General features: G+C 24.0%; 5 protein-coding genes across 17 annotated transcripts in view; 2 read left to right on the plus strand and 3 right to left on the minus strand.

Annotated features, from left to right (window-relative positions):
• The first annotated feature begins 6438 nt into the window (after positions 1-6438).
• LOC126900252 (NADPH--cytochrome P450 reductase) lies at positions 6439-25865 on the plus strand. 2 transcript variants are annotated; one of them, XM_050675834.1, is made up of 15 exons: positions 6439-6617; positions 13334-13586; positions 13671-13805; positions 16171-16363; positions 18140-18335; positions 18683-18832; positions 20853-20977; positions 21199-21387; positions 21447-21682; positions 21752-21885; positions 22986-23347; positions 23622-23725; positions 23892-24001; positions 25225-25346; positions 25421-25865. In XM_050675834.1, exons 4-15 carry the CDS (start codon positions 16194-16196, stop codon positions 25563-25565), a joined length of 2043 nt encoding a protein of 680 aa, XP_050531791.1. In that variant the 5' UTR covers positions 6439-6617; positions 13334-13586; positions 13671-13805; positions 16171-16193; the 3' UTR covers positions 25566-25865. The 2 variants fall into 2 exon arrangements, with proteins under 2 accessions (XP_050531791.1, XP_050531790.1); XM_050675833.1 differs by lacking the exons at positions 6439-6617; positions 13334-13586; positions 13671-13805 and adding an exon at positions 13812-14112.
• Positions 25866-25940: 75 nt separating this feature from the next.
• Positions 25941-26575, plus strand: LOC126902093 (teneurin-a-like). Its single transcript, XM_050679117.1, has 3 exons — positions 25941-26051; positions 26114-26245; positions 26306-26575. Exons 1-3 carry the CDS (start codon positions 25941-25943, stop codon positions 26573-26575), a joined length of 513 nt encoding a protein of 170 aa, XP_050535074.1.
• A 2485-nt stretch (positions 26576-29060) lies between these two features.
• LOC126900909 (uncharacterized) lies at positions 29061-31446 on the minus strand. Of its 2 annotated transcripts, none has more exons than XM_050676944.1 (3): positions 31259-31446; positions 30137-30306; positions 29061-29587 (listed from the first exon to the last, which is right to left on the minus strand). In XM_050676944.1, exons 1-3 carry the CDS (start codon positions 31311-31313, stop codon positions 29327-29329), a joined length of 486 nt encoding a protein of 161 aa, XP_050532901.1. In that variant the 5' UTR covers positions 31314-31446; the 3' UTR covers positions 29061-29326. The 2 variants fall into 2 exon arrangements, with proteins under 2 accessions (XP_050532901.1, XP_050532900.1); XM_050676943.1 differs by having other exon boundaries at positions 29064-29587; positions 30137-30309.
• A 32-nt stretch (positions 31447-31478) lies between these two features.
• On the minus strand, positions 31479-46393 carry LOC126900908 (uncharacterized). Its single transcript, XM_050676942.1, has 5 exons — positions 46119-46393; positions 40150-40410; positions 37575-37801; positions 34020-34179; positions 31479-31993 (listed from the first exon to the last, which is right to left on the minus strand). Exons 2-5 carry the CDS (start codon positions 40347-40349, stop codon positions 31831-31833), a joined length of 750 nt encoding a protein of 249 aa, XP_050532899.1. The 5' UTR covers positions 40350-40410; positions 46119-46393; the 3' UTR covers positions 31479-31830.
• A 4626-nt stretch (positions 46394-51019) lies between these two features.
• LOC126903299 (potassium voltage-gated channel subfamily H member 8) overlaps positions 51020-72089 on the minus strand; it is a 128480-nt gene continuing 107410 nt past the window's right edge. For 5 of the 11 annotated variants that reach the window (XM_050681417.1, XM_050681416.1, XM_050681419.1 and 2 more), the window contains 9 exons: positions 65569-65732; positions 63936-64149; positions 57230-57409; positions 56950-57149; positions 56638-56899; positions 56062-56369; positions 55246-55427; positions 54086-54194; positions 51020-52460 (listed from right to left, as the gene is read on the minus strand). In XM_050681417.1, coding sequence (XP_050537374.1) covers positions 51837-52460; positions 54086-54194; positions 55246-55427; positions 56062-56369; positions 56638-56899; positions 56950-57149; positions 57230-57409; positions 63936-64149; positions 65569-65732 — 2243 coding nt within the window. In that variant the 3' untranslated portion in view covers positions 51020-51836. The remainder of the gene's footprint in view (positions 52461-54085; positions 54195-55245; positions 55428-56061; positions 56370-56637; positions 56900-56949; positions 57150-57229; positions 57410-63935; positions 64150-65568; positions 65733-72089) is intronic. The other 6 variants (XM_050681414.1, XM_050681415.1, XM_050681421.1 and 3 more) reach the window with 5 other exon arrangements.

Genomic DNA, 72089 nt, shown 5'->3' on the forward strand with positions numbered 1-72089 from the left:
TTTTATAATTTATAAAACTAAAAACATATTAATTGGGTTTCAAAATTAAGTAGAATTTTAAGCATTAACGAAAATCTGGATTTCTTATTTTAGTACTCATATGACAATTTACTTTTCGATATTTTTTTATTTTGTCATAAATAAAACATATTTAATTTTAATCATCTATTTAACATAAATGCTTGAATGGAATCAATGGAAGGTTTTAAGTAAACATGCTTCATTTATGCATTTTCGATACCCTTGGACGTTATTCACGAAAAAAATAATTAAATCTCTTTAACGTTTTAAACCTCGCAAGTCATATAAGTAACTAGGGGGCTTACCTACTCCATTCCTCTAAACAAAACTAATTCGACATTTTGCTAACTGTTCAAAAAAATGTTAAGGGGGTGGGGGTTAAATCTACATAATAATATTTTTTTTAGGAATCAAATCAAATTAAAAATATTAGAATGGAGATTTATGTTTTCACGTTTATCTTCTTCTCATAAATTATCTACTCTTCGTAAATAAAAACCTTAAAATTGTTGAGAGCTGCTTAAAATCAATTATCCACTTAATACTGTAAAATTAAAAGGCGTTATAAACATTCTTGACGTATATCAATGCCACGATGTCAGTTTTCTTAAAACTTATCTATTAATTGAATTTGTGGCTCATACTACCCGGCTGGATTGATTTCAATATTGATTTTCTCACATATCTATCCATCGAATTCAAAATAATCATTGAATTTGTCGCCGTTTTAAACATATTTTTTTCATCTGCTGAAAACGATTGTTTGAATATGTTGTTCAATGGTGTATAGTAAATTAAAATTATTACTGTAAATAAACTTTCCAGACGTCTTATTTTTTTATTTATTATTTATTGTCCATTAGTAAGAGAAACGTGATAAAATTTGTACAATTTTAAAAAACTCATTCTCAAAAAATAACATTTTTGAACAAATAGTCTTCAATGAAAGCTTATATATCTATATATGATTTTTTTTAGATGAGTTGGAATTTTTTATGTTAAACTCACTAAGTCTTACCTTGATTATTAATACGGTTTGAGCCAATTATTTTAAATAAAACATAATTTAAAGTTGAATTTACATTTTTCTATGATTATTTCATTAAGAAATAATAAAGGTTAAAATTTAAACAGTTATTTTCATTTAGTTTTTAATTAAATAACTTAGAAATATAATGCATAATGAGTTGCATCACAAAGTGCCTTATAAAATACAAACCATTAAATATTATTTTAAATAGCCTATATTTCTATAAATATCTATAATATTTAGTTAGCCTTACTCTAGGGCAATTACTAAACATAACATTTTTTTTTAATTTTTCAGTAGACTAAAAAACTGTTTATAATAAGCTATGATAAAAATACCTAAGTATAAGATTATATAGAATATGTTTGATTGTTTATGACCATAATAATGACACTTATTTATTGTGTTAAAATTAATAAATGCAACTTTTTTCAAATTGATTTCGTAAAAATTATTTCTGGGTAAAATCAAATATTTCAAGCTGATATTAATTGAATAATGGTTAGTCAACAAGGTGACAAATGATAAATGCACATAGATTTATAAATTTTGTTAAATTATTTCGAACACATCATTCACCAATATAAATTTGTATTAATAAGCTTGAAAACTTAGTAATGTATATTTATAGCAGTTATAGTGTTAGGGATTTTAGAGAGGTTTATTTTACCCTAAAATCAAATATATTACTACAATACTAAATATTTCAAACAAATGAGCATAAAATTGGGTCCTATTATAATGACTCAAACAAAATTTATAAATTCAGAATTAAGTTAAAATTATTGCTATTTTAGATGAAAAATTATATTTCGGGAGTTTTTTATTCATCCCTTTATTATTATTATTATAATTATTATTATTAAATTTCCTATTTGACTGTCGTCCCAGTTATTTGATAAATAGTTAATTAAGATACTAATTGGCTTATTTTTAGATTTTTGCTATATTTTAAACGTTGTAGAACTATTACAAAAACACATAATAATTTTTAAAAAAATTAGTTTTAATTTTTTGACCTTAAATTATATTTTGGTAAACTGCAACAATGACTGTATTCGTATTAAATTTTTACAAATATATGTCGATCCAAAACTATGAAAATTAACTCGTTACCTGAAATAAAAAATATTCTTTGAATAACCTTGAAGTTATAAATTAAAATATTGCTACTTATTGGGCAGCTATATTTTTTGACGGGTATTGAAAATTATAACATGGTTGGTAACCTATTATCAATTGTTGTAATTCAAACTTTAATATGAGGAAGCACTTTTACATAGGATCTGTATTAATATTAAAATATTTGTGTAAATAACTTATTAAAAGAACTAATATTTTAACACAAACGAAATGTATAAATATGTTTTGCAGTGAAACATGTACGTTTCACTGCCAGTTCAAGGCCAATATATTACTATAATATGAATAATTAATTATGCCTATAAAATTCTATACTAAAAGTATCATTATTTTGATATCATACCTTCTCATTCTAGGCAATACTCGATTGTTATTTTTTTCCCACTTAATATTAGTTAAAATTAAAATTTTTTTTTGTATTTCAATAAAACGTGGTATAACACGGAAGTATATACAAATATATCACTATTAAAAATGTATATTAATTATTTATTTATGGATAATCTCCATTTTACTATAATATCAACATTACGATACTTAATAATATTTTTATTTGTATTTTGCGGATAAAAAGTGTGGACATTTCTTGTATTCAAACAATTTACTTACAATTATATTTATTTGAGTATTTCAAGATAACTAATATTATTTTCCTTCGATTTTTATAAAAATCTCATCTTAAAAAATGATGAATTTATTATAATCTGAATACAATTTTTTATAAATATTACATTTAAATGATAAATATCAAACTAAATTATTTTGTATTAATTCTAGTTCGTTATTTTGCGTTATTGAAACATCATACCATATAATAGAAGTATATTCTAAACAAGATCTTACCAAAGCTGATTTTAAATTGATTATAATGTATCCGGGTATAAAAACTTACAACGATTTCTTTAAAAAATTTTAATTAGAGTTTGCTTTAATTTTTTTGATTTGTACATGTGCTTCAAAGGATAATTTAACATCAAATAATACATTCAAGTCTTTAATATTGTGTAATGTATTTAGAATTATGTTCTTAACCATATAACTACTTATTACTTTTATTTTTATTAAAGTAAAAGAATATTTAGAGATCTTTATGTTTAAATTAATTTAATTTTTATAACACCAAATTATAAAGTTCTCTATATTACATTGAAAATATATTGTATCAATTGATTAAAATTAATTAATCTGCAAATAATAAAATGTTTGAATATTTATTTACAATAACTATATCGTTGGCATATAACAAAAAAATAAACCAGATTAATAATCACCTTGTGGAATGCCAGATATAACATTTATAGTACTCGAGTTTAAATTTTTTATAAGTTACTGTTTGTGATCCATTCGTTAAAAACTAATGAAACGAATATAGCAACAAATTTAATATTCCAATGACATTTAATTTGCTTATATAAGCAAATTTATGTTAATTTTGTCAAAAGCTTTTCCCAAATCAAAATATATAACACCAACCTGTTTATTAAATGAAAATGATTCAATTATAATTTGTTTGAAAACTGAAATTATAGTAATAGCGGAACGTATTTTTACAAAATCCATGCTGTTGTTGAACTACAACATTTTTCAGTATTGGTTTAATTTTGTTATAATCTTTGAAAATATTTTTAGTGATAAAGAAATGTTAAAATTGGTTTATAATTAAAAACATCTTTTAAACTTAGACTAAAAACACTAATTTGGTAGTTGTTGTATATCAAAATTATTTTCAGCTAATCGATCTTCAAGTATATTATAATTTGGAAAATCCTTTATTTATCCTTTTTCTTTGAAGAATTGCCGAAATAGTTTAGGATTGACTTTTATATTTTTCTTCAATACTGTAGAAATTTTACTTTCTATAGATAGATGGATTCATTATAATTTAAATTATTTAATTATTATTGTAATAATAAATATAAAGTGAAGTATGAAATTGGTCAACTTTGACAATAGAATATATATCTTTATAAATTGATATACTTTCATAGTTTGTAATTACTTTACATAATACTTTATTATTATTTGAGTACTGATATAATTCAATTAATTTAAGTTAAAACTTATTAATTGTTGTTGCAAAAATTCTTCGGATTGAGAAAAATAAATAGATAGTAAATTATAATCAACAATTAAAATTAAATCTGCAAGAAGATAGTTAAGAAGAATACTTTCTACTATTTTAAAATGATACAAAAATAATTGCCTGTTAACATAAATATAGCATCAAAAATTATTATTTTATTACAAATTTTCACTAAAATAAATATGTGTTAAAAAAATACATTACCATTATCAGAGAACTGATTTGTACTTGAATTTTTATCAAATCTGTAAATGCTGTATTCTTGTAATACTAAATGAGATGAGTTAATCAGAGATTTTCAGATAGCTCAATTTAAAATTCCTACTAAATCAAGTTTTCAAATTTATAATGACATTGTAATTAGAATCCTTACAATACATGAAGGTTAAGAAATAAAATTTATTTAAAATGACCGTAAATTCAAATTAAATTTGAATTTCTTAGTATATATTTTCTAGTTTTAAAATTAATGGGTTATTACTATATTTTTTTTTATGTTAAACAACAACTAAGTAACTTAATTTTTTTATTATAAAGATAGGAAACCTGTACAGCTTGGCCATACTAAATGGAATTTCTATGTCACGCACAAATGCATGGTGTGTTCAAAATTATAGAGACCGTCCATATAAATATTATATTTTAAATACATTTATTGAAATGTAGGCTTATTTATGTAAACATCTATTAATATAGTAAATAAATATTAATGTATATTGTTATTTTGCAAATAAATTGTAAATTACATTTTTAATAAACATATTGAAGATCATACTTGGCCGATCCCAAGTAGTTGGGATTAAGGCGATGGGAAAAAAGAAGGTATTGGAATTCACTCCCATATATTTCTAACTTTAAAAAAAATTAGTAGATCGGTATACAATTAAAGTTGATATAATTTTTAGTAGTTAGTTATAGTACAAACCTGGTTATCGATCAGTCAAAATTATATTTAAATCATTCTCCAATTAAAAGTAAAAAATATTAAAAAGATCCTATTTAACTAACGAAAGTTACTCGTTAAATATATCTTTAGGAATAATTACATCTCATAATAAATTTAATAATTACAATGTTTTATAAAAATTAATTAAATTTTAATTTGTAAATTTTTATGGAAAAATTATTATTTGACAAAAATATAGGTAACTAGGCTTCGCCCCAGACCCGGAGCCCTAATAGCCTTCGGCAAGTAAGCCTCTTCGGGCAGTCATCATAAGTAGGCCACTGATTCCGGTAGGGGTACCCGACTACGCCGGGCACGATAAGTGTTTTGCAGAAAAAATATTACATCAGAATCAGTGTAACAAAAATATATTAAAAATGTTATTATTAAAATCGAGAAAATTCAAAAAGAGAATATAGTAAAATGTATTGGGTATAAGGTTGACGTTTGTTAATGAGGTATTCCCTTTAGGCCTATTCAAAAATTATTTTAGGAGTGTATTTAATATTTTTTACTTTGTTAAACATGTTATAGAATTTTTTTTGCTAAAAATTTAAGTAATGATGAAAAAAAAGTACATTAGGCCCTTATTTATTAGAAGTTGACTAAAAAAATATTGATAACGCTGGTTCAAGGAGGGCCCATATCTCCCTTAAATACACTCCTGGTATACACAAAATTATTAATATTCTAATTATAATAATTGTGTTTATATTATAGAATAATTTAAAAAAAATTCAGCAGGTTATTATACGTGAGACTATGTAAAAAATTTAATTTTGATAAAAATATTGGTAACTGCGATTTAACGTTGGACAGCATAGTTGTCATAGATGAATCCCAATTTAAACGATAAACTCATAGACTCATACATCATATATGAGAAAAAAAAGGTTGTTAATAATGTACTGTTCTGATAATGAAAGTACAAACTTATATAATTATATACGTCTTGAAATTTATATATAACATATAATATTCCTCGATAAAATATAGTGCTATGTGCAAATGCAAAATAAGTGTCCTAATAAAAATACATATTACACCATATAATTAAGGTTCATAATAAACGTATGAGCGGAAATGAATCAATGCGCATATTAAAACCATGCGCGTGGACTTCAAAAAAAAAAAAAAAAGCTAGTAAAACGGTGAAATATGAACGGATTGAATTGATTTTTTTATCATATCTTAGGAATGTTATTGGGCGGGTCTGATGAAAATTCAAACCTTAAGTCGTAAGTCGTATTATATAATAATATAAGATATAATAGGACGCGTACATGTATTATTAGCATACATAAAAATCGTTATTTTCCGTTAAAATTTGATAAATTTCAAATGCTCGTAACGGCCAGAGCAAGCTGTCCTCTCAAATACACAGAGTCTATATAGTAAGTACTACATGAAAATCTATTATCTCATTTACAAATTAGATTATTTTCAAATATCTTAATTAAAAAAAAGGATATTGTTGATAAATTTACAAAATGTCTGATTAAGTTATTAGATATTTTGTTATTTGTAATAACAAAATCAAATGTTATTTTAAATCATTTTGTTTAACAGATTTTAGTAAAATATAAAGCTTTTAAGACATTTTAAACATGAAAAATTATATAAATGATAATCTCATATATCAATTTTAAAAACTCATATTATGTTACACCAATAAAAATTAAGTGCAAGATTTTTTCAAAAATTTTCCTATGACATTTATTGTGATAATAATTTTAACAAAATTTGTGAGATTCAATAAACATATAATCTTTGATTCTTATTTATAATACATTCAATAACTAAATTTTTGAACTAGTGTCAAGTATATTTTAGTACAAACAATTCAGTTTTGTTCAACTAAAATAAATAATTTTGTACTGAGCTGTAACATTTAGAGTAAGTAGTTAAATTGAACTTGGTTATGAATTAGTAGTGCAGCATTAAGAATAAGGATCCTTAGTAATTAAAATTAATAGTAATTTAATATCTATATTAGAAATGTGAACAAGAGGTAATTTCATAATAATTAAAAATTAATTCCAACATTTTTATGACACATGAACAATTCCTAACTATGAGTGTACAGTATATACTCTGTCTTTCTAATTGAGATAAATAGTAATGAAAACTGATAAATATATTTAAAAGCATAATTAGAAAAAATGTTCCTGAAGAATTCGTAGCCATACGCTTCTCTACGTCTACAAGGATGTACAATTATTCACAAATTTGTCTTCGTTTTAAAAAATATGTTTAAGCGAATATGTATTTTTCATTTGCCTTCTTCAAATTACGCAAATTCATCTACATTTTATAGTATCCGTTTAATAAATTATAAATAGATAAACTTAAACGGTATATATTTGTAGAAAGTTAAATATGGCATCAACATAATAGGGAATTGCATTTGACGTAAACATGACATTAAATTTTCAAGGTTCACATGCTTTAATTATCATCCTTGGTAAAAAAAAATGAGGACTTTTCAATAATAAATTGAATTTTTATTTTAACATGTGATTAAAACCCATTAAACAATAATAATTAATATTGATTAATTTCATTGTATTTAGTATAAGAATAAAATTCAATATAAAGTAATTTAATAAAGCTAATTATATAATTTATCATTTTACTTTCAAAACGAAAAAAATATACTTCCTTCTTATATAGATCCACTACACAACGTATTAAGTATTATTATATGAGTGAACCTTATTATTATGATATCCGCTCATATATAATTGCTATATTAGTTGATAAACATAAAAAAAAACAATGGATAGAAATTTTTTTATTTTGCAATACTTAGTTGTTCGTTAATTATTTTAAAATAATATTATATTGATAATAGATAAATCAGGACGTAGGGAATTTTAATTGAGACGACCAAATTCATTTGATCAACTTCTTGGCTGGAAGCTATCACTCTTGCCATCCATTAAGTTATGACCCTGTTAATAAACTGCAATAGTAATTTGAATAGATGTTATTATTTTAGTAACAATATTTATAATTTATTTGAAAGATTAACAATAATTTTATGTTGATTGTTTTTAATCGTATATATAACTTTATTTAATTACAAAAAAATTTCAATGTAATGATCAAAAATATCTATAACGAAAGAGTGTAGTGTCATTTTAATTTTTACAATTATTTTCTTATCTTATAATTTTTATTGAATTTTTTTAAAAAAAAGCATTGAATATTGTAGAAGGAAATAGGATTAAATTAGGGCACTCAATTATTCATGTAAAATCGAATCAATTAACTGATATATGCATGACGTCAATGTATTTAAACAATTGAATGAATTAGTAGAATCAACATTTGACCACATGCGTAATTAAAGGGGTGAGACGGATCTTTTAAACAAAAATAATTAAATTGTGAAGAAACGTTTTTTTTCACTTTGGTGTTCTATTGGCTATGTCACCTCCAAAAATTTCATTGAGTCTTTTGACAGGAGCCCTAGGTAGCCCCTTATGTAGACACGTCACTAAATTTAAACCAATTTTTTGCACTGATTTTAAATGTCTAAACTTTTTAAATTTTTGTAATTATTGAGATTACCTCTAATCTACGATGGAGTGAAAGGTGAATCTCTGGTGCCATGGCTCATGTCTTTTTTAAATAATATAGCAATAATAAAGATTTAAATAATGTAAACGTTCTAAACATTATCAAATATTGAAATTAAATAAATGTGTCATAGGTAGTTTTGTTTAAACCCTTCTAGTATTCAAGTTTTCAATTGTAATTTATAACTTGGAGGTAATTAGAACGCCCTAATATTAAAATGTTACAATTTCTAAACCCTAATGATAAAAATTTAATGAATAAAAACTTATACTAACTTTTAAATAATAAAAATACCTTTTATTTAAAGCTTTAATTATGTAAATATAAAGCTTGACAATTATAAATAATATTTAATTACCGTAAGATAGGCATGTATTTAAGATGTCATTTTGAGTGGAAATCCAGACAAGGTTGAACTGAGAGTCTCATGGCCTCTAGTTAGTTACCAAAACATTTCTTCTCTTCAGAGGCATATTTAGATATTTACTATAAAAGGGTACGACTTTCAGAGCTCTATGTTCTGAAAGTTATACAGAAGCTTTACCCAACAACTTCCCCTAATTACCATAGTTTTATGACGATGGAGGATGGATTCTGATTTTGTACCCTCTCGTAAATACGCCACTATTTCTCGTTGGTATATATTAATTAAAAAAATGCATGTATCTACACCCAGAGAAAAACCTCGATCTATATAATAAATTCATCGTTCAATTTGATAAATATATCATTACTATTGAATCTATGATATATTTATCAATATGATAATTTTTTTTTCTTGTCTTGAACAATAATTATTTATAAGAATAATTATTTTGTTCGTATTAATAAAACATTATCATAAACCCTTGATCAAATTTCTCTATCAAAATCGATTGAGGTTTTTCTTTGGGTGTATAGAGGAAAGAAATTACTATCTGAGTTACAGGCTATCTCAAGATACCTCTTAACATTTAGAGACTAGCCATAGTACATGACTATCATTTGGAACAATGCCCCTACACATAAGATTCATGGAATTTCATGGTGGCGATATATAAATGATATATACAGAGTGATTACTTAACTCCACCAAATATCTTCGAAAATAATAGAGCTAATCATTATTTTATTTTTTAAACAATAATGGATCTTTATTAAACTGTTTTATACAAAAAAAAGGAATAATTTTCCCTCATTCTGTATACGCCAAATTCATATTAATTTTCGATATTCAAATGGCAACCCTAATTTTTTTTTATATCATCAGATTTAAATAGTCAAATATAAATTTTTTTTTCAACTAAATAAATTGGATGATAAAAAAAATGGGGTTACCATTTGAAAATCGAAAGTTATTGTTAATGTAGGGTATAAGGGATGATAGAAAATTATTCATATTTTTGTATAAAACAGTTCGATAAAGATTCGTTATTGTTTAAAAAATAAAATAATGATTAGCTCCATTATTTTTGAAGATATTTCATGAGGTGGAGTTAAGTAATCACTCTGCATATATATATATATATATATATTTATTAATGTATTTATACATGTATAAATAATGTATACATATGTTATTAAACCGCCCTATCAGTTAACGTAAGCTGGGTTTGCGTCTGTAAACAACACAATTTACTTCATAAATCATAAAAAAACTGTTATGGAAGTTTTTAACGATATTGTAGGTCATTGCGTTGCCATGAATTCTACTAAATATAAGTATTAAAATACAAAATATCAAAGTATTTTAGATATTACTTTAATTGATGCAACAATCAACATAATATCATGGAAAAATTGACCTCGACCATGTAACGTAATATAAGCAAGGTACTCAACATAGACTAATTAGTAATCCACATTATACCTACTTGCGTATTGGCATAAAAGAAAAATAAATTCTATACTCTGATTATTTTCACATTTAAATCAATTTTTCTTTTTTTTGTAATTGTCATGATGAGCGTATCATTATGAATAAATGAAAACGATAATTTAGTAATAATTTTTATGTTAATAGTTATCGATCTAGCCTTATTGAATAAATCTAACGTTTTTTATTTATAACGGATTACTTAAAGTTTGCACTAAAAATATAAAAACTTACTACGACTGTGAAGGTGCATTACGTTGTAAATATATTTGTAAGCAAACATTAAAATTAAAATACATATAAAACTTATGAATATAATAGGAGATTTCCGTATTTATTTTATATATAAACATTATTAAGAGTCACATGAAAATAACAGTTTATTTTTAATGATGATAAAAATTTAAGCTCTTGAATGATAGGTTAAAATTTTTTTATTTACTTATTAATTGATAAGAGATATGATAAAAAAAAACCCATCACAGGGGGGTCGCGGCACAGTGGTGACGTGGCATAGTTGGATCAAGTATAATGATATTTGACAGTGATTAAAATCACTATAAAAAAAAAAACGCTTCGATGCAAATCTTTAGATAGGGTTTATTTTTAAAAAATTGGTGGATTATTCCAAAAGCTACATGATCTGCTAGTTCCTTATTAATATCCTGATTAAGATAAAGTATGTCGAATGAAAAAGGGATTATTAAAAAATATTATTTCTCATAAAAAAATTGTGTTGATCCATACACTTTACAATAAGTTATAGTATTATAAAGTTAAATATGTAAAAAGTAAAATCGAGAATTTTCACACAAAAATAGCATTTGGTAACTAATTTCACCCTGAAGACAAAATAAAGTCCGAAAATTTTTTTTCCATAATAAAGTATATTACATTAGCTTTAATTTAAGATATATATAAAATTGTCACACTTTCCGGAACAGTTTCAAAAGTCAAGTTGAAAAAGTTAATTTTTTGTAAAAAAGTTGTCATTTTAAATCCCCCCCTGTGGGCAGGTTTAGGGTCAAATTAAGGTTTAAGGTTTAGGGTCAAAAAAATTTACCAAATGATAGGTAATAACATTATGCATCTATTAAAAAAAAAGTTATATTGATTTGTTCAATTTTAAAAAAGTAATGGCAGTTTTAAGTAAAAAAAATTTTAAAAATTTAAAAAATTAGCGATTTTTATATTTGTAATTTTTTGGAGATTTCTCCCATTTACGGGGAACGAGGGAATTTTTTTCAATTTTTGAGGGTAATGTCTTCGACTAGATACGATCTGTGATCTTTTGACGTATCGTTGAAAGAAATCGGTTTGGTGAGAGCTGAGAAAAAAAATTTTATTTATTCTTATTTATTTTTTCGACTTAACAATTTTAGTGTGCTTTATAATTTTGGTATAAAATAGTGACAGTTAGAGATGCAACTAGGGGGGGGGGCAAGGCTAAATGTTCCCAATTGACGAATTTAGATTATTTATGAAACTATATAATTCATTACATAAAAGTACTCTTTGGGGCGGGAAAATTACAATAGCACCCCTAAAAACTTGTTTTCATTATTTATTATACAGAGTGTTTAGTAAGTAAGGACACAGGTTAATTGTTACTCTATATATGCAAATTCAATGAAAAGTAGTTATTCAAATTAATTTTCTAAAAATATTAAACTTGATCGATGAATTTAAGATAAAAACTTCAAAATTCTAGTTAATAAATAAAGTTGAGCACTCCCAACAACTTTTTTTAATTTTTAAAAATTTATAGTTTAAATTATTTAATAACAAATTTAAGATTTTTGATCTCAACAAATTTTAAATTTCCTTTATAGTATCAAAATGATAATAATAATAATCAATAATAATGATAAAACTAGTAATATTTTTTTTTAATACAAGATAATTGATAGACTATGCCTCACTCAATATTTTTAAAAGTATAAAAAATATTAAATTTTCTATATTTAGTAGTTAATAGAATACTATGTTCTATAATTTTCAAAAAAAATTAGATCCTCATGTTTTAAAAATATGTCATGCCACAATGCCGATTTAATCATAATCATACAGCAAATCAATAATTTGTCATTGACCACTAAATTTTTTCTAAAATAGTAATAATTTTGAATATTATTAGAAAATAAAATATTAGAAATTGATCTATCTTAAATGTTGACTAGACGATGACAACTTTTGTATAAATATTTCATAAGTTATTAACATTTTTAAATGTAAACTAGAGGTTAGGTATGCTTGATGTGATTTTTACTATTGTGCCTTTTTCTACCATGCTACTCCTTTACTAAGTATAAAAATATTCATAACTTATAACTTACTGGTTTAATAATTGTTATCAAACAGTCATTTCCTTAGTTCAATCATTTTCTATTACATGAACTAATTAAATATATTTATATATTGCTATTAAGGAAAATAAAGTTGCTATCTATATGAGGGATAGGGGATAAACCTAAAAAAATATTTAATCACTTATAAATTAAAAAATAAAATAGTACTAAACAAATAAAAATTATTTTTTGAATTATTATTTTAGGAGAAATTAAGTGGTTAAACGATAAATAAATAACCTTGAAATATAAACGTTAATACTGTGTCTAGAAAATCTCGAAATTAACTGAAGTTTATTTTAAGGATTTTTTTTTTTTGCAGTGTGTTTATATGAAATGCAACAAAAATTTGTAGTATTGTCTGACTTAAAAATAATCCCGTCTTAATCAAAGTTCAAAGAATCGTTTGGCGGTGGACATGATTTTGGTAACAGCAGTACAGTGATGCTTAAATCATGGTTAACCTATGTGAATGTATTTTTCTTAAGTTGGTACTGATTAGTATTTTTCTACAATAGTAGTCTTATCATAATATCAATCAAAGGGCAATGGAATGTTCATATTTATCAAATGAAGTTAGCAATTTAGTTTTTATAGTTCATTATAATTTTTTTATTATATACATTTAAGTTAAAATTATTTTTATATATTATATGTAGATTAAAGTATAATTCAGGCATAATTATATTTCATGCATTGTAATTATCACCAACACGTTTCTGCCACCACCAGCTGTTGCTATTGAATGTCATTAGCGGAAGCAACGAACAACTTCATTGTATTATCTACAAGTAGTGAGTTGCAATTATGAACTGGTAGCACGTAGTTAGAACGTCGCGAGTTTTTTTATTTTGTTTTGCTCAAGTAAATTATTGCCGCGACATTTTCGATTTGAAATTGTTTTTACTATTTCTATAGTGGTTACTTTTATACAGTGTTAGTTAGCAGTTAATAGTTATTGTATCATCAAAAAAGAAAAGAAGTTCAATAGTTAAATGTCACCAACTTATAGCCACATTTCCTTTTGATAAAATTAGATTTGTGAAATTTTGTATTGTATTAAACTGCTTTTTGAGCTTAGCTACTTGAATTAAGTATCATGTAAGTGACTTAACCTTTCACTGCATGGAAGTGCAGGCTTACAAAAAAAATTGCTTTAAATTTCATGTACAATAAGGGCCCACAATTGGGATTGTTTTAAAACACATATTTTTCAAGGTCAAAATTTTAACTCTTGCAATGAAGAGTTAATTTGGTATTAATTAATATTATTGATCTATCAAATATTACTCTGACAAATTATGTTTACCTTCATTAATAAATGATAATTCTTGATGATTATAGATCATATAATTGATATATTAAGAATTATCATTCATTTACAAAGGTTTCATAATTATGATGTAAAATTCATTAATATTATATTTAAATAATTATTTTTCTTTATTGAGTAATCACTAAAATAATTTAAAGTAAAAAAATCTTTATGGTCATTAATCTGAAATTATATATTTGAATTTTTAATATTAATTTGCATTACTCCCAAATAAAATTTATCCTTACAATTATGTTAATAATTATTTATCAACAGTTTTTACATTATTTTTTAACATTTAAAAGGTACAAATGCTAAAAAAATACTAGTAATTTGTTTTAAACATTTCTCAGATTCAAATATTAATCAAGTTATTAATCTTATATTCAATGTATGTAAAAAAGTTAAATGAAATATTTTACAATTATAGAAATAATTTAAAATAGAATAAAAAAAAGTTATATTATCATTAAGTTAACTGTAATTTTCCTGTTTATTATTGATTATTTTACTCAAAAATAACCTAATTTTATCAGTACACAATGTATTTAAAGTTTATAAAAAAAAAACTTAAAAATTCATTAATATATTGGATTAGGACTGTTAAAAATTAATTAGTTTTTTATACTTATATCATAGTATGATAAAATAATAAAACCTTTAAAAGTGCTTCTGGTAGATTTTTGGATAATTTAAGTAAAATATTGGTCCGGATAATTATAGTTCAAGCTGTTTTTATTTACTAGTTGTTATTATCATTTTATTATTATATCATCTTCAATAGTACATTATAAACCAGTAGGGTGTTTTATAATGGCTAAAACTATAATAATAAATTATTAAAAACAAAAAAATACACCAAAACTTACAAAAAAAAAAAAAGAAAATTAAATTTAAGCATTTTCTTCTTGCATAAGTTTACTTTTTAAATATTGATTAAATCACACAACATTTAAAACTACTTTAAATTTTAAGAATAAATATTTAATTATATAGTATTAAAAGTATTGAGACACCTCAAATTATTTTTGATTGTCAATCCCCCATATATATTTTTTATATTTATTATTACAATATTCTTTGCAAAAATGTCATAAAAAAATGGAAAAATAATTTTTTATATTAATTTTTTTTTAAAGTAACAACAATCTTTACAGTATTATTTTTTACAATGAGCTATTGTATTAAAATTATAATTAGCTGTGAATAGCATGATAAGATACCATCCAGTGACTTTTAATGATCATTTATGTTATTAATTAAATTAACATGAGAGAAAAAAAATAAAGTAAATTTAAAGTATTTGTTTATATGAGTAGAAATACATTATAGAAAATAATTATTTAATAACATGTATATTTGAGATGACAACATAATACGACAAATGAACAATAAACAAAAATAAATAAATAACTTTATTAACAATAATTATTAATAAAATATTTCTATTATTAAATTAATTTAATTTTTTTTAATATTAAATTATTATCCACTCAACAAATCTTAATTAAAATATACACTCTTAGTATGGTATTAAAGCTTTATATGTATTGTTAATATCATACAAGAAGTGACTTAATGGAAATTTGTTCATTTATTTAAAAATTTTTTGATATATTTTTTTTATTAGATGTTTGAATATTTTAATTTATATATGATTTAAATATTAAACAATATTAAATCACTTAATTTATTTTAGAGTTTTTAAACTTTTTATAGTATTTAAAAAAATAAAATTTTATAAAAATAATGTGGCCAATTTTTGTTAGTTTGTAATAGTATACTTTTTCTATTTATATTTTAATGAGTAATATAAATTATGTATTTTTATGTTTATTTTTAAGATTAATTACTTGTGAAAACTAAAATGGAAAACTCTGGAAGTATTCGAGTTGAACAAGCTGTTGTATCAGATGAGCCTCTAATCAGTGCTTTAGATATTGCCCTTTTTGTTGTAATAATGACAGTAGCATACTTTTGGTACTTCAAAAGAGAAAAACAATCTAATGTTTCTGAAAAAAAACTTTATACTATTCAGTATGTGTTGAAATAATTATTTATTTATGAACTTACTAATTTTAAAATTGAGGCATTGCACAGAAAAGTTAGAAATCTCCTTTTTTTAAATAATTTCTATTTACAAAAAATTTGGCTTTTTATAACCAATAAATGTGGTATTTTTTTGGAAAATTTTTATTTATGTAAATTAAAAATAAATTAAGATGTATTTCAATATTGTAAAATGTAGAAGAGGAGATTGCTGACTTTGACTCAATTGTAATTTTAACTATCATTACACTTGAAATCTTCTTCTTCCTCTCCTTAATCCCAACTACTTGGGGTCGGCCAATCATTACATTTTAAATAAATATATATATACAAGGTGATTTTTTTAACACTAGCTACTCAATTTTTTTGGCTTTTGTTATATATGTATCTCCATTTAACTGTCATAAAATATTTTTTGTATTTATCCCATATGTCTTATAAGGGTGTCAACTTTATTTTTTAATGGAAAAATACATATTTAACTAGCTTATAAAATATAAAATGATCTAATTAAGTAAGAGACTTGTTGATAACAACTTTTGGACCAGTATTTCAATAGTTATTAACATTTTTTATACATTGGTGGGAGGAGGAGTGAGGTCAAGAAATATCTAATGATAAAGATAGTAGCATTCACTGCTCACTTTCAGTCATTAGTTTAGATTGATAATAACTTCTGAAGTAACCTAAAAAAGCCAAAACAATTGAGTAGCAAGTGTTTAAAGAATCACCTTGTATGTATATATATATTTAAAATATAATAATAGTTATATAATAATAATTACAATGGGCTAATTTAAATTAGTGCATTATCATAAAATGGATATCTCAATTTAAATGAGTAAATTGTATTGATTTGTATTTGTATTTCATAATAACTAATTTGCATAACTATAACCAAAAAATATTCTTAGGATTTGAACTTTAACAAAAATTTAAAATATTTTTTTCCTTTATCAAAAAATATTTATTCATTTTTCAATTTAAATTTGTTATTTTAGTTTCAATAGTTGCTCAAAAGTTATTTATAATACAGCAAATAAATTTAAAATATGTTAAAAATAAGCTATACAAATTTTAAATAAATTTTCTTGGATAGAATTTAAATATTAAGAAATTTCCAAATTAAATATAAAATGAATGCTTCCAAAAGTAGTTTTTTAACAATAATTTTAGGTCTACAAATAGTCTAAATTTCATATTAATTAAGAATTAAACTGCATTGAAGTTTATTTATGAATTTTTGAATTCTTTGAAACAGTTCTTATTAGATAATTATATATTGTTTTTATTTATTACAATGTTAAATATTCTTATTAATCTGACCAAAAGTAACATAAAATATGTCATTTTTTCAAAAGTTAAATAATGGCTAAGTGAAATATTTTTTTATACCACAAATCTGTAAATGAATTCTCGTTTAAATTTTTTAAAATTGTTATGTACATAAAGAAAGCAATTCTAAAAAACAAAAATAATTTAATATAGTTAATTATTAAATATTAATACATTTAAAGGATACTAATTTTATAGCTTTTTAAAATTAATGTTTAAACTTGTTGCATTATCATTGTGCATAAATTGTGTCAATGAAATTTCACAAATATTATAATTAAGTATTCATTAAAAAAGATTAAAATGGGTTAGTTTTACATTAGAATATTTTAATTATATATATGATACTGTAATATATACACTAAAATATACTATTTATATCTTTACTAAAAATATTTTTTATTGTTACCAAATTTCATAATTTTTTAGACCTTCAACTATAAATTCAATTGGTCAAACATCAAATAATTCGTTTATAAAAAAGCTTAAGTCTACTGATCGTAGTTTAGTTGTTTTTTATGGTAGCCAGACAGGAACAGCAGAAGAGTTTGCTGGTAGGATAGCTAAAGAAGGTGCCAGATATAAAATGAAAGGAATGGTAGCTGATCCAGAAGAATGTGATATGGTAATTTTAGTAAAGCATTAAACAAATATAAATAATTTAATATTGTATAGATGATATTATAGATACTAAATTTTTATTAAAAAGATTATAGGTTAATAAAATCTAATTAAAAATTCATCATATATAACAAATTTAAGATCATTTGTTAATATACAATTGATATTATTTTTTAGTATTTAAAATTTCCAAAGTTAGAATTCAACCATGAGTTTATTTTTAGATTTAATATTATTTAACTTAAATAATTATAAAGTTAATTATTGTAGTATATTATTATATACCGAAAAGATATGTAATGATATAAGTTATTTGATTAACTAATTAACTTTAGTTTAATTTATTTTTAGGCAGATTTAGTCCAAATGAAAGAAATACAAAAATCATTAGCAATTTTTTGTTTAGCCACTTATGGCGAAGGAGATCCTACTGATAATGCTATGGAATTTTATGAATGGCTTCAAAATGGCGATGCTGATTTGGAAGGACTGAATTATGCTGTAAGTACATAAACTTAAATTTTAATGTTTACTAATAACATAAATAATTTTTTATTAGAAATAAATTATGTAGTTAAAAGTTAGTGTACAATGATACCTTAACTATACCTCACAAAATATTTTTGAAAATATAAGATTTAAACATTTTTTTTTTTCAAAAATAATGATTCTTTTGTAGCTACTCTATAATAATATTAAATTTCTTCTATCATCTCTTTTACCATACCTAAAGCTATCGTTTATTAGCAGTGTAATGAATAGTTGTAAAAGCATAGGTATGTATTCGATTTACAGAGTTTACCTCTTATATAAATAAATGTTTATTTGTTCATCTAACTAAAACTCCATTGACTTGTAATTCACTGAGAATTGAATAAAATAAAACAAAATTTTTTTATTTAATTAAACTTGACTTTACAAAAAAAAAATAGGGTTCGCATTTGAAAAACAAAAAAGTAAATGATAGTTTATATGCCATAAAGGATGATAGTAGAAATTAAATTTTTTACATAAAGTAGCTCACTAAGGAGTCATTATTGTTAAATAAATAACAAAATTGATAATTAATTCAAATATTTTCAAAAATATGTTGTGGGATGTAGTTAAAGAATCACCCTGTATAATGCTTGCTTATGATGTTTACCATATTTAACTAAATGTATGAAATTATTGATGGAGTTAAAAAGAAAGTAAAATGTAACAAAAAAAGAGATTCACAGCAGCTTAAATTGTCTTAAAAATTTTCAAAATCTTATAATAATTTTAATTTAAAAATAACAAGAAAAATATTAATACTTATAAAATAATTATATTTATATGATAATGTAACTAATAATATATAGATATTACATTATTATATATATATTCTGTATAAGACATTTTCTCTTTTTGATAATCGTGTTTTAATAAAAATCGATATCAACTTGCATTGTTTGTTATATTTTTTATTGACATGTTAAATAGTGTCTACGTGATGGTTCATTGAATAACTGTAGAAATATATTCAGTGTCATACAGTTGTTGAATCTAATTGAATATAATACGTTTAATATGGAGGTCAACTTATAGTTAAAGCAGTTACTTAAGCCTTTTTATTGATGCAATTTATGAATAACTTATATATAAATTTTTAATTAAATTTAAACAATTATAAATGCTGTAGAGTTTTTAACTTGCTATAACTAGTTTTTTATGGGCAAGTATGAAATTGTAATCATAATTATCATTGTTAAATGTACCCAGTCATTTTTAATAAAACAATATTAAATATTAAACCAGCAATATATTTTGAATGATGTATATGCAGTACTTGTTCAACTATATAAATTAAAATGTAATAAAAATATATTTTATTTAGTGAAGTATTTTTAATGTGTTTTTTTTTTTAACATAACTTTTCATGCAATTTTTCGTGGAATATTTATTGTGTGATAAAAACTATTTAAATTAGAAAATATTATGTTTGGAAACAGAATACAAATTTGAAAAAATTATATTTTCAACATTTATTTCAGAAGTATATTACTGGCAATAACTATCCTTCACTTTAATTTATTAAAGATTTATGATAGTATTACATATTGTATATATTAATTTTTAAATAATCAGTATTTGATTATTATGTTTTATTTAAGTATTATATAACTATTATAGTGTTGTCTTAAATTTAACAAAATATTTAATTTAATAACTTTTTGCTATTAAGTTTTTATTTTTAAGTCATTATAAAAAGTTTTTTCTAGAATGTTATTTTTATGAAATATTTAATTAAACTGTCTGAAAAAATCTACTCTCAAGGATAAATTAATTATTCCATAACTTTATACTTCCTTTCCATTAATAAGTAACTGAAATGTTATTAATAATTTGTTTTGTCATTATTATTTATAATATATATATATATAATTAATATATTATATAATTAATATAATTTTTAATTATGCTATTTTCAATTAAAAAATTAATTTTTTTTATACTCCTTCATTTTTTTAAGTTACTTTATTATTTTTTTTATAATCAGGTTTTTGGATTGGGTAATAAAACTTATGAACATTACAATGAAGTTGCTATTTATGTAGATCAACGTTTAGAAGAACTTGGAGCTACTCGAGTTCATGAAATTGGCTTGGGTGATGATGATGCAAAGTAAATACAACCAATTTTCTCGAAAATTTAAAATACTAGATTTATTGATTATTTCAATAAATAATTTTTAATCTTATGTATTATGAATATTTAAGCATTTGGCTATTAAGTTGAAACTATAATATTTTATAGTATAAGAACAATAACTGAACATATTTTGATATATAATTTTTAAGAAAAAAAAGTTTTTTGTATAGTTTTGAATGTTAATAATTTTATAGTATTGAAGATGATTTTGTTTCGTGGAAAGAAAAATTATGGGAAAATGTTTGTGCACATTATGGAATTGAAGAAATGGGTGAAGAAGCAAATGTCAGGCAATACAAATCTGTAGATTGTTCTAATATCTCACTTGATCGAATTTACAATGGTGAAATATCACGTCTGAAGTCTTATGAAAATCAAAGATTGTAAGCTAAAAATATTTCTTCAATTGTTTTTATTTTAATATTTTTTTTTGTTGCTTAAGTCCATTTGATGTGAAAAATCCATACTTGGCTCCAATATTAATAAATCGAGAGTTACACAAATCTGGTGGTCGTTCCTGTATGCATATTGAATTTAATATTGATGGTTCAAAAATGAGGTATGATACTGGTGATCATGTTGCAGTCTATCCTAAAAATTCATCTGAACTTGTTGAAAAACTAGGACAATTATTAAATGTTAATTTAGATATTGTTTTTTCATTGTTAAATACTGATGGTTTGTTAATTTTATATTTTAACATAAAAATGTATACATTATATTATTAACTGATTTTCTCATTTATAGAAGAATCAAGTAAAAAACATCCTTTTCCTTGTCCCTGCACATATCGAACTGCTCTTACATATTACTTAGATATTACATCGAACCCAAGGACACATATTATGAAGGAATTAGCAGAATACGCTACTGATCCAAAGGTATTGTTTTTAATTAAATAATAATAATATTAAAATTTGTTAATGATAAAAATATTTTATTTTATCAATTTGTATAATAAATATTTTTAAATTAGAGTATAGTATTTATTTTTGGTACTATTACACATTTTTTTTTTTTTGGTAATAAATAGTAGTTATCCTATAGAATTCCAAATTAGGAATTCCTTTTTTTTAAGTTATTATAACAACAAAATCTTTCTTATCTTTAAATTTTTTTTTTAATTAATAACTAATTGTAAAAATGTAATTTTTCTCGACAAATTTATCTAATTTTTATTCTTTATTATGTAAGTAAGTTTTTTTTATTGCAGAAAATTATCTGATATTTCTAAAAAAATTATTAACTGGATATATACATACATTAAAAATAATAATATGATACCGTGTTTCCTTTAGTTGCACATCGCATTATTAACCTATATGGAAGTGTAACAGGATCTGAATCATAAGTTCACAGTAGCCTAGCGGTAAGGTTTACAACTTTTTGTTTATAATTCCATACTATGCCTCTTTTTTTCACATAATTTCCAGTATAATTTCAATGACTGGGTGTCAATTCCCTGGCTTCTGTGTTAGTGCTTACTTGTATCATGTGTTATATTTTGATGTACTACCTATGCAATTCAATACCCTTGCGTTTTTTTCCATGTATCGTTGTGTTTCCAACCTAGTATCTATCATGTTATTTGTTTTTGACACTTTTGTGAACAAATCATTTCAACGCTTCAACACACAAGTATCCCTTAAGTACAATATAATATGTGCAGATAGCTATATTTGGATTATTTATATTTGTATATACGACCTTATATGATTATCCATTATTGAATTGTGTTGACTATTTGTTTATTTTACTTTCGTTGGCCACCTTAATGTATATCATCATCGTAATTGGATTACTTAAAAAAAGGATTGTATTAAATAATTTAAAACATTTCAAAATAAAGAGATTTTTGAAATTAAAGTTGTAAATAACTAATAAAAATATTGTATAAAAATTATTTATTATTTTTAAATTATTCAAACTGTATGAATGTATTAAATCAACTTTTTAAGACAATAATAATTGATCATTTTAGGAACAAGAAAAATTAAAACTAATGGCAAGTTCAACACCAGAAGGAAAAAAAGAATTTCATGAATGGGTATTACATAATAATCGAAATATTGTCCACATTTTAGAAGATTTGCCTAGTGTGAAACCTGATATTGACCATTTATGTGAACTTCTTCCTCGATTACAATGTCGTTATTATTCAATATCATCATCACCTAAAGTTTATCCAAAATCAATTCATATAACAGCAGTAAAAGTGGAATATGAGACACCGACCAGTCGAATAAATAGAGGAGTTGCCACTAATTTATTATCACAACTGAAACCTAAAGAAAATGAACCATTACCTATCATTCCAGTATTTATCAGGCGATCTCAGTTTAGGTAATTAATTTAAAAACACTGCCAAATCTTTTTTTTTTACTCTGTTTATTGATTCAAATCCATTAATTTCTATATTACTTCTAAATTTTAAGTTAAAGATCACCTGAAGTATTTTTAATCACAAGTAAGAATAATGTGTCACAAAAACAAAAACTGTATCTCAAAAATTTTTTTTTTTTTTTTGAAAAATCTATTTCTACAACATTTTAAGTGTTTTTGAAATAATAAATCTTTTTTTCTTTAAATATTAAAATATTAAAATTAATAATTTTAGATTGCCCCCAAAAAGTCAAACTCCTATTATTATGATCGGTCCAGGTACAGGATTGGCTCCATTCAGAGGTTTTATTCAAGAAAGAGATTTTGCTAGAAAAGAAGGTTTGTTGTTAACTTAATAATATTATAATTAAAACAATATAAGTGTTTTTCAAAAGAAATTGCTATTTCAATAGTTTACATTATTAGTGTCTATAACTCTAATGAATGTTATTTAAGTGTTGTTTAATTTGATTGTAAATGTATTCAATACGTATTTATCTTTTAGGTAGAGAAGTTGGTAAAATGATACTTTATTTTGGATGTCGTAAAAAGGAAGAAGACTTTATTTATGAAGATGAATTAAAAGAATATGTTTCAAATGGAACATTGACCAAGGTAAATAAGTTTATAATTAAGCATTTCATTATAAATATGTATTGTAGAATTTTAATTTCAGATTTATTTTCTGTTTAATGATATTTCTTATTTGAAGTTTTTAGAGTAATATAATATTTTTTAATACTTAAAGTGTGAGTGTAGAATTAGAGAAACGTATCAACCTAAAAAAATTCTTTAAACTATTTTATCTAAATATTTTTTTTTTGAATTTAGTTTTTAAATCATGTACTTTTAATATTATTTTAACTAAAGCTTTTAATTTTAACTCTGAAAATTGTAAAACTCAATTCTATGAATAAAACTAGATAATACAGTTTAAAACAAATGTTACGTATCCAGTAGCACGTACTAGCACTATATACGTATATATATGAATCAAATACGCTTGTTGCAATCGGTCGTTTCGTTTTATATTAAAAAAAAAATATTAACACAGCTATGTAAAAGCACAGGTAAGAAATGTGATTTTTCCAAGTCGCACCCTAACACCAACTTAAATCATAGGAGAGGTATACTAACAAAAAAAAAAACTAACCAGTTACGGTGTACATCAAAAACGGAACAGAACTCAATATCCGTAATGCATATTCGGCGGCGGCCTTATCTCGGTGTCAAGGGCGGGGATTGTCATATTAATAGCTGGACAGCTGATATCGAGAGAGATACGGGTGAGAGCCAGCCTAGAGCGTAGGGCGGAGCCGTGTCACAGATTTTGGTTGATACATTTCTCTGATGCTGCAACGACAAATTATTGAATGACAATTATTAAAAATTAAGAATTACATCAATCATATATCAATGTAAATGTAATATTTTTCATTTAGATTTATCTTTTTTTTTTTAGATGATGTAATAAGTCAATTTATTGGATTCACATATTATTAGAACTTTATGTGTTTTCTTTTTAAAATGAAAATGTAAACAATAATAATGTGTATAGTAATTAATAAAATCAATAATTATTATAAAACAATAACTAATTAATTCCTCCATTAATCAATTGATGACTTTTAAAATAATTTTTCTGTATCCATTGTGTTATTCACAATAATTAAATAAGATCATTTAAAATTTGATATACAACTTACTAAACCCAACCTACTAAGTTTCAACTAAGCAATTATTTCTTAGTAAATAAAATATAAGATAATCAATAATTTATCTTAACAATTGAATTTTAACTCCATAAATTGTTGATTAAATTTTTTTTAAATGTTTAGCTTCATTTAGCATTTTCTCGTGATCAACCAGAGAAACAATATGTTACTCATTTACTAGAACAAAACGCTGATGAACTTTGGAATGTAATTGGTGAAAATAATGGACATTTATATGTTTGTGGGTATGTTAAACATTTCTTCCTAGTTATTATTATGTTAAATTTGTAATTTACTTTATTTAAATTTTTTATTTTAGTGATGCAAGAAGCATGGCCAAGGATGTTCATGCTATAATAGTAAAAGTTGTGATGGAAAAAGGTCAAATGACTAATACTCAAGCACTTAACTATGTTAAAAAAATGGAACAACAAAAAAGATACTCTGCTGATGTATGGAGTTGATTTTATAAGTAGTAAAATTAATATAGCAGTGCCGAAGTATAAGTTTTCATTGAAGTATAAATGCATTTTGATTACATTTTTAAATTAATAAATTACTTATACAAATTACAGTGATGTGTACTTATCAAATATTTTTTATAACACAACATAAGATACTGTTGGGCATGTAAAAAATGTATTGATTATAAAACTTGTTACTAATTAAGTTTACGTTGACAAATGTATAGTAAATTTCTGTATAATAATTAATATGTATGTTATGGGAATTTTTTTTAAATTATATTGTTTATATTAAACATAGTATTTATTTTTTCAATATTGTTTTAATACTATAATTGTTGTCTTTCTATCATTTACATGAAGTAGTTTTCNGTCATGGATCGTATAGAAAAATTCGGTGAAGGACTTTATCGGTATAATAATCGCGGATTAGTTGTACAAAATGCAAGAGAAGAAAAATTCCATTACAACTCTAAAGGATTACTAGTAATAATTATTATTTAAAATTATAGTAGATATTTTTAATATTTTAATTTTTAATACTTTAGGTAAGAGCTGTTAAAAGAGGTCGTTTCGATGTACGATACTACTATGACCATTTGAATAGATTAAGTACTCGCAAAGATAACTTTGGAAACGTAACGCAATTCTTTTATACCAACCATAAAAATCCAAATGAAGTAAGAAGATGGTTTAAAAATTTTTATTTAGGTCACATTAATATTTCTTTTATATATCAGGTCAATCAAATATATAGTCCTCGAGATGGAAAATTAATGTCATTGACTTATGATGATCGTGGCTTTTTAATTTATGCTCAAGTATTCAGACATAAATACTATATAGCTACTGACCACTGTGGTACGCCAGTAATGATATTCAATCAATATGGGGAAGGTATTAGAGAAATGATGAGATCTCCCTATGGTCATATAGTCTATGATTCCAATCCATACTTATACTTACCTATTGACTATTGTGGAGGACTATTAGATCAGGTACAAAACTAAAATTTTAATATTGTTAATTAAAGATATAAAAAGTAATATATATATATATATATATATATATATATGTGTGTGTGTGTGTGTGTGTGTGTGTGTTTGTATGTATGTATGTTGTAGATGATATCCATATTAAATTTTATTTTATTAATTATTATAAGCAAACATTTCTAATTTTTGATGTAGATTGCAAAAGCCTTAAATTAATTTTGAATTTATGGAAAGATAGTTACCTGTTATATAAAAAATTAAAAAAAAATTGTCATCTAGTAATATGCATATTCAGTATAATATAGGTATTATATTCTTATTTATTGTATATTTTATAGTCTAAGTACAAAATTTAATTGGTTTGCATTATTGGTTGTGATATAAATTACTTATTATACAAGGGTATTGATAAAATATATATATATATATATATATTTATATATTTCTTTTTTAAGTAAGTATTACCTAATGATTTTAAGAAATTGGTATACAGGGTAAAAAAGTTATCTGACTATATAATTTTAATATTACTAAGTGTTATAATTGTTATTTTTAGACTGTCATATTTATTTGATATTGTGATAAATTACTCTGAAATATGTTTAATACTATAATTAGATCTAAATTATTGCATAATGTTGTTATTAATTATTTTCACCTTTAATTTTTCTCATTTTATATAATATGTTGTGATTTTTTTATAATAAATTCAATAATACCTTAAAATGTTAAATGATTTTGGGTAAAGATTTTAAATTAAATTTTTTTGATACTGTTATTTCTGTAATTTTTATGTATTTATAATTAAAAATATACACCATGTGGAATATTCCTAAAAGTTTTTTTTATATTCTGGTTATATACATTAGTAGTTTTTTTTACATTTAATTTAAAATTTTAATAATATATTATATTGTAAAATGATTGGTAGTGTAATCTATAAATCTGTGGTAAATGCTGGGCATAATTTTAATAATTGTTGATTATAATAAACTATAAATAATTATTTATACAACAGTGTATGATGATTGATTTATTTTATTCATGGTTAAAAATTACTTGAAAATAATTTTGATTATAAACTTACATATTATGTAAGTTTATAACGGTGTACAATTATTTCTATGTTTTAATTTAATTAAGACTAATTTTTAATAGGTTCAAATAATCATCTTTAAAAACTTCACTTTTAATTGTGACTAAAATTAATTTTTATTAAATCAGCTTAACTTTTAGCCTTTAACTGAAATAAAGTATGTTTGACTCTATCTATAACTTATTTAAGATACATATTTGTGAAAAGAATTTTTGGTGATTGTGAAAAGATGCTGAAGTAAAATTTTGTTATTTTCAGGCTATTTATTAGTTGTATTAAATATATTATGTTGTGTTTAACGGTATCCCTGCCATCCCTATTAATAAATTAGCTATATTGAATAATTATTTCAATTTGATAGCTCAAAAAATGTAGTGGAATGTAAGAATGTATCTAATTTTAATCAAAATCAAAATTACATGTATGTTCTTAAATAAAGAATAATATTTTACAATTAAATCTCAATTATCTCTTATATTATCAAATATTTTATTTCCCCTTTAATGATGTAAAAATTGTAGTTATCAGAATTACAAATTTTGTCAATTGAGAAATTAGATTTTGAATAAAAATTTTGCTGAATTCAAGATTAGCTAATTATTTTAAACAACTTAATTCAGTTTTCAATTTTATCAATGTAGATTTAATTAAAGATCAATTTAAAAAAAGTCTCACTAAAAAAAATTATTAAGTTTTATAAAACTAATTTTTTGAGTATTACTTTTTACATTTATATGTAAATCCTGTTACAATAAAACTTATATATTACTACAATAATGAATAGTATTCAATATTTATATTAAATTTATCTATTTCAAAAATTTATACTAAAGAATAGTAATTTGGTGGAATTTTAATTATAAAGAAATTGCAATTTTATTTCATGAAAATGAATACACATTAGGAAAAAATTCAATATTATTTGTGTTTAATACTTAGAGTAACATAAATTATATTAAATTGACTAATAATTAGTAAATTAACTATAATTATTATAGTAAACGTGATGAGTTTTATATTCTAATTTCATTTTGCCCTAATTATGGGAAAAAATTTTCTTAGTTTAAAAAAACATTCATAATTTATTATTAAATTATTTCTTAAAAATATAATTTTGGATACTTAAACAAAATAATATTTATGATTAAATGGTGTTAATTATATATATATAACTCAATTATGTTATAAGTTATAGCTATTCAATCCTAAAGGTGACCGTTTTGTCCCACATTCCCCTACCATCGCCAAAAGAATATTTATGTTTTCTAAAAATTACCATTTTTGACTTGTCCTTTTTTATAATAAACATAAAATAAAAGACTTAATGCAGTAAAAATAAATATTTTTATAATAATTTTAATAAACTAATAAACTTGAACACATAGTAGCAAATAAAATATATTTAATTTTGAATAGATATCTTTTATGTTGTTCTATACATCGTAAAATTAAATTTTAATACAATAATTTAAAACCATATAGTTGAATATAAAAATAATTTTGGATAAACATAGAAATATTATTATTAGTTATTAGAACTTTAACTTAATCATTGTTACATTTAAAATATGCAACCATAACAAATGACATATTTTTAAAATTAATTCATGCATATCACCTAAAAATCTGAGAACAGAAAATTAGGTTCATTGTTGTAGTAAATTATTGTTCTACCTCCATAGTAAAAATAAGGATACTAGAACAATAATTGATGATAAAAAAAATTGATTTTTCTGCATAATGCTTTTGGTACCATTTGATATGTTGCATAAAGGAGTTTCACAGCATGCTTGACAAGCATATATCTTAATTCTTTCTCCAATTATAATACAACCGGGCTCACATTTAACTGAACAATTTCTTTCGAGTGACCACAATTGTTGAGTGGATGTGGAGCTCTCATTACTTGTTGTATATGAATATCGCTTCACCTTTAACATTACACATTATTTTTGAAAATTAAATTTGATATTGTACAAGATATTATTTATGTATAATTTTACTATAATCAGGTATGATATAAAATAAAATCTGAGGGGCTTAAGTCCTATGATTGCTGTCATAGCATTCTATAAATAAAAATATGTATAATTATTTTTAAGAGAGGAGTAAATAAAATGACCTCAATATTTTTTTTTTTTAGTTGAGTCAATAGTTTTGATCTATTTTTCTGTGGCCGTATATAATTTTATATCTAAAATAATTAATTTCAAAAATAACAACTTAAATTTTATGTAGTTATAACTTAAAAACACTTTAAAAGAAATAAGTAGAACTTAGTTTGTACTTTTATGTAAAAATAAAAAGTACTAATGTGGCAAATATCTTTATTTAAATTAAACTTTCAAAAAAATTTTCCAATTTGAATCAAGCAAATCAATCATAATTATGTTATATTTGAACTACATCTAAAAAAAATTTTTAGTTTTAATGAAATTTTTATCAGTAGTTTATAAAAAATTATAAGCATTGCAAATTACCATGCAAGTTTTTCTCTCTCCAGTACATTTAGTTGAGTATTTAGTATATTGTTCTTTGTCAGTAAAATTACTGCAACTCTTGCCATTCATCATTGTATTACATTCATAGCAATACATGTGATTTTCTTTTTCTAAAGCTGCATTTGTTTGATATATTTTTCCTGATAAATCTACTGAAAAATAAAAAATAATCTTTTAAAGATCTTTACTTTAATAATAATTATTTTTATTTACTTATGAAATACAAACATTTTTGTCTTATATCAAAAATGAAATAATTATGATCGTATATTTAATTTTTAATAATAATCACGTGTAATAAATTTAGACATGAGACGTAGTCGTGTATTGTTAATTATTAATAAAACACGACAGTTTCGTGTTACCATCTTAGTTTCCACATTACTTAAAGAGCTTAAGTCATTAAGAGACGACATACAAGAATAAAACAGCTATAACCATGTTTTACGCAGTCATAACTTAATTTGATATTTATTGATGACCGAGTCCACATATTTTTACTAAATTATTGATGACAAAATTATCTGTAATCTAATTTATTTTCGTTTACACCATTAAATGATGACATCATGAAAATAAAATACTAGAAAATTTCTAATAAATTTTAGTAAAATTCCCTATATTTTGTATTTTTTATGTTCAATAAATAACTTTAGTGTTGCGTTGTCGAAATTATAAAAACGCTAGATCATAGTGAACACTGTGGTGTTAATAAAATTTGATAAAAGTGTCTTAGCGGGAAATAGTTTTTAGCAAAAAATGTTATTTTTTTATCATTTTCACGTCCCCATCGAAGTGTTTCTCAACCCAACCCAACTCACTTTCTTATGGTCAAAAAAAGAGTTACTTGAAAATAAAAGTAAATAAATGGATTTTGTAAATTTTTCATTCCTCCGTATGACTTTTTATGAAGAATTACAAATCATCTCAAAATTATTCCATCATTAAATAAGTTTATGGAAACATGATTTTCATATAGTTTTTATAAAGATATTTTATTTTCGAATTTCAAATATGTTTGCAACAAAAATTTTATATACTATTGTTATATCTTAATGTTTTGAATTAATATCTCTACATTATGTAGTAAAAATTACTTACCACATTGAATAAATATAATAAAATTGTTAATGGCGAACACTATTTTCCATTCCATATTTTCTACTTAAATTTATTTTGTCATAAATTAATGACACTAAGTATATTACTCTGCTAAACCATTATTTTTAATTTAATGTTATCACTATTATACAGTACTGCCCGAACTGTGTATAACTTTTGGATTTCGTCAGCGACGTGGTAAATAAAATAAAAATCAATATATAAACGTTTAACGGGAGAGCTCTTGTGCGCATCTCTTCTACAATGCCAATTATTATCAAATTACAGTTACCCAAAGATTTTTAGTTGCACTACATTAACGGTCTCTATTTAAATATAAAAAATAGTATTCCTTTATGGTAGGGGTTACATAATATTTAAAAAATATTTTGTTGAGTTAAAAAATAATTTGTATATATATATTATACATTATATATGTATATATATTTATTAAAAAAATAACTAATCATAACATACATATACTAGTAATAAATTTACAAAAAATATAAAAAGATAAAAATTTACTACAAATAAAAAGTTGCTTTGAAGTTTTACAGTTTAATTTATTAAAATTAATATCCGGGAGGCAGTTTAAAAATCATTTTCCCATTTTTTCCTTCTTCTACACAAGGTACGCGAAGGATATTGAAGTAAATACTTCCCATAAGATCACCAGTAGGATTTTTAGATTTTTTAAGACAATTGTATAACATTTGGTCACACATACAATGTGATCTACAAAAAAAAAAAACATAATTTATGAATATAATAAAATCAGGTAAAAATTTTTTAGATAATTTGAAAAAATAGTGAAGGAAAATAATTGTTGTATCAGGAATTTTAACTTCAATTATAATTTTTTTAATTCGAAAAGATACTTAATACAATTTGATAAATTAATTTAAATTTAAGGCACACCTTTGTTATTGTAGTACAGCATAAATAAATATTATTTATTGACTATTTAAAGAAAAATTGTATTATTATTTTTCAATGAAATATCCATCAAAATCGATTTTTACGTCTACTCTTTTATAATCACAAAAGATGAATTTTCTGGTTGTTACTTTTAAAAAAAACACCGGCACACAAAAAAAAAAAAAAGTTGTCTGTACTTTTGACCAGGCCCACCTACGGACATGTATTTTGACCCGCTGAATCCGAATTTGAAGTCCGTTTAGCTCGGTCACCCTTCAGATTTGAGTAAAATGCAAAAAACAAAAAAATAGGCAAAAATTTCCGAAAAACTGCAATCACAGCGATGAAAAAAATTTTGTGGACTTTGATCAAGTATGATTTTTATGTATTTCAATTTACTGAAACTGAATCTGTACGTTAATTAACCCGTTGAGTCGTCAACATTTGAAAAATAGCAAAAAAAACTCAAAAAATTGCAATAAATTGTAGTTATAAATATGAAAAAAAATGATTAGAACACGATTAAATACTTTTCTTGTATTTTTTCATGCATAAAATAGGAGTTTAGAATATGAAAATATAAAAAATTGTAATATTTATAAAAAAAAATGACTAGAATGAAGAGAACGATTTTCTCGAATTTTAACCTCTTCATGCACGAGATTTTTTTTCCTTAAAAATAAAATATTTAAATTGCAAATCAGATTGCTAATTACCTTATGATATTAAAAAAAAAATAACAAACATCAACTTTTAGAAAAACTTCATAAATTATAAATCATAAAATTAAGTTCATAAAATATATATAATAAAACATATTTTAAAAGATCAATATTGAATAAGATTTTTTTTTAATATAAAATAAAGTATGTTTGATAAAATTAAATAGTATGAATATTTTTTTTTTCAAATATTGCACGATGGTATCATATACTAAAACCTTATTTTTAGTAAGTCAAAATCAAAAAAAAAATTTATTTTTTATTTTTACTAATATCATAAGGTAATTAGCAATTATATTTTCATATTCTTAACTCCTATTTTATGCGTGAAAAAATACAAGAAAAGTATTTAATCGTGTTCTATACATTTTTTTTCATATTTATAACTACAATTTTCCTGCTCTTTTTGGTTTTTTGAGATTTTTTTTAATTTTAAAACGTTAATAGGACAAGAAAACTTCAGATTCAAATTCAGTGGAATAAAATACATAAAAATCATACTCAATCAGAGTCCAAAAAATTGTTTTCATCTCGATAATTTCGATTTTTCATGATTTATTGCAATTTTTTGAGTTTTTTTGCTATTTTTCAAATGTTGACGACTCAACGGGTTAATTAACGTTCAGATTCAGTTTCAGTAAATTGAAATACATAAAAATCATACTTGATCAAGGTCTACAAAATTTTTTTCATCGCTGTGATTGCAGTTTTTTTGCAATTTTTTGGTTTTTTGCATTTTACTCAAATCTGAAGGGTGACCGGGCCAAACGGACTTCAAATTCAGATTCAGCGGGTCAAAATACATGTCCGTAGGTGGGCCTGGTCAAAAGTACAGACAACTTTTTTTTTTTTGTGTTCCGGTGTTATTGTACTTTCTATTTTGATTTCCATTTAAAAGAATAAATAAAAATTTTTTATAAACATCTTAAGTATTGTAAGCACACTACGAAGCAAACCATTACAATATCTAAATTCTATTATTAACGTTATTGATATTAAATCTTAAGTAATCAAATAAATAAAAGTTTAGGTATGAAAATAAGCAAAAAGGTTGAACTTGAACATTATTACCAAAGCTAATTCAGAGCTAAAAATATAAATTATTCGGTTATATTTCTTACTTTGTGTACATGGAATTATTTGTTACATCATATCTTCTAGCACGTGCTCTAACCTTTGATGGACATAAGTCATGTGTTCTACAGCACATGTCTAATTTTGTTTCTGGTCCAAGATCGAAAAACGTAGACGCCAAATCACCAGTACCACACCATTTGGTACCTTTCAAAAATAACAATTTTCATTGACATTATTCCACTTTACAAATATAATAATTACTTTGATAAATAATTAAACATATTTAACGGAGAAAATATTTTCTTATTAAATCTATTTAATTAAAAAATTATACCATGTTTAAATGGATTTGTTAAGAGCATTTAAAAAACATTTAGATTATTAATTAAGCACTTTTCAATGAAATTAAGTAAAATTAAATGGAGCTGTAACATGTCTACTTTATTTTACATGGCCTTCAAATCTATAATTGAATCTAAATGCCAAAAAAATAACTATAATAAATTATTATAAAACATAATATTAGAGTAAATACTTTAGAGTCGAATAGAATTTGACTTTCGAGACGTAAATACGTCTATCACCATTTATAAGTAATAGTTAAATATTTTTATGTGAAAAGATATTTTTAGTATTTAATAAGTACTATATTTATAATTTATGAGTGTTTATATTATTTATATCATTATTATTTAAATTCAAAAGGATTTTTTTTTTGTACTATACAATTATAAAAGAAAGGCGTTCCGAGGACTTCTCTTTTGTGAGTAATTTGCCTCTCAACTTGATAATCATGTAATTTCTGGTGGATATGTTAAATTTTTTATAATTTGTTTCAAGTACAATCGAAGGTTTTTATGACAGTAATTTTAATTGTATATTAGATATCAATCAATACTAATCTAAAAAATTTCTCAATTCCATTTTACTGGATCCCTAGTGTATTTTCTTTACATTATACCTATTAATTTATCCAAATGCATTTTGAATATGGTTTGAAATTATTTTTAATTTATTCATTTTTATTTGAGTCAATTATGTAAGCTTAATTTATTTTACATTTATATAATTACATCATATTAAATTTTATATGTTAACTTTTTAAATCTATTAATAGACATAAAATAAATAGATTACTACAATATAAAAATATATTTATATATTATATTCTAATGGTTCCGTAGATATTTTTAGTAGGTTATTTTGTTTTCCTAAACTAGTCTTGTGTTCAAGTTATAATCTCTTGCTTATATTATTTTAGTCATTTGGATAACCTTGAATATCGCTCTCAGGGGCTAAGCAAACATCATAGAAATTCATTATTACTATAATTAAAGAATATAATGTGAATTTAGTTGCCCCTTAAGAAGTGAGATTATCAGGCTCTAGACACTGTATTAGATAACATGATAATTATTTATTGTGGAAGTGATTATGGGTTTAGTTTTATTGTAAAATCCTTTAACCAAATTAGTAAAGAAGTTGGAAGCAGTAGTTTTATAATATATGGGAAAACTTCCAATATAGAAATAATCTGTCATTTGTCCCATATTTAATAAAGATGATGCTATAGATACAAACAATTATAGAGGAGTTTAAAATCCTGCCATAAAATCATTTTCCTTGTTATATTATGAAGATTGAAAGTATACTTAAGAGATATAATCGGAGACTATCAAAGCGGTTTCTTGAGAGTAAAGTCCAGCTTTAAACATATTTTTACAATTAGACAATTAATCGAAAAATAATATGAATACAGAAAAGATGTACATGTGTACTTTGTTATCTATAATCAGGATTCGATAATATAATGTTTGGCATAAACGACGAAAGGCCTTAGAGGTATTTTGAATCCCTAAAAAACTCACCTATATGGTTAAAGAGTGCAACACAGTGCTTTTTCAAAGGTTTACCATATGTTTTGAAGTTAAATTGGTCTTAAGCAGGGCGATACACTGTTTTTTGTTTATTTTTGACCTAGGACTTAAGAAAATATTAAGGTAATGTGAATACATCAAGATAAGGAAATGTGGTCTAATAGTACGCTTATCACTTACCTTAAGTAAAACCAGGATAAACCAAAATATTAAGTTACGGCTAGGGGAACATGAAACAACTCAAACCTGGTAGTAGGAATTATACCTTTTAACAAATGGAAGATTTTGTAGACTATCAGAGGAACGTTTGTACTTAAGTTTTCTACTGCAAGTTTTAACATACGTTTGTGAACATGGTTGACTACTAAAGGAGATGAAAAAAAAAAACTGTTTTGTTTTGAAAGAAGAGTTCTTGAAAGGATTTATGGGACTATTTTAGAAAACCGTGAATACAGAAAAACTAATGGATAAATGCAACAAATTTACTAAAAACTTGAAATCAATGCATACCTTACCAGCAAACGATTTGAGAGGGATAAGAAAACAGCGTTGTGTAGGAGGATCAACGATGATCAAAACAAGTGCTAGCAGGGAGTAATAATAGTGGACAGCTCATTCAAAAACAAATGGATGAATGTAGAAGAGGTAACGAAAGTCTTTCAAAGATGTAAAAGTTGAAAATAAAGGAGAAGTGTTCATTTTAATTCCTTGGGTCTGAATCTTATCTTTTTGTAAGCTATTCCGGCTATTACAATTTTAACAAAGGGTTATAATATTCAAATAAATGTTATAAACTATAACGTATATTAATGAAAGTTTATCTTTAGATAGACTCAGAGTCGGCATTAATGGGGGGGAGGGAATAACCACATAAAAAATGTGGTTAAAAAAAGTTTCATTCGGCAGTTTGTTGATTGAGATAAGGTTCTGTGGCTATAATTTACTCAGAGCTTTCCAAATGATAACGATAATATAGACTAAATAAAACGTTTTTAAGGAGATGTAAAAAAACATTTTTCATAAGATTACTCTTGATTACCTCTTAAAATGTAATATAATTAACTTACAGTTTAGTTAATAATTTAAATATAGACAGTAGTCGTCGCTTATTGGACTCAAATAAACCGGTTCCTATTTACAGGTATGCTAACATACAGAAATATATTAGTTTATTAGACTTATTAGGATTATTATAAATGACCCCTTTGACCGATGTGGTCATTTAACAATAAGAAAAATAACAAAAATATAACAAATGTACTATGGTATCAGTATTTTGTTGTTATGATGGAGATAAACTGAATTATTTTTTCACAATAAATCAAGAAGTCGTTAGCTGGTTGAAATGATTAGAAATATTACTGAAGACGGAAAACCCAATTGACTACTCTGTATAGTTTTCTATCATAAATTAATAAAACACGATAAATAAATACATACACATTTAAATTATCTTATTTTCTATATACTTTATTTTTTAAATACATTTTATTATTTCTATGATTATATGTATTTATATTTATTTTATAATCTTATTATGAGTACACAAAAGTAGGCTGGAATCTCAATAAATATTTTTAATTTGCTTAAGAGATTTATTTGTTTAAGGACTTATTGACTCATTCAGTTAACGAACTCAAATGGTCTAGCCCCAAAGTGAGTCTACTAAGTAGTTACTATTGTACTACATTTTAATACAAATAGCGACCACAGATTACTTACCTGGTAATATTCCAGAGTACAAAGAACTTTGAGTAGATGTTTCAACTTTTGTTGTATCAACATTTTCACCAGGCGATCTTGTCTTTAAAATACTTTTGTTGATATCTGTGTTTGGTTCAAGTAAATCACACTGTTCCATTAAATTTAACATTTGTTGTAAAGTAATTCGAAGTGGTTTATTTATTTTAGTCAAGTTCTTTAATATACTTTTACCTTCTTCATCATTGCTGAAAGCAATAGACAGATTAAAATGTGAATAGTTTTCAAACATTTTAATTTATCATAATTCTATTATTAAAATAATTTTTTGTTGGATCAATAATCAAACTGGTGTATGATAGGATTCTTTTTTTTAACTCATGTCTTTTTTAACAATATAATTGAGATATTTCAAAAATATTTTGTTGGCTTTAATAAAAATATATTTTAGATAATAAATATATAAGAATGTATTATGATATTTATGAAACCAACATAAAAATAGTTTAATAATTATTTAGATTTAAGAACCGTTTATGAAAATATTAAAATGGTAATTTCCGGAGATAACATGTTTCCTGAGGTTTAATATTAAAAGGCCATTTTAATGGCGTGTTAAAGTTACTTTAAAATACATTTAAAGGACTCTATTTTTTGCGAAGTCATATATTTTTTTTACGATTAGGTAAAATAATTGGCATACATACAAAAATAAATAAATAAAAATGAATTAAACCCGTGAAATGCCAACATACTGTAAAATGATCATTAATCCGAATCATTTAAAATCTAAAAAAGCCTTAATTTTGAATTTCAAAGTATATATTTCATAAGTATTTATCAATAGGAGAGCTCTACTTCACTTAAACCCCTAGAAACGTCTCTACTCATTTAGAACTTAACTTCTCTCTTTCACTTTCCTCTACTCCATTTACTCTGTATGCCAACTCTACTTGCCTTTATCTGTAGCATACTTACATGTTTAAAAATAAAACAGGAAAGAAAAATTTGAGAAAGCGACATAAAATAGAACGGAGGAATGTAAACTCTCTTGATAAATAGTTATAATATCATTTTCAACTACTTTAAAGTACAGTTAAATTAATTAGTTTAAAGTTTCAAATAAAATATGTATTTTATAATAAATTGTTTTGAAGAAGAATAAAAGGGGAAGGTACGCCATCATAGTAAAATAACACTCAATGCTATTTTTATCAAGCTTTTAAAAATATGAAAAACCTTCATACCCATAAATAAATATGCTATTTTATGAACAATATACAATTTCAAAATTCCGAAATCTGGTATTAAAAAAAATCGGATATTTAAAGTAAGATATTCAAATGTAATGTAAATTTCAAAATCTGGATTAAGTAACCTCAACAAATACGGATTATTACTTTCGTTAATATTTATTTTTTTCTTTAGCGTATAATAAATTATTCACGATATATTTAAGTCAAACTGTAAACATTTACAGTAAAAATGTCGTAACTAGTAAATAAAGGAAGTACTTTCCGTGTCAATTTAAGTACATTAACATTTGTTTTAAAAATTAGAATTTTAAACAGGTTCGATGGCTTACCTTGATTTTTAATTTATGTATAATTATTGTATTTAAGATTGCATTAAACTATAAATGAATAAAAATAGCTCAAATAATGTTTTATGACAGTTTTCAGTAAAACACTTTACGTAAGTTTTTATGAGTCGTTCAATTGTAAAAAGACTAATAAAAAAAATTGTTTTTTTATTCGACTATTTCTTGACAAATTGGTATATAAATAATTTAAAGGAAGCAAAATTAAGAAAATAATTCTTTTTGACATGTATGTCCCTTTAAAATTAAACGGCTTGAATAATATTAATTGCTATTATTCTATTAATTTTAGAATTTTTCATTTCAATTAATATTTGTCAATAATTTCAATCTTAAAAAATGAAATAGCCGATAAGTATTCTTTAGGTAATTAAAATTAGTACAATAAATTGGTTATAAACGACTAATGTTTTAAATGTGTTACACGTATCAATAGTTTCTCAGTCATGACGTCAACCCAACGAATTACGATATGCTTTACAATTAATAATAATACATATATTCATGAAGGAAGAGATTAGGTTTTGTTCATAAGATTTAGTAACATCATTATTATGCATCAATACAATTATAGACTGGCCCTTTATAGAATTCTCATCAACTATTCCAGCTGATATAATTAGCAAGTAATTTAAAGAAAGAAATTGTCGTATGTTGTCAGCTGATAAAATGGCTGACACATCGCGGGAGAAAGTTAAAAGACTACGAAAGTATTTACATTTATCTCTAGTTTATTAAACGGAGTAGCACATATGATGCACCTTTCGTTTAGCTAATTAAATTAGCTTATTACATAATCCCATCATACACTAGCCAGTCAGACCCTAAGAGTAATTTTTACTCTTACGTCTTAATGAAAAACTTTCTAGGGTACTTTATGTTATTGGGATTGTTTGTACTAAAATGTATTCACTGTGTCGTAGTAAAAAAAAAAAATGGTATATACAGAAATTAATATTTGTATTTATATATTAGAAATGTGTTCTGTAGACTTACTAAATCTCGATGAGTTCACAATTAAGTAGTTCTTTGCCTTTACCGACCTCTACTACTGCTATGGTTTGATCGTGATAATAAATCATGCGTAAAGAATTTGGACTTATTTTGAACCCACTATAATTCTTTACTGGGTTCATCGCTTGAGTAAAACATACCACGAAACAAACAAAAGTCAATGATAATTTAAAGTTAATCATTTTTATATTCTTCTAGATTCCACAACCATATCAATAGCAAAAGTATCGAGTTTGCCTCCCACTGAAAACAAATTTCAAGTAGTCAAATAATTTAATTAATTACAAATAAAATAAAATAATGTATATTCCAATGATATTACTATTTAACATGACATGCTGTTTTAAATAATATATCATAGTAAACTGTTAAAGGAATCTTAATTAATTTTAGAAAATTTTAATCAATTCAGTTCAATTAAATTAATAAAATATATTGTTTGAGTTAGGTTTAATATTTATAATTTGTATTCAATATGTAATTAATAAAAATATATAATTTAAATATTGTTATAGGTGACCATTTTTGTGTAAAATATATTTTTGGAGGTTCATTTCCTATGACATATATACAGCCTAAAGTTTCTTATGTATTGTATTAAATAACTCATTAATAGACTAAACCAATAAGATAATAAAATTATTTAAGATATGTATTTTAAATAAATCCTATAAAAAATATACACGTTTTGTGTTTATTTTTGAGTTCTGATGTCTCTAAAAGTACAAATAAGAAGACCTATCTTCAATTCTCTATATTCATTAAATATATCAATTGAACATTCATAACGGTTAAATAAAGAAATGGAGAACTTCAATGTCAATAATTGTTATTGTTAACTAACCTTGATGATGATTTTTTAAATTAATTCTACAGAAAAAATAGACCTTCGGATTTTAAATGCTTTTGGAATATCGTAATTGGTAAATTATAGTTCATAAATCATTTTTAAATGAATTATTAAAAGATATATAATTTAATACTTATCAAATAATATTCAACGGTTTTATAAAATTAAGGTAAATTGATTCATACAGAAAAAAATGTTTCTTTAAAAATGATTTCCTTAAAGAATTCTTTAAAAAATTAATTGATATTTTATTAATTTAAACAGGCAATAGCCTAGTTGCATAATAGGTATAATATTTAAAATAAAACATTTATAAATATACTAAAAACCCCAAGATTAAACTATAAAGAAATTAATATTAAATGTATTTATAAATAAAGGCATATTTTTCATACTTAATAGATTGGAACAGAACATGTAAATGATTTAATTTTCTTGTGCTGTGATTAGCAGGATATAATTTTAAGCCCAGTTTAATATTTTTTATGCAGATTTGGAATTCTTTTGAGTAATCGAAAGAAAAATATCCATGACTATTGATATAAATAATTATTAAAATTTTTTTTTCTAAATTGTTAATTTTGTCGAACATCCCGCAGTATAAATCTCATTTTTATATTTAATATTTTGCTCAAATGCTATCATAGTCTCATTTTATAAACGCATAAAACATTTAGCGTTCATTTAATGTATTTTATTGATGTTATCATTAATAACATTGTTTCTGAGATACGTACCCCCGATTTTTTAGTAATTTTTGTGGCTTTTTAAGTACAATATTTTTAATAATTTTAATATTAAGTAATATTAACTACATGCGATCACTTTTTATTGTAAAAATTTAATTTGTAGAAAAAATAACTGTTCATAATTAAATTAAAATTATAAAAAAAATGATCTTAGAAGTTGTTGCTGTGAATTACCATTAATTCTATTGTAACTCTCAATTAAAAAGAGACAACTAAAAATAAAAACTTGAAACATTAAAGTAATTATTACAATGAATCTATTAAAATAATTAACATTTAAACATATTCTTTTGAAAAATGTGCATAATGAACTTTATAATATACAATTGTTATAGCAAGTACATAGTTAAAAATGTATAATTCATAATATTATCATATTATCATTTATTGCTATCAAATACAGAGGAAATTTGTAAACACATATTTTCATTTATTCATACATTATTGCCAAACAAATCAATCCTTAGTTAAATGGAAATGAACTCATTAAAATTTTTTTTTTTTTGTATTTGATAATTTTCGTGTTTTATTTTGTAAAACAATTACAATATTTTGCAAGTGCCAACTAATGGAAGCTTCAAATAGTTTGAGTATTCATAGTGCGTTCATATTTACTAAAATAATGTAATTTTTCTCTTTCGAAGACATATTGTATGTGTTAAAAAACAAGGTTCAGTGCTCACAGACCCATGAATAATATAAACAACTATATAGTTGATGGATATTGTTATAAGTAGAAGGTCAGTATAAATATAATGGAATAGAATGCGGTCCTTTTTTCTTCAATTTTTTTATTTTAAGCACTTGTAGATAAATCAATTAAATACAACACAAATTCAGTTTGTAGCTACTGAATAATAAAATATAACAACGTTGTGACACTTTAATGCACAAACGCTGCTTAGTTGTTCGCACGTGCAATAAAAAATCTTTATGAAATTACTTTCTCCTGTAGCGAAAAGTTAACGTTTTGGAAAATTGTCAATCTAATTTCTGTGATATAAACGCCAAAAAGAAAAATCCAAGTAACTGCATGACGTAAAATTTGGTAATATTTCACAAAGGCTGAAGATAATTTAAGTATAAGTTTTTTCTTAATTTTACTCGTAAGAATACACATTTCGGTCAACAAAGTCGTTATTAATTAGACGTTAATCAAATTAACCACGTTTTGCTCTTTCGAAACTTCGTTAAATGATGAAGATTGTAGTAGCTGTAGTATTGAGCAATCACGAGCCTCGGGACATACCGAATAGGTTACTAGGTATTTTCTCAGTGTCTCCGGGGCCCATATGATTATAATTATTATTATCTGTACCGAGTTAGCTACGTGAAAAACCGTTTTCATTGTTTACAAAATATTTGAATTTTGGATTATCCAATGTAAAAATAAACGTATTCTATGTTTTCATAACCAAAACACATTTAAAATTAATTTATTAATATTTATTTTTTTATTAGTGACCTTTTACATTTATAATTGCCTATTTTGTACGTTATATAATCCTATTTTACATAAATCAGTTTTCACATTAAAAAAAAAAATTACACAAGAGAATAATTATATTAGGTAATAACAAAAAAAAGTATCTATAAATCTTGTTTATAATAGTTAACTAAGTACACCTCTTAAAAGGTGATTCTTTAAACACTAGTCACTCGATAATAATTGTGTAAAGAAAATTATTTTTAATTTTATTAATTTTTCGATTTATTAATTATTAATTATTATAATATGAATTGATCACTTGTAGCTAATATTATTAGTTACTTTTTAATTTATTTCTTAAACCTGAAAAGTGTCTACTTTTTTAAACGACAACATATATTTAACTAGCCTATTAAATAAAAAATAATTTAATTGAGAAAATGATTGATTGATACAACCTTTGACCCATTATTTATATCACATAAAATGTAGACTGGAGACGAAGAATGGATTACAACAATATCATATATTGTTACATTATAACAATATTTATCATTAAACATTTTTCATCATACCTCCGACTTAGATAACAACATGACAATAATTTTCAAAGTTTGGTACGAAAGTTATTGATGTATTACAGAAGTTAATGATTACAAAACTAAAAAGTTCATTTTATACATACTTTTAGGCAAATTAACAGATATTAAAGTCACCAGCCTATTTATTTCATTATTTTAATTAAATATTTGAATTATATATTAATCTTAAAAAGGAAACAATGTGTTTTAAAATTTCTGGTAAGTTGAGGATTCTTAAAATAATAGTTAGTCTTTTATTATTTCTAGAAAGTTAATAGTAAAAGTTTAATCTTCATAAAGTCTAAAGCTAATAAAAATTATGATATTTATTATTAAGTAAAAGTTCTATATGAAGCATTCGTGACGTATTCGTTATTAACCTACATTTTAAGTAAAAATCAAAACTCTCAAAAGAACGCTAAAATTTTATTTTTGGTAATGATGCCCCTTCCCCTGCATAGAAATTTTAGGTACAACAACTGCACGAAAACAATGAATGGTTCATATAGTGACCACTCTAATAACAGGTGAAATAACTAAACTTAGTTTACCGAATATTCAATTATTCCAACTGTCTTACTTGCAGTTGTAACTATAGATTAACCTTTTATATGTTTATTCTAACCGTATTTTTTTTTGGCGTGAGTTTTAAAATTATTAATTTACCCATAAATATTAGTTGTTAAGATATCAACCTCTTGCTAAGATTTTTAAAATCTATTAAAGCTACCCGACAACGACATATAAATAAAAATCATTTAGTTTTAATCTTTTTATGGCTTTATTGCCCGAAATTTATTTAAATATACTCAATGCCGCAGAAGTTGTTACTACAGTAGATCGATTTATATATGTATTGTATTCTAATAATGGTAGTCACGAATTTATAATGAAGGAAAATATATAAATTGAAGTGGAACTGTACGCTCTACACTTAGTATAGATAGTTTAAGAATAGATGAGGCAAACTGCTCATAAATTATTTTAATAATAACTTAAACAATAATAATAAATACGGATCATAACAAATGAAATATGTCTTAGGATTTAAATTTAGTTGCAAAACATCAATTCCTAGTAGGGGTAAATAAATTGATTTTGAACTTCAACAAAATGACACATAAAACAAAAATAAATTCCTAAACTACTTCTTGAAAGTATATAATTATTGATAGTAAATATTTCCAAGATAATTGATATTGGTTCATTTATTTTCAATAAATTTAACTTATTACTTGATTTACAATTTTTTGTTGTTTCTTTATTTTTAGAACTAAACAGTTAACGTTTAGTGGAATCAAATCAAATATAATTTAAAATTATATGCACGAAAATTGGCGAAAAAATGAAAGTATAGTATAGTATTGCGTACATTTTATTGGAACACAAATGATTTGTTTCGGCTACTATTTTAGTTTAAGATTTTTGACAACTCGCTGAACTAATTTAGTACTAATAATTAATGGGACATATTTACCAAATGACGTTTTTGTAATTTTAAAACCTATTGTTTTTTGACTATTGATGATTTATAACTTATTGGAAACTAAAGCATGATTTTGGAGGAATTACAAGAGTACAAGTACTGCCCTAGTTCTGTATTGCTTACTAAATGGAGTAATTTTTAAACTTTTTCTCAGGAAATATAATTAAAACTATGAAATGTTATGATATTTATAAAATTATTATATGTATAACGTAATTTTCATATTCTTTGAAATATTTGTTAATGTCATATATTACTAATGTATAACTCGTTTATACGAATCCTTGTCGTTAATGAAATAATGTACACATCATTTTAAAATTTATATTTTAGAACTTTTATATTCGGTTATCTATAAAAATATATTATATCTGTAGTCGTTCTAAAATTTACATTGTATTGAAATTAAAATAAAAAAAGAGATATTCTCGTATTTAATCTTACAAATATTCACTTCGAGTTTGTTTTAAGCGCACTCGATTGCATACTTAAAATCAAACATAAAAGCGTTTTATGTTTTGTTTAAAAATAAGAGTTTTTTGAATAAAATACAATTACATTCTAAGAATACTGACTTAAGTCTACTTTTAAGATTGTTTCAAATGTTTAAAAACTTAATGTGGGGATCGTGATTGACGGTGAAATTTTAAATACGAGTATTAAACCGTTTATTTTTTCATATTATTATGTGCGCGTATCTCTTAAGTAATATATTTTTGTTAAGCTAGTCACACTTTTTAAAAAATTTCCGTGTTTTGCCAAATATGTTATAGGACGAAATGTATACGCCAAAAGAGGGACCAAATTAAGGATATCTTAAACGATAATTTGATATATGATCGAAAATTATACTTACCGAATTCAATTTCGGAATATTTTGCTTTTGATTAGCTTCAATGGTGATGATATTATCACAGCAGTGGCGCACAAAAACGGACACGGATTTTAGTGGTGATAACAACAAAAGAGAAAGAAGAGAGCACGAGAAGGTTTCTGGTTGAAAAGTGGTTAGTATTGGAATAAATTACTCGATACGGTAGGAGATTATGTCGGCAACGGCGTCATGAGCACCAACAACACTCTGAGCCGGTCACCGCGTGATAGTACACTAAGAGACGAACCGGTTGGAACCTTACGCGCAATCGCGGTTTTTTTGAGGTCATCGGATGAAAGTCCGTACCGCATACTGAGTCTAGTGCGGTAGGTAGGGTTCGTCAGAAGACACTGGACTCACTCGAGCAAGCACATGTGTCAGACCCTAATACTTGTAAACAAAAATAATATCACAACATGATCACCATTTACAAACGCAAAACGTTAAATTTAGTTATGCACAAGGTCTATAGAAAAATGCGTCCGTCATTATTAGAAGCTAATGACTTTAAAATGGTTTACAAGCAGATTGATTTATCACGGATTTTCTATCAGTTTCCTAATTGTTCATTATACATTTTAATAATCAATATGACGATTAAAAATTCGTATATATATATGTTTTATTGAAATCGGTTATGGCTAATTAATTTTATGTAATAAAACTTTATTATTTGGACAGTAAACTATAATAAAAGAAGTTAAAACGCGTATGGATTCAATTTTCTAACAATATAAACAAAAAATGTAGAAACCATTATTGCGGTTTAAGACTAGGCATTAATTTAAAGTCTTAATTGGACAAGGTCATAACTTATTTTACATTTGTATTGAAAACATATTGAGTGGCTAAGTGTAAGAAGGACATTTTCACAAAAATTACCTTTTTGCTTGAAAAGACTTTTTGGGTTTAGATATCTCTATATTATTTTATATTATATTACATGTGTAAAACTTTAGATTAACATTTTTTAGAATTGAATAGAACGTGCAGAAAATGTGTTACTGTGTATAGCGTATAAAAATGCCTTACTTTCATGAAATACGTATTTTTTCTGTTTTCAATCTAATATTTAAATAACATGTGACTACAAAGTATGATTTATTTACTACCCTCCCTCCCTATATTTTCGTCATATTATGATTTTTTCATTAAAATTAATTTTTATAAGCCATTGTAAATATCCATTTTATTGCAAGAAAAAATTATTCCTAAGGATAGATTTTAGGGGAAATTGCATATAATACATCGGTGCCGTTAGGTTCAACTTGTTTGAAATCGGATGTATTAAAATCAACCCAATGAGAGCTGAGAATTTTCATGCACAGACATAAAAGAAACGTGGTAAAACCAAACCTGTGCTGTGCATTGTAGCTAAAAACAGTAGATAAATCAAATAATATATGTAATTTTCAACAAAACATAAGATTGATAATAAAAGCTTTTATCAATCTTAGTATCACGTTTTAGTTTTTTAGTTATAAATGTATTTAATATAGGCTCTTCATACGATACTAGTCCGTTACAGTTTCTAGACATAGCCTGATGTCTTGAAATTGAAAAGTTATTTTATTAACATTGTTTCACATATGAAACTCTTGTTTTTCAATCCTTTTAGTTGAAATATAATGATAGGTTAGATTCATGAAAGAGTTTTTCTTGGTCAAATATCTCATTTAATTATACTTAATCGACATAATGAATCTAAGACTTAACTGATCATCTAGAAATGTCTTTTTACACCCAGCCCCTTATTTGGTGTTCTCAAAAATGTACTTGCAATTAAAATACTATCAACTCTAAAATAGTATGTTCCATAATTAAGTTGATTACTTTTTTCCGTGCTTAAAATGCCAAATCTGATTTTACAAACGCAAATATTTACTTATTACAATTATATCATATTTTTATAATACAACAGATAGGGTTTTGGAATAACATTAGAAATTATATCGCACTTAAAATGTATAAATGATTTTTCTTATAAATCGCACAATTAAAATATTCAAGTGTCATTTTAATATTATTGTTTAATATTTTCTATCATTATTATCTAATTATAAATTTTAGAAAAATATAATTTTAACTTTGAAAAAACGTGATTAATATATAGTGAAAAAATATTTATTTATGGAAAAACGACAAGGATAGAAGTCGGTCATAAATATCTTACTGAAGGATTTATCTCTCTGTTGTAGTATCGCATTTTGTAAATTTTAAAGATAAATTATCGTTTGATCATATTATAGTAATATAAATAAAAATAATAATTAATTATAAACGTTAAAATTAAATTGGCTTTGGCAACATGTTACGTAAAAACAAAATGAATAATTAAATGAAAGTTTGTTTATTATCATTTTGAAAATTCAATATAATTTACAACAATTATTTAAATTGAAATATTTTTATAAACGAGAATTATTTACAACAACAATTTAAATGATATTTATAAATTGTACACATATAGTAATTTTTTTTATAGAATTCTTAGTAATACACAACTCTACATAATATAATACATTTAATTTAATAAATTTTTCTTAATTTTCTAATTGACAGTGTTCATTTTTATGATACCTATTTTTTTTATTACCCTAACATCAAAACTCTAATGTTTTAGAAGCCGTTAAGTGTGAATTGTTATAATGGCTCTTATTCACCCTGACCTCAAAAAAATGACAAATTCTTAAATACTACAAGAAATATATAATTTTATAATGCATATAACATATTTGTTTTATAAAAAGCTCTCAATTTTTATATTTCTTATTAATTCATCTTTTAAGAAAATCTTTTTATTTTTGAAAATTCAAGTTTTTGAATGTTAAGTGAACAATTCATTATCTAAAAGTGTTTTTAAAAATGTTTCTGGATTGGAAATTCAGTAAAATAAAAAGTATACCAACTAATAAAAAAGTAAGTATATGATGGGGTAACACAAGTCTATAAATTATAAGTTCACTCTATATAATTTTCAAAATTATTTTAATAAAAATAAAAACAATTTTCAATTATTTTATTAAAACCAAAGAGTTGTTTTAATTTTATGCATATCTGTAAAATATAACATAATAGGTATGCATAAATAAATTATATCTATAATTTAATTATAATTTAATATTTCATCAATGTTTTTAATACATTCTCTTTGATTTATTAATTTATAAACAACTTAATAATTTTAATGTTTTCAAAAATTAAATATTCTCATAGTAATAAATAAATTATTATGATAAACCAAGAGATCTAAATGAGCTGATAGGAGATCATATTTGCTTAAATTTAAAATTACTTATAATCTATCATTAAATATTGATTTTATAATTTATTCAGAGTGTAATTGTCTCTATTATTTTATTATTCTATTATCGTTAAAGTGTAATCCGATAAATTACTAAGTTTATTGTTTTGTATGAGTTCCTTAGGTTGGAAGATGCATAAGATAAAAACTTTAATGAATTATGTTTTAGTAAAAGTCTCAATTTAAATATCGCGTTTTTTAAAGAAAACTATTAGTTAATCTATTTATTTCAGAAATATGGATCATTAAGATACTTTTAGTATCTTACTAATAAATTTAATGGTAATTATAAAGTGTACTTCATTAATTTATCAAGCTTGATTGTCAATAACTATATACTCGTTCGTAGCTACAAAATAAACTTTTAAAAATTGTTTCATGAATTATTTGACTGTTATTTAAAATTAACTCTTATAAATACATTTTTTTTACTTAAATATGTGTAATTTGTCCAGCGATAATTATATATTAAAATAATGTTTCAATAAAATATTTTAGACATTATTATACCAGAAAAAAGTAATCTAATATTTAGATATTAATAATCGGTGCTGTTTAATAAAATATTCGTAATTAATATATCTAAATAAATGAGGTGATTTATACAAATAATTTCAATATAACATAGTGTATTTACCTAATCAAAAACATATACAATTTATTAGACGAACAAAACATAATTAACAACAATTAACATAATACTAACACACCAATATTAATATCACAAATCAATGAATATTTTTACCCTGTGAAACACCCTCGATAATAAAGGTAAGGATCTGGATTGGTAACTTTTAAGCATTCTATTTGGGTTTTCAAACTACTCACGAAAGTTTAAATATTGTCACATAATAAGAAAATATGATTTAGATTTAATTTTGTAATTTGTGTATGTTTACGATGATACATAATAGAAATTATTTAATGAATAATAGCCAAATATCCACTTAATATAAAATCAAAATTTTCACGTGAGTAGTAATTACAATTAATAGTTATTTTTTAGCTTATTTTAAATAATTGTATATTGCTTTAACTAAAATGATTATATTGTTTTAAGAACAATGAAAAACTGTAAGGGATGGCATTAAAAAATTGATAATGAAAAATTCTGTACAATACATAAATATAAAATTAAAATAGATTTAAATAAATATACTTATATTTAAGTGTACTTATCAGTCTATATGATATTTTGATATTACTATATTATTATTTGTTAAAATTAAGGTAATTTTTTTGGATTTATGCGAATTTTTATTTGAATTATGTGTAATTAAATAAATTAAATAGTCTCCCTTAAATAAAAATATGAGTGAACATAAATATAACGTGTCACAGAATTTTACTTAATGTGATATCTCTATAATTACATGTAAAGTTACATACTAAATAAAACTAACAAAATATTTATGGTTTATAAATGTTTACAGTTTAAATAAAAAAATAAAGCCACTTTGGTAAAAATAAACTAACATATTGGTAAATTATGATAGGATAGTAAAACTTCTTTTAAAAAAGATAAATTACTATTGTAAAACAAACAAAAAATTAAATATTAAGATATGTATCGATAAGCCAAGTATTATTGAGTATATAAATAGTATTAGTGTTCATTCAGTTTTTAAAGAAATTTATTTTATATTGAATTTAAATTTCTTTCTGAATTTTTATATTTATAAACACAATTGGACTTATAAAATTAGCATAAATTTGACTAAATTTAGGAATCGCTTAAATATTATTACTATCAAAAATGATTAAAGGGCTCTGTTCAACAACAAAATAACTCCATTTTTTTCAAAATCACATTTCGATGGTTTTCTAAGTTAAGAATAAAACGAGATATATATATATATATATATGCAAGAAAAAAAATAATTAGAAAACCATAACGTTTTTCTTGTCTGGTAGGTACAAATACATGTTAAAAATGTCTAGAATTTTTAGATTTTTAGATACCAGAAAATTTTTTTAAATAGAGTTGTCTTGTTTTTGCACATAATCTATCAATTTAGAATTATTATGAAGGAATGCGAGTATGTCATTGTTCAATCTGTTACAACAAAGTATTAGTTTAAGTGTTACAACATATTCTTTTTATACTCGTGAAATGACATTTTTATGAAATATGCTTTTTAAATTTATAATTACAATTCTAAAATCAATGTTGATGTCAATATTTTTATTACCACATTTATTGTTTCATATAGGTATAATCAAAACTGGACAGTATCATCCATTCTTAGATTTTAAGCAAACAAATTTTCTTTGTGTCTTTTGAGAGTTACTATATGTATTATATTTAAACCCAATAAATCTTTGATCATTGTCACTATCATAAGTAATCTAAATATGTCACGAATTTAATTATTTTAAAACGCGGTTCAGTCTTGTTAAACGTATGGATGAAATTTAAGGCTTTTAGATGTTCTAGACGACACGTTCGTCATCTCCAACGATTCAGAACCATCGTCTTCGGATGCACTTCTGTGATAATTGTTGGCTGTACAAAGGTCTGACATGCGATTCCAATTTTTAAAGGTCAACACTTGTTCACTATTTTGATCACTGAAATTTTCTGGCGGTGGTGGAGGTAAGGGAGGTGGAAGTGGTGGTGTTGAAGATACAGTTAGGCTTTCATTATGACAAATAGAAGTATCTTTAATAGTTTCTTCGTCGTAAACAGTCACAGCAACATGGCCTTCATTTAACCAATCTAACACCAGGGACCTGTGAGATTTTACAAACTGTTCTAATATATATAGACTTGGAGTGTCAGTTTGCACAGCCACATCTATACTTAAAGCATGAGATCTATGACTTGGACTATCGTCGGAAGCATCCCATCCAAACACTTCTGGAGGATGTGAAGAACTACGTTGAAGTACAGCAGTTTGTGCACGCTTGTTATTTTCCGGCAAATCTGGGTTAGATCGAGCCGGAACCGGATATGGATATCTGGATGCATTTGTGCTTGTAGTAGCTAACTCTTGTAGTGCTTGAATAGCATTCTTCACCTTAAATAAGAAAATAGAATGTCATAGAAGTAATGCTATTAACTTTTTTATCGAGTACTATATAAAGTTATGTCTTATGAAACTAAGATATGAGACTTATTTGTTAATAAAGATCTAATTTACTAAAAATGGCTGCATTTTTATTGTAATTTATATTGTCATAAAATCTGGTACAGTGAAACCTCCTTTAACGAAAACGCTGTGGACCAAACTTTGTCCGTTAAGAGGGGGTCTCGTTTAATTGAGGTTAATTTTAATCTATAAAAAATCCAGGTCGGTAGATGTACAGTTTAAAAGAGGTTTCGGTCTAATAGAGGATTTGTTGAAATGAGATCTCACTGCATTAATTGTTAATAATACATGATCAATTACTTTTTACTTTATATTGATTAAACTACCCCACATTTTTTTGTTAAATAATTTAAAGGAAAATTAAAATTGAGATTTTTTATTTACACTAATAGTCGACATAAAAATACAAATAAGATAATAAAATTAATCAGATATTATTTAAATATTGAAGGAACCATGTATATTTTATTAATAAAATTATTGTAAATTACCCGTCTAAAGTAAAAAATAGTTTCTTTGAGGATTTGTTTTGTCATCCTAAATAAACTACTTATTTTATGAAACATACATTATAAAATATTTTGAGAAAATCTAATGCTATTTATTATACAAAAATACCCTATAAAAATAAAAAACTTAATTTCTTCAACTTATTGGATCACAAAACACAAAGTTAATAATATATTACATAAGGCCAGCGAGTTAGCATTTTCATAAAAATAATGTTGTTTCATGTTAAAAGTTTATGCTCAGATGAATAAATTTTTCTATATAAATTTAAGGTAATAAAAAACTAAAATGTTTATTTAATGCCGTTTTACTTTATGTATTTTTACACTAAGTACCACATCATTATTCTTTATAAACATGTATATTATTTTGTGCTGTGGTTATAATGATCGCGTATTATTTTGTTAGGTTTGCAGCTATGCCACTACATTGTTGCGTAGGTATTTATATAAAAAAAATCATGTCTAGCTGTTACCCCTTCATACAAATTACTTTTTGGAGGATATACATAACAAATCAATTAGATGTTAATTGTTCGTTAAATCGATTATTGATACAATTATCATTTTGATGTAATTTTTATTTTATTTTTTATGTTCTTAGACTATTTTAAAAACATATTTAAGTTTATTGATTTTAATAATAAAAAAAATAACATTTAGAGATTTTTTTACAAAAAAATTTAATGGGTCGATAACAATGTAGACGGAGTATATAAATTATAAATACAGACTAGTTCTAATTATACCCACCCGCATTACATACTCATTATAATTACTAAAATGCTCATCCCAAAATTGTTATCGACCTATTAAAATTTCTTAATAAAAAAATTAAAAAACTTTATTTTATTTTATTGTGTTATTTAAAACAAATAATAAAAATATGTTTTTAACATAGTCTAAAATACAAAAATATTACAGCGTAATGAGATAATTGTATCAAAATGTATAAGAGTTGCCCGTTAATCTGTTTCAAACGGTATAAGCAGTTCATATTTTTATGATTATTAATTTTACAAAAATATTCATTATATCACTTACTTCTTGACTTAAAGTAGCTACATGGTAATGTAATGAAGTAACTTGTGTGTCTAGTCTATCAACGTTAACTTTTCTATGCTCGACATCACTTCGCGGGAGAGTTCTAGACCTACGTGTCAACACGAGTAAACAAATTGTGTTTGTGAAATAGCCTTTTTTTTATTTTATATTATTAATATAATTTATTATTATACTAATAATATTAATTATAATTGATATTAATAATAAATTATTTATGATTTATGTTGAAAAAAATACACCGAGTTCATTTAAAAATATTCTCCATGCAATAATCATATTTCTAACTATACTTTATTTTAAATGAACATAAAAGTTAGAAAAACAAATCAAACCAAAATAAATACAAATCAAAAACTTTTCTACTTTTTGCTCATGAAATTGTTAACCAGTTAGCAATTTCATTTTAAACTTTTGGAGTTTATGTAAAATATTTTCATTTAAAATATTCACAACACGAAATTCAGTTAATTATAAATACTGAGTTTTGAATAAAAGAGTACTAAATAGTAATTTCGTGATTAGCAAGTTTATTTACATAAATTTATGTTTAATATAATTTACACAAATAAAAGGACATAATATTTTCCAGGTAAAATCGTATTAATTAATTAAAATTATAAATAGATGAAATGATATTATAAAATAAAATTACCTTACGCTTTTTATAACATACTTATTTTCTTAAAAACATCAAAACACTGCTATTAGACTTTATAAGTTAATAATGCAAAATTAATGAAATTACTTAGATACAAAACGGAGATGAATTTTCTAAATATATTTTGAAGAATTAAATTAACTCTTTAATCTAATTTATAAAAATACAAAATATTTTAACTTCGTACAAATTAACCATTTGTTAGTTTGTTTTGAAATAGTTCATTAAAAGTGCGAATAATGAAAAATAATCTCTAAATAAACATAAAAATTTAACTAACATGCAATATCAAATGTGGGTCTAAAATAAAGAGCACTTTTAACAAGGTCTTTTAAACAAAAAAAAAGTAATAAATTGCGCTTGAAATTTAAACTTACAAAAAACAAATCACTGGTAATTTAATTTTGTATACTATTTATTAATTTCAAATTTGTGTTGAAAAAAAGCTATAAAAAAACAAAAATCAAACAAATTCATTCACCTTGTAATGTACCTTGTTTGCGACAGTTTGTTGGTATTATGTCTATTAGGACTGTAAGACGAGTGAATTGGTGATCTTGAAGGAGGCGATTTAGGCGATCCATCGTTTTCTTCTGGCAAATTTTCATCGTCTTCGCTTATTGATGGTAATGTTAGCGTTGGTAATCCATTTTGATCGACTTCCTTAGATTAAAAAAAAAATTGTTATTATTTGACTTTTTCAACTGTGAAACAAAACAATTTTTTGGTATTTAATTTGTATATTGGTGTAAGTATGTTATTAAAAATACAAAACAATAATAGGATCTACCATAAAGCTATTTTTTAATTTTTGAAGCATAATAATTGAGGATAGCTATTTAAAATTAAATTTTGAATATTACAATTGCCAATTTTTTTCTTTGAATGAGATCGAAATCAATTTAACCTAAAAATTTGGTTTGATTTTTATGGCGTAGAACAATATTCTTAGAGAGTTAACAATTTTATTCTTAATTTATTTATCTTCTAGCATTGTAATTGTGAAAACTGAACATATTGTTTTGTAACATAATTAAAATAAGGTAAATTACGCCGAATAGTTTTCACTTACATCGCTGATGGAATATACAAAATAAAATGTTTTACTGGTATAAATTTAATGCGAGTGTTATAAATCAAAATGTGCCGACAAATATTTTCCAAATTTCAATTAAGAAGTTTCTACACAGTTTTCACCAGAGTTTAAAAGGGATGTTGTTGTATACAATAAGAAGTAATGACAAAAATAATACATTTCAAATGTCTGGTATTTTCAATTGAATAATGTGTTATGTACTTTGTTAGGTTTAATTACTTCAGCCTCGTATCCTTCACGTATGTTATACGTCAAATCATGCTGTATATCATGTGCAAATTCTTGCTGATATTCTGGATACAACCGCAAAACTTCCACGAGACCCTGTACATTAATACACTTGAGATCACAGTAAGTTAGAGCTTTGACATCACAGCTGGACTTGACAACAATATCGCCAGATGTACCACCACCACTGGATCCACCGCCAGCAGTAGCGTTTGCATTACCAGATCCGCTGCTTTGTCCTAACCACATACTTATATCGCACCCAACTAAATCACCTTTACCTAGGGAAACAAATTTAGTAATATCATAGTTGATCTTTTAATCGTTAACTGAAAATCAATTTTAAACAGTAGGGCTTTTAAAATTAACAACAACCAAATATAAAATAAAAATTCGTTCTTTATGAAACTATGTTGGTTTTATTTAAAGTTTTGTATTGAAGGAATAAGTAAACGAAGAACAAAAAAACATTCAACGATATAACATCTACAATATTGATTTAATAATAATAAAAAGCATTATGAGATTTCATATGGAAATTTTATTTACCCAATATAGCTACAACCATTCCATTTTGGACGACTTCCATGGAACCGTTGCAGAGGTAATAAATTGAAGTAAGTGCGTCTCCTTTATGGATTAGATATTCACCTGGAGCGCAGAAATTACTTCGTATGTGCAACGACAATAGCTTTAAGCACCCTTGTGAGGCAGATTCGAAAATCGGTAACTGCAAAATTTCCCTGTGCAGGTGCATGGAAACATCACCTCTGAGTTCTTCCGGAAATTCTTTTAATGTCTGATACAAAAACTACAGATTACAAAGAGTGTTATTTGATCTTAAATTTATTGTTAACTTACCTCGTGTATATCAATTCCGTGATTAAGTGACCACATAGTCTGAAAATAGTCTTGCATCCTATGTTTAAGTTCACTTGGTACTTGGTGCAAAGTAAGAAAATCCTTTAGATCTCTCCATTTACTTTGATACAAGGAGCGTCTTGAGTACATACGCTGGATTATAGCTGTCACGTTACCAAAAACCACAGCGTGCATAAGTGCTACATATACAAATAAAAATCGATAAATTAGATATTTATACTCTATGTAAATTATTTAATTAGTAATCGTTATAGTTTACCTCCTATTAACATAGTGATTATACTAAATATTTTTTCTGTACTAGTAGTGGCAGATACATTGCCAAACCCGACACTGGTCAAACTTGAACATGTAAAATACAGCGATGTTATGTATGATTCTGAATGTGACACATTTTCCACATCAACTTTAAGTCTTTCGGCTAACGTATGTAACCATCCTGTAATACAAAAAAGTACATAGAAAACTATTTACCGAATTATGGTAGTTTTATAATTTAAAATGATTATTTTTAATTTTAAGTATTCATACTTAAAATAAAAAATATTAACTGTTGTTTAAATTGAAAATTGTAAAAAAAATGACCTCATACGTCAGTGTACTCATGTTATTAAATCATAAAACTTTAATTCACAAAATGTAACTTTAATTAAAACTAGAAAATCCACTTTAAAATATCAACTAACATTATTATTTATAATACACGATAAAAAAATAATGTAAATATCTCATCAATTAAAGGTTTAAAATTGAACATTTTTATATCAAGTATGAGTAAAAAAAAAAATCTTGTATAAAACTATCAATACGTAAATTTAAATCTACTATTAAGTTTATGTTTTGAATAAGCAATTTGTATTTTTATCGAAATATATTTAATATTTGTTTTAGTGTGATGTGTTTATGCGAAAAATTAAATCTTCCAGAAATGGAGATATGTAGGAGGCAGTTAGGTTTGTACTAATGTGTTTCTAGCAAAATAGGTGTTAAAGTTTCTTTAAATTAGTGAATTTATGTAATATGATAATAACTGTCATCATTAGTTGTTAGAATAACCAAGTAATTTGAGAAGTAGAATCTTTAGTAAATAGTATTATATTTACAAGATAGGGATTCTATTACTTTTACACATTCTCAGGATATAAAATTTATAATTTCATATCTATGATTTAAGCTTAAAAAATGAAATATTTGACATTATGCAACTTTTAAATACTGTTGTTAAATGTTTGTATTCAGTTTATACATATAGGTCTCTTTAAATCGTTATTTTTATTTTATGATACTTAAGATATCACTATTTTATTTCAATATTTATATAAAATTAGAGTATTTTTTTAGCCTTACTCACAAAGGTAAAGCAATGCTTTTGGATATCTAAAGTTAAGTAAATAAATGATTCAGAAAGAAGTTGAATAATTTACTGCAATGATTTTGCTAAAAGTTATAAAAAATAATTTACTTATAGATAATTTTAGCATTAAAAATGCTATCTCTATAGTTTTTTTAACAAATTGTGTAAAATTATTTGAAGGAATAAGAAAATTTTCTGTAAACATTTGAGAAAATAAATATTAAACATAAATAATAAACATGGCTATTGACTTATTAGCCAACAAACTAATAAGTCCTTTGACNCTCTATAGTTTTTTTAACAAATTGTGTAAAATTATTTGAAGGAATAAGAAAATTTTCTGTAAACATTTGAGAAAATAAATATTTTAAATAAACATGGCTATTGACTTATTAGCCAACAAACTAATAAGTCCTTTGACTTTATATACAGGGTGTTCAGTAAAAAAGAAAACAGGTCATTTGGCTTAAACAATAAGAACAATAGAAACCTATTTCCTTTTTTTACTAAACATTTTAAATATTAACTACGATTTCATTATTCTTCTGTATTTCTTTCTAGGATTTTTAAATATTATTGTTTTAATACAGCGTTCTATCAATTTCATTTGGTATAAACTAATGCACTTTNTAAATAAGGAAACGAATTTCTATTGTACTCATTGTTTGTAACAATTTAACTGTTTCCTAACTTACTGAACACCCTGTATATTCAGGTGTTCAGTAAAAAAGAAAACAGGTCATTTGGCTTAAACAATAAGAACAATAGAAACCTATTTCCTTTTTTACTAAACATTTTAAATATTAACTACGATTTCATTATTCTTCTGTATTTTTTTCTAGGATTTTTAAATATTATTGTTTTAATACAGCGTTCTATCAATTTCATTTGGTATAAACTAATGCACTTTTAAGAAAATTATCCTTCGTTTAGAAATATTAATTTTAATTAATATTGAAGTAATTATAACGTTAATTTAGTTACTGTTAACTTTTTATTTTGTACACAATACAATGTTATTTCAGATTAAGATTGTGGATTTCGTTATAATCATAATTCTTTTGTTGTTATAAGTCGCAATGTTAATAACTATATTTTGATAAAGTTGATTCAGAGTTCATTTGCTGTTGTATTCATGTAATGAGTTCTTCTACGTTGATGCATTAGTAATTAAATTGGCAAACGCTATTCGGGAAGTTTTGATGTATTTTATAAACTGCTAATCGTGTTAAGGATGTTACAAGCACCGGGTTAAATAACGAACACTTAATAATAGAAGATTAAAAAAGCATTACGGAAAATGTTATAAAATTATTAATATTGCTTTATGCAAAATGTATATGAACGAGTAATTTCTGGATTATTTATAATTTTTTTATTTTTCGGAAACGCATTCTACAGATGTAACATCTGTTGGGTTGAGGGAAAACGAATTACATGCTTAAAGCGACGTGTGTCACTCTTGTCGGTACCGTAACACTTGTCCGTTTCCCAAGTGGATAATGTCAACTTGTACAGCCCAAACGAAATATTGTAAATTAAAAAGTCAAGCGAGTTGCATTGCGATATTTCATTGTACATAATCTTACGGACAAATTTCGACAAGCACGTGAGCCACATACGTGTATTGAAAACGAATATACAGAAATAATAAAGCCGTTCTGAGCTCAGTGTTCTAATGAATCTGGTAACGCGTTACATTGTAAAGGAGAAATAGAAGAGTACTTTTATGACTACGTGGAGCCTACGGCAAGTGAAATAAAGATGTGATGTTTAGTGTTTCCACCATAGATGATAACTAAATACTTGATAAAATTATTTCACATCGTATTATAAAAATAAAATATATCTGTAGTATGGTGGATTTTATATCAATAAAAAAATGAACGAATGCGAGAATGAAATACAATCATATTGAATACTTGTTCTTATAATTAGTTCCTATAACTAATGATTTATACAATGAAGTTCATTATATATTCAAAAGTTTTATTATTTGCGTTCGTTAAATTATAACAAATCTCGATGAAATAGAAATATATAATGAATTTATTACAAATTTGTATAATGTTCACTTTTTATTTAATGTAAAAAGTTTATAAAGAGTTCAAACAATTGAGAAGTTAGGACATTTTTTTATTTTTCTATTAAATATGAAGAATCTATTATAAGTAATTTTTTGTAATAATAATTAGTATTAAAAAATATAACATATGTTTATTTTTTTGGTTGTTTAATTTTTAAAATGATATGACTGGCCTCCCATCAAGCTCCGATATTTTGCAGAGAGTTAAAATAAAGTATTTTAAAAGTTAATAACATTTTACAATAATGACTGGAGGTGAAGTGCGGGTCTGTTTAATTTTATTTACAAGCATTTATGAACTACACTATACCTCCCGTCATAGTATAAAAATGTTAATGCCTTTTAAAATACTGATCCAAAAGTTGTTAGCAATAAGTTTTAATTTTCACAGCTAGATCATTTTCTAATTTTTAAGCTACTTAAACATATATGTTTCCAATTAAAAACTTTAATTGATACAGTGAGAAATACTATTAAATTCTGAGAATAAAAACTTTTAATACGTTTTATAATTTTAAGATATTGCGTAAGGTTTATCACTTAATCAATCACCTTGTAATAAAAATGCAGCATAGTTAATTAATATTTTAGTTCGAATAAATTTAATTTTTTTAAATGTTATTATGTAATCAACAAAGTTATTACAAATAAAGTAGTTGAATGTTATTTTTCTAATTTAATATTACAGGCTTCAACAATAAGGTGATTAGCTAAATTTGCTTAATGATATTTTCTTCGAGCACAAAAATAATAGCCGTGAGAGTAATATCACTAAATGATAAAGAAATGAACGAAATTTCTCTTATTGAATATTAATTATTTTGGTTGTTGTTTTATAATACAAAAATAATAAAAAAGAAATTACGTTAAATAGTTTGCTAACTTAACCGGTTCTCTTCTACATGAAATTTATCTTAACTAAAATAGACATGTCAAAATAAGTTTTAGCTATACAATCTAGTTAATCTTTTGAATACTTTCAAATATTAAGGTTAATTCTAATACGATAAAAGTCCCTGAAGTTTTGTCGGTATGACAATATTATGTTTAATATGTAAATTTACAATTATAAATTATTGCATCTTACTATTAATTTTTATTGAATATCCGATTAAAGTAATTTCTGTATAAATAATAATAATAAATTGAGTTTTTAAGGACCAGAACTTTAATTTAGACTACTATTAATGACACCGTTGACATTATAGTTTGAAGTAAGAATTTAACTCAGTCCAATTATTGAGTCGAATTGCTTCTAACTGTTCATTTATAATAAATACATTAAATATGAAATTCTTTGAACTGAAATAGAAGCTGTCTTGGTAATTTACAATTGTCATATTTAAGTGTTTAGTGGAAAATTATGTAAAAACGCGGTTTCAGAAAGAAAATGTAAAGAGACAATTTAGTGAAAAAAGCAAATACCCACAAACCTAATGACGATTTCAGTATTTATTACGTGGTGCTTGGCAGTATTTAACGATCAACAGGCAAAGTATACAAATCCTCACCCTTCTGTGAGTTATGTGAATTTAACGCGCTTCTACTGTTTCACAATAATTTCCAATAATGCGAGGCCATTGGTTTAATTTCAGCAACCACCACAGTGATTGTCAAATATTTATACAAAACTATAGAGAGATAGGAGATACGTGCATCAATAGTTTGTATACTTTGTGTGCTCAGTAATTAATAATATAAATCTATTTTGAACATTTAGTTTCATAGAAAACATAATCCTAATAATTAAAATTGATTATAACAAAACACAATATTGTTGAAATGAAAAAATTAATTATTTTGTACTGATCAACTTTAATAAATGTTTAGAGATTTTTTCGGCAAGAACAGGGATATTTTCAGAAATAAATTTAGTTAATGGCTCATACATTATGGAGTCTTAGACCTTAGCAACCCAAACACCTCATTGTCAACTTTTGTGTACCCAGGAGGGCGGTAAAAATTGATTATTAATTATTTATGATGTAAAATTGTTAAGTTATTCTCATTTAACTTATATTCAATAAAATTATAGTTTTATTTTGTAACTAATATATTCTTATGTACCAAGACTAATATGGATGCTTGTAACTACATAATATTTTATCTTATTATTTATTCCAAAAGATTTATCTATAAAAAACAAGGAAGTAAATTAAATTTATTAAAAGTACTATAACCACTTTTTAAATTAAATAATAAAGTATTACAAAAAAAAAAAAAATTGTTATAAATGATCACTTTACTTGAATTGAAGTTTTAATGCTTATATCCTAACGAAATATTATTGATAAAATTATCAAAGTAAAATAAATAACTCTGTATGTGAATTTCGTTAATTATCAATTTAATTTTTATAAGATTTCACCAGGTGCAGTCTTAGGATTAGTATGCTTACTTAAAGTAATTTAAATTTCGATTCCAAAGACCCCGAGTAATAAATAAAGCTAATTAATAACATGTAAAATAATTATTCAAATATTAATAACAAGTAACCGACAAACATCAATACAATAACATATATATTTCTGATAGAATTTATATATATATATATATAATTTATAAGTTTCAATGAATAAAATTGTATTTTTAATTTAAAATGATTAAACTAAGTTTTAACAATAAAATTCTGTTTGTAGATAAAGCTTTTTAAGCTGTGATTCGTAACGACCAATTTCAATAGTTATTCTATATGATTATATAAATTAAATTTTATAATATAATGAAAATCAATTTTAAGACATAAATAATTTAAAAATAAAAAATTCACGTATTTTCTGAAGTTATAAATTAGGCTCATTCATTGAAGGGAAGTTTTTAAGAGCACAAATATAATTGATTGAAAAATAACGTTATCCATTAAAAGTTTTCAAAGAATCACGAGGAATCGTGCTTGTGAGAATCACGTTGTTTTTTATAAAACCCACATAGTCTATAAATTAAACCTAAGTGCAATGAGTGCGGATAACGTCACACGTACAATTCCTTGTAAACTTATATTTAATCAATGTAATATGGTTTTAGTTTTTCACAATTTTCTTTTTGTACAAAAAAAAACAGTAATTTGTTAATTTTATTCAAATTTGTATCTAATTTATACTATAAATTAAATTATTTTACTTTACAATTAAATTAAAAATGTTTTTGAAAATAATTTTTAAAAATTTTTCTTAAAATCTTACTAAGTGTTACATTTAATTTAAACATCTCTGATTGTATACATATTAATTTCATTTGTTAAGTAACAGTTTTAAAATTTGTTATTGTTCTCGAATTAAATCAAAACTGTTAAAATGTATAAAAAAAAATTAATTAAGGAGCGTTTTTAGAAATCTAAGATAACTTGCCTTATTTTCTCTAAAACGGAAAAAAAAGAAAAAATAATTTTCTATTTATTGTTGTTGAAATAGCGTAGAATTATGGAAAATTTAGCTTTTTACGAATTTTCATTTTATTTATTTTAACCTTATTTCACAGCAATATTTTTTAATACGCATCTGGGTTAATTCAAACCTTATATATTACCTAAGTCCCAGTTGTCTCCGTAAAGCCGCCGTTCACTTTCGGCGATAACATACCAAATACATGCAAACCAATGGGCGACCAACGTGAATAAAAGCATCAATAGTGTAAGGATCATAGCACCATATTGAGAATATCTATCGATTTTTTGTAAAAGTCTTGCTAACCTCAGAAGTCTAGTTAACTTCAACAAGTGAACTTGACCTGAACCAGCTTCCTGCGAATAAAAACATTTGAAATTATATGAATTGCCATTGTAGACTGATTTTACTAAATTAAACCAATCAAAGTGTATAACGTTAGTTTAATATTTGTTTAAATATTATTTCGAAATCCTTTTTGGAGGTTAAGGGTTGTAACATGTTTATTTGCTCGAGTACATACATCAATATTAATAGTTTATTTACAGTCCCTACAGGTATGGATGAAATATTGCCGTAAAATGAAAAATGATCAGAAAAGTTGAATTTAGTTATTTATTTTATTTTTGGGTATTAAATGTTTTCGATAAAAATGTTGGCATGTGTTCAAGTATAAGATTGAATTTCATCCGTCCGTATAATAGAGTGTTGCGTAGTAAATAATTCAATTTATTGAAAAATATTTCTTATAAGATTAATCAATACACATTATTTGTATCTGAGATTTCAGGAATGAAAACATAAAAAATAAAAATCGTAAAACGAGAATGATATTATTTATCATGTCATATAAAATGAGCGAGTTGAAAAGGTGTATTGTATGAATATATAATGTACATATATTTAGTTTCAAATAATTTCACTTTCATTTAGTAAAATTAGAATTTGCGTTATTATAGGGCTGACTAATAAAAAATATAATTTACTATAGGACACTGATAAGAAAAATACATTTAAAAATATCTATGAAAACTTCGTAAATCACCATTAATAATAACATATATTTTAAGTTAAATACTAAACAATGATTACTAATGAAAACAATTTTAATTTATTAAAAAAAAAAAAACGTTGAAATTTTTTTATAAATCAATATATTAAAACAAATCAATTTTACCGTATTAATACAAAAGTCTTTGAAAACCTATTGTTTACTTAAAAGTTTTGACTTGGTAATTTAAAAAAGAGAACACCGACATATTTTAGTTGAAGTATAAACGAAAATTTACGAATAACTTAAATTATTATCAAGTAATTTATGCTAAAAAAAAAATGGTGAACTTTTATCACTTTGCACGTCATTAGCAGTATTAATATTGATGTCGCAGTGCTCATTATAATGTACAGGAATTGTATTTGGGTCTAAAAAACTTTTACGCTTTTACGATTATGGAGTAAAAGAAAAAGTTTTCTGTAACCCGATGTATCACTGTAGTATGGCTAAATTTCTCACATATTTGAAAATAAATTGACTGTGAACCGCCGCCTATAGATATTTAGAAGTTAACGAGTGTAGAAACAACGGCAATGGCGGAAGTCGACAAAACCCGTAAATTTTTCTACGTACTTTCGGTGTAAAAACTGCCGTTGTTTCTTTGCCGCGCTCGCTTTCTCTGCAATACTAAACTACCCGCAACCGATGCAACTGCCACTACTCCATTTACTAGCTTCCTCTGATCTCTTCTAACAAAAGACCATGTGATATATATACTTACGTCTCCACTGTACACGTCGGACGCGTACAACAGGTCGAAAGGCAGAGCGGCAAATAAATCTACCACAAACCAGCTCTTCAAGTAATTGAAGGCGATTGATTTTGAATCCGACACCACTTCGCCCTTTTTGTTCACGAACGTCGTTCGGAAATTGAATAGAATATCTGCCGGAAAACAACAATTCAATTAGATGTACATTACGGCGGTAATAACACAATAAAGCTAAAATTGTATCCCTAAGTAAAACGGCGGTATTGAGTCTGTTTTCCGTATTTAAATGATCAAAAAACATTTCCCGCGGTATTCAATCGAAATCAAATTGTCTAAGTACCCGTTTTATATTATCTATTTTATACACAGACTGCGTTCATATTTCATTTATTCGAATTGTAATCTTATTCTACTTTAATTTTAAACAGTTACTTAATGACGATTAAATATTCATAATTTTTAATTTCTTAGAATATTAATTTAATGTAAACTGATTATATTCAACATCAGACTTGTACTGGAAGAGACGTTAAATCTTCAAAGTAATTGCTTTAGTTCTATAAACTTACCTTCGGCAAAAGCCAATTTCAATTAAATAAATTATAGGAAACTTTCATGTTATTTTTGAAATTTAGTATGTTATCTGAAGTAACCTCTTTAAGACTTAAGTTGAATCGACGTTTTGTAGACGCTTTTCAAAACAACTCAGTCCATATTGATAGGCAAGAAATTGTTGTAATTTCAATTTATTTTTATTTTACGTTTATACAGCAAGAGATATAAATACAGTTTGTTAAACTTTGCAGAGAAATAAAAAAAAAAAATCCTGCAAAAAGAAGCGAATAACGATGTAAGTTTTCAAGTTTTAGTTGAAAACGTAGGTAGAATTTCTTGGGGCAAAATATTGTGCTATTCTGCAAAATACAAACACATTTTTCAATGAAACATGCCACAATGACAAAAAAATATTTACGAATTTTAATGATTTAATGTACAATGAAATTTAATTATTTGCATGAGAAAAGTAAAGTCTGAGAATATTTGATCCAATTTTTAAGAATTACATTTTCAATAAATTTTCGTACTTACAAGAAGAAAATGAAACTTTTATTAAAACTATTTAAGCTAATAAAAATATCATTTCTCGTTATTATGAATTATTTTATTCAGAGAAAATGATTGAATATACTATTTTACTTGATAAAATAATTTGAATTTTTTTTTAAAGTCTACTCAAGCGTAAAAAATTAAAATTTGCAGAAAAAACTATAAAGTTTTATTTTATATAAGAGAATACGATAATTTTTTACGAGTTTTTCACAACTTTTATTTCTGAACTTTGATAAGCAATGCTCTTTTTGTAATATACTTCTTACCCGGAGGTACTAAGTTTTGATATGCTGATTCAGAGATTAGTTTCATTAAAAATAATTATGATCTTTTTCAGATTTTTATCGCCAAATTCATCTTAATATAATCATTATTTTTACAAATATTAACTTCTTTAACTGTAATATTTTTAGCGTTAAATTAACTATACTCAAAAAGAAGAAACTTTATAATTTATTTAATAAATGAAGGAGAAATATGTGTGCATCTTATCGAAAATAAAGAACTTGAAATGCATTGATCAAGATGTTACGACTTCAACATAGTAAAATTAAAGGTTAAAGGTAGACGATAAAATATCGTAGTAACAAAAAATATTTAAAATATTCAAGCCCATAAACAAAGATAGCTGAATGAATATTTCATCCATTCTTTTTGCCTCAAGTTTGGTAACTTATGCACCATTAAAGAAAATAAATGTTTTTTTTATAGGTAATATAAATAAAATCGTATTGCATTATAGTACCTACCCGTATTAAAAAAGCAAATCAATTTTTTCCAAAACTCATTTTAATAACCTAATATATAAATTACGATAAGTCATAATGTTTCCAATAACTGACATTTTGAAAGATAAAAATAATTTTATAGGTATACTTCTATGAATTTTTATGCAATAAAAAAATGTCACCTAAAGAAGTTGCCCTAAATTAGAAATTATATTACAGCACGTTTATCAACAGTTAAAAATAAAATTTTTATTGAACATTTTAAGAGCCGTCTGCTTTATGAGACTATTGATGATTTTTATATTTTATATAGATCGTGCAAATATAATTAAATGAAATATATATATATATATATATATATATAAATAAAACATTTTTAAAGTAATATAATTCAACGAGTTTAACGGTAAGTAAAATGTTAAAAATTGCTACCTGTTTGAAAAAATTCCTATATTCAATTTTATTTCATCGATGCTATTACATTAGAAATGTTTTTTTTCACGCAAGAATTTTAATTTGCCGTTACTAACATGTCACTAAACAATTTCTGATAGATAAAGAAAATTAAATATGTATTAAACAAAAAAATCTTATTGGTGTTTCAGCAAACTACAAACGGTTAGGTACATAAAAATTTTATTTCATTCGGGTAAAAATGATAACACATAATTTTTATGAACAATTAAAAAGTACCTAATTAATAATATTAAAATAACTATAAAATAATTATATTTTCAATAAAAAAAAAAGTGATTTATATAATTATAAAAATTTGTTGGCGGCTGAATAAATTATTACTGTTAACATGTATTTTCAGGATTTAATTAAAAATTCAATTATTGTATTGTTCTCATAACAACATGGTATATTAAATAAGATACTGTATTTTTTATATAATGACTGATTGTTTCAATTATAAATAACAAGTAATAAGAAAACACTAGGTGCATTTTTTTAAAAATTTTTTTGAATTGTTTAAAAAACAAGTAAATAACTAATGCAAAATAATAAAAAAATTAAATATAAAAATTCTTATATTGTAGGTAATAGTTATATATTTTTAATCAAGTGATAATCAAGAATTAAAATAAAAAATTTTGTTATCATTAAAATTTCAAAACTCGCATAAAGTTTGCTTTTCTATTAGTCAATCGCTTCGTTAAATTAATTGATCTCATTTTTAATATATATATATCATATTGCAAATAAAATATATTATATTATCAATAGATAAGTTTATTAAATTAAAAATTTATATTAATTACAATCCACCCGAGAAATACGAAAAGTCCCAAAGCAGAGTCACGGGTAGTCGAAGAAAGTTTGGGTAGACCTAAGAACTGCATTGATCCTACTTCGGGACTTAATCTAATAGACATTGTAAAGTGAACCACTCAGTGGGTTCATTTATTGAAGCGTACAGTGCTAATTGAACGAATACTGTTCTCACTGAAACAAAAGTAAATTTTATGAATCGTTGACTAATTCTTCAGTTAATTGTAAAATTATTTTTTTTAAATGATACCTTTTGAGCCCATATAACATAGTATATGTTAGTATAACCAATTTCTGGATTTTGTGTATCATAAAGCGTTATTATATCACAATAAATTATTTATACTTTTTAACATTACTCCTTGAAAATAAAATTACTTAACTTTGTGTTACTTTTTTTAAATTTTAAATTAGAATTATAAGATAACTTAATATTTAATGACATTAATATAAAATTATAATTATGTTATATATATATATATATATATATATATATAGAGCATATGTCTATTTCATGATTAATATTTAGTATAAACCTGAGAAAATATTTCTTCGTTTTAGAATTAGTAATATTAGTGCTGTTTATTTATAATAAAATATAGTACGTGTAATATTTTTGTATTTATATCATATTGAAATTATTATACAGTTTATATTAAAAAATAATTACCAGAAAAATGTTTACTGATATTTGAAAAATTGCTTATACATATTTATAAATAAACAAGTACATTAATATGTTGTAAACTAACTAGATTATTATTCAATTATTAAGTAGTTCTAATATGAAAACATATGTTACGTTTTGTCTTATATTGTTTTTTTAAGAATTTTTTAATGTGTTATAATATTTAAAAAAGTGAAATATACATAATAAATGATTAGCTAAACAATTGACCTACCAAAAATGTTTATTTTACTATAATAATAATACAACACTTTAAAATAAAAAATAATTGGAATGCAAAATAATTCTTTTGAAGTCATCACTTAATTAAAATAAATATTTTATCGCCTCAACTTTTCAAGTATTAAAAAATAAGCAATTATAATTGTAGGACATTTATATTTAATGTAATTATATGTTTTTGTCAGTTTAATTATCATAATAATTAAAATTGATGAATATTTACCATAAAATGTTATTTTTAGTAAAATAAATTTTCTTCTGTTTAATGACTAATTTAAAATAAGAAACAGGTAGTCTAGTAATTATAAGAAAATTTAATTTTTAGGTATAGGAAAAAATGAATCTATAAAATGTACAAGAATTAGAGAAAGTTTGATTAACATGAAAAACATAACAATAATAAAAAAAAATATCAGATATAAATATGTTTTGAGTATTTAATATACTAAATTTTAATTAATATTATGATACATGTGTAAGTTAATAAAAATAATAATTTTGCGGAGAGATTTTGATTAATAAGATTCTCTGAATTAGATTTAATCATCAATGATCATAAAAAACCTAATAACTCCATATGCCTATATTTTTAATCACAATTATAAATGTATTATCTTTTTTTTATTTAATTTAAGTGAAAGGTGATTTAAAAAAATATGATTCAAGTAATTTGGTAAAATCTTTAGCACTTAATTATTCAATTACATTTTTAGTCGCATGTTTATCCAATACATTTTATATTTTGACAAAATCCATTTGAAACGATTCGTTAGATTTTTTCGAACAGAATATCATTATTCAAATTTACTCTGATAAAATAAATGAACAAAATGAATTTGAAAGCTAATATAAAAAAATAAGTATAACGTTATATACAAGTGATAGCTCAAAAAAAAAAAAATTCAAGGATTGCAAGTTGAAGTTCACGTTACAGAAATCGGAAGAGGATCTTTTTACAGATACCTGAAATGGATTTTTAATGTAGTTTCTGCCGAAAAAAATATGATAAAATATAATACGGTGAATGATGAAACTCAAACCTAAACGATTTTATATTTTCAATTCCATGTGATATGAATTATGGTTCTTACTTATAAGGGTATCTCCTAGCTTATGTAAAGAAGTTATAGTATGTATTTTAAGGATTATGAGTGTAGAAAAAAAATATGGTTACATAAATATTATTAAACATTTAAAAAATCAGACATTATTTTCAACTACACAAGGTTTTTGAATTTTCGGGATTTTATTAGTTACATATGTATCTCTATTTATTTATTATAAAATAATTTTTAGGTACATCCCGTATATCTAATATAGTGTATCAAATTAATTTTTGTAGAAGGCAGCATACATCTTAAATCGAATATAATTAAATACTAAACTAAACTTTGTTTAGAAATATATTCTAATTTTTGTACTTAGGTGGCAAAAAAAGTGCGCCTAAAAAAAGGGACTAATGATAAAGAAAGCAGTATTCGCGTTTCACCTACCGTCTATGTTTTAAAATGCTAACAACTTTAAAATATTGATACAAAATATGATATTGACCAGTCATTTTTTTAATTAGATCATTTTCTATATTATAATATAATTTTAAAAGTATTTTGCCATTACAAACAATTAACATGCCGCCTCTACAAGATATAAAGAATAAACTAAATACATATGTAACTAACAATATCCAAATGTAAATATTTTTAAATAACTTATTATTTTAGAAGAAACTGATAGCAAGCATTAAAAAGATTAATGCAATTAATTTATACTTTGAAAAGCTCTATTAATAGACATATTTATTTAGATATATGCATGTTTTTATTTTAAATAAAGTTACTGCAAATACCATAAATCAATATAAGGTTCAATTTTTGGTTTACTCACATACTGCCTCGTTTAAAATTTGAATTAAAAAACATTATAGTTCAATAAACACACATAATATAACTTAATTGGCGTATCATACAGAAAAAAACAGTAATACACAATACATTACATAATATTCCATGTATTCAAAGTATCGGGATGAATAATGTTTTTTGCTTTTTTAAACATGTTTAAAAAATTGTTTCATAGAGAGTTAATACAGATATTAGTGTTATTACGTTAGTTTATTTGCTAAATATTTAATCAATGTAGTATAACACAAAAAAAATTCATATAGTTTTCAAAAAATAAAAATTTGTTAATATTTATGTGTTTTATGAGTACTTATTATTCGAAGAAATTTAATAAATTCAGAATTTGGTTAGTTTTCAATTTATTAATGAACTGGTATCAAATTTCAACGTTACTGATTTAAAATTACAGATTTTTTTATAAATATTTAAAAAGAAATAAATTACTTACTAAATTATATTGAATGCTTTTAAATAAATATTAAATTTACTTCAAAACGTGCTTTCTTTTTGAAGCTTAATTCAATAATAATGTAAACTTATAAATCAATTAAAAAATTTAAATTGATGATAAATGACTGTTTACATTTAAGATAGTTGGATGACATT

The sequence above is a fragment of the Daktulosphaira vitifoliae genome, unplaced genomic scaffold, assembly GCF_025091365.1.
Source record: "Daktulosphaira vitifoliae isolate Bord-2020 unplaced genomic scaffold, ASM2509136v1 Scaffold_3, whole genome shotgun sequence".
In the NCBI taxonomy this organism is placed as follows: domain Eukaryota; kingdom Metazoa; phylum Arthropoda; class Insecta; order Hemiptera; family Phylloxeridae; genus Daktulosphaira; species Daktulosphaira vitifoliae.

Bases quoted from the DNA above. Each gene is read 5' to 3' on its own strand.
- LOC126902093 (XM_050679117.1), top strand. From the start codon at position 25,941: ATGGATCGTATAGAAAAATTCGGTGAAGGACTTTATCGGTATAATAAT. The intron at 26,052-26,113 runs GTAATAATTATT...TTAATACTTTAG, and splicing joins ACAACTCTAAAGGATTACTA to GTAAGAGCTGTTAAAAGAGG. The intron at 26,246-26,305 runs GTAAGAAGATGG...TTTATATATCAG, and splicing joins ACCATAAAAATCCAAATGAA to GTCAATCAAATATATAGTCC.
- LOC126900908 (XM_050676942.1), bottom strand. From the start codon at position 40,349: ATGATTAACTTTAAATTATCATTGACTTTTGTTTGTTTCGTGGTATGT. The intron at 37,802-40,149 runs GTAAGTCTACAG...TATTGCTTTCAG, and splicing joins TGTGAACTCATCGAGATTTA to CAATGATGAAGAAGGTAAAA. The intron at 34,180-37,574 runs GTAAGTAATCTG...TATTTTTGAAAG, and splicing joins GTACTCTGGAATATTACCAG to GTACCAAATGGTGTGGTACT.
- LOC126900252 (XM_050675834.1), top strand. From the start codon at position 16,194: ATGGAAAACTCTGGAAGTATTCGAGTTGAACAAGCTGTTGTATCAGAT. The intron at 18,336-18,682 runs GTAATTTTAGTA...ATTTATTTTTAG, and splicing joins ATCCAGAAGAATGTGATATG to GCAGATTTAGTCCAAATGAA. The intron at 18,833-20,852 runs GTAAGTACATAA...TTTTATAATCAG, and splicing joins TGGAAGGACTGAATTATGCT to GTTTTTGGATTGGGTAATAA.
- LOC126900909 (XM_050676943.1), bottom strand. From the start codon at position 31,313: ATGGAATGGAAAATAGTGTTCGCCATTAACAATTTTATTATATTTATT. The intron at 30,310-31,258 runs GTAAGTAATTTT...TTTATTTTTCAG, and splicing joins TATTATATTTATTCAATGTG to TAGATTTATCAGGAAAAATA. The intron at 29,588-30,136 runs GTAATTTGCAAT...GTAATGTTAAAG, and splicing joins GAGAGAGAAAAACTTGCATG to GTGAAGCGATATTCATATAC.